This window comes from Poromitra crassiceps, assembly GCF_964638095.1.
Source record: "Poromitra crassiceps genome assembly, chromosome: 1".
NCBI lineage: Eukaryota > Metazoa > Chordata > Actinopteri > Beryciformes > Melamphaidae > Poromitra > Poromitra crassiceps.
The window spans coordinates 98,926,801-98,998,889 of record NC_139623.1 but is presented as its reverse complement, the minus strand read 5'-3'; the positions used below and the strand labels follow the sequence as shown (position 1 = coordinate 98,998,889).

General features: G+C 42.4%; 5 protein-coding genes across 5 annotated transcripts in view; all 5 read left to right on the top strand.

Moving 5' to 3' along the window:
• Positions 1-702, top strand: part of LOC310772286 (1-phosphatidylinositol phosphodiesterase-like) — a gene marked incomplete at both ends in the record, with an annotated part of 1,522 nt that extends 820 nt beyond the window's left edge. The window contains one exon of the mRNA XM_083632049.1: positions 1-702. This exon is cut by the window's left edge and continues 145 nt beyond it. Coding sequence (XP_083488175.1) covers positions 1-702 — 702 coding nt within the window.
• A 7,868-nt stretch (positions 703-8,570) lies between these two features.
• Positions 8,571-9,686, top strand: LOC310772276 (1-phosphatidylinositol phosphodiesterase-like; the record flags this gene model as incomplete). Its single annotated transcript, XM_083632039.1, has 2 exons — positions 8,571-8,623; positions 8,837-9,686. The coding sequence occupies 2 exons, from the start codon at positions 8,571-8,573 to the stop codon at positions 9,684-9,686; spliced, it is 903 nt and encodes a 300-aa protein (XP_083488165.1).
• Positions 9,687-13,712: 4,026 nt separating this feature from the next.
• Positions 13,713-29,784, top strand: LOC310786198 (transmembrane protein 176A-like). The gene is made up of 7 exons (XM_083647369.1): positions 13,713-13,923; positions 17,261-17,455; positions 23,031-23,147; positions 25,171-25,227; positions 25,435-25,656; positions 26,591-26,713; positions 29,323-29,784. Exons 1-7 carry the CDS (start codon positions 13,888-13,890, stop codon positions 29,386-29,388), a joined length of 816 nt encoding a protein of 271 aa, XP_083503495.1. The 5' UTR covers positions 13,713-13,887; the 3' UTR covers positions 29,389-29,784.
• Positions 29,785-31,628: 1,844 nt separating this feature from the next.
• Positions 31,629-48,890, top strand: LOC310778468 (transmembrane protein 176A-like). Its single transcript, XM_083638903.1, has 7 exons — positions 31,629-32,287; positions 36,956-37,150; positions 39,974-40,087; positions 43,624-43,680; positions 43,888-44,103; positions 45,036-45,158; positions 47,143-48,890. Exons 1-7 carry the CDS (start codon positions 32,252-32,254, stop codon positions 47,206-47,208), a joined length of 807 nt encoding a protein of 268 aa, XP_083495029.1. The 5' UTR covers positions 31,629-32,251; the 3' UTR covers positions 47,209-48,890.
• A 1,747-nt stretch (positions 48,891-50,637) lies between these two features.
• LOC310772267 (uncharacterized protein) lies at positions 50,638-69,887 on the top strand (the record flags this gene model as incomplete). The annotated part of the gene is made up of 9 exons (XM_083632026.1): positions 50,638-50,778; positions 51,012-51,261; positions 52,508-52,561; positions 59,712-59,905; positions 60,049-60,159; positions 60,738-60,794; positions 60,947-61,198; positions 62,496-62,615; positions 69,797-69,887. 9 exons carry the CDS (start codon positions 50,638-50,640, stop codon positions 69,863-69,865), a joined length of 1,248 nt encoding a protein of 415 aa, XP_083488152.1. The 3' UTR covers positions 69,866-69,887.
• Between the last annotated feature and the right edge of the window lie 2,202 nt (positions 69,888-72,089).

Below are 72,089 nucleotides of genomic sequence, written 5' to 3'. Positions count from 1 at the left end.
GCCCTCCACGGAGGCCCGGAGGCCGAATGCCAGGTGTTGTCCCTGAAGGATCAGCTGAGGGTGGGCGTGCGTTACCTGGACCTCAAAGTGTTTGCTCTGGGCAACACCATGTACGTGATGCACGGGGTGATGTACCAGCACAGCACTTTCAAGGAGGTCCTGGACACCGTGCGAGCCTTCCTGTCAGAGTTTAAGACCGAGGCCGTTATCATCCAAGTCAAACCACTCCTGTCCTTTGAAAAAGAGAGTGTCAATCAAATGGTGCAGAGTCTGATTGGCAATGACAAGCATGTTTGGGTGAGCTCTGGAATGCCCAACATGGGTCAGGTCAGGGGCAAAATAGTCTTTGTACAGAAAAGCACCTTCACACTAGGAATCCCTCTCATAGATACAGAGAGTAAAGATGGCAATAAGGTTGAACACATTAAAGATAAAGACAATGCCATAATTAAACACTTGAACCAAGCACTTGAATCTTATGGAGGGGATAATATTGTTCTCACCTACTCTAGCGGGACTGGCTTGGGTACATTCTGGGGCATGTTTCTAACTCCGAAAAGGGTGGCTGAAAAGGTCAACCCATGGCTCAATAAGTACTTGACACAGTTTTACCTTAGTCACACCAAACCATGCTTTGGTGTCGTTGTCATGGACTTTCCTGGTATTGACCTCATTCAAACTCTTATCGGTTTAAATTGCTGATAAAGCTTTGGTGTGTATCAAGTGTTTGTGAGGGTTTGAATCTGATGCACAACTATGCAATCATTCCTCTGTCATCTCTATTACGGTACTCTCCACTCTATACTGTCTAATAAACAAAAAATCCTTTCAATGTAATCCAAAATGTATTGTCCTTGTCCACAGTTTACTATGATGTTTTAGAAACGCCTTAAAAGTAATTTAAAAGTATAGATATCCTCACTCTCCTTTCTATGCCATCTAATAAAGTAACATGTCTTGAAAATAATCATGAAAAGAGGAGAATCTTCATTGACAGTAATAAGTCTGTTGACATTTTTATTCCAATACTTCTATAGTAATCTCAATCCTGTGTTGTGTTTCTCATTGATGGTGACTTTGTATGGTGACACAATTTTATACGGTCTATGCTTCAAGTGCGCAGCATAATCAAGATTTTCATTTATCAAAGTGCTTTCAAGTGCCCAGGGCCGAAAAGCTCAGCAATAAAGCGCTGTTTATGCAGTGTGCATGGAATCTTTCTGTTCTATACGGTTTATTATCCCCTTGGACCTGCCAAGACAACTTTGAAGGTGTGCAGCTTGATTACTAGATATTTGTAAGAAAGGAAATAAAAATAGCATACAGTTTCACTTTGTCTTTGTGATTGTTTTGTTGGAAGTGCTTAATGGTGCAATCATATATTGCAGAAAGAATTAAAGTTGGTGCATTTATGGAGGTCAATAACCTAGAATTTACTGTAAATAATCTAATTCTATAAGGAAATGTATCCATAGATGTAGATTTATTAAGACAAAACTTGGAATAATGAGCTCATGATTTTTTTTAAATAAATAAATAAAATGTTAAAACAGATTATTATTTTTTAGTATACAGCAGAAGAGGGAAGCGCTGCATGGATCTGATGGCTCATCCGACAGGTGCTCATTAGTGGGGCAGGTAATAGTATTAGACAAACAGAATCCAGGAGGTCTTGCTTGATGTCAGTCCCCAGGTTTTGATGCAGACTACCATGGAATAAAACTAAGGCACCCCCCCATCTTCAAGTAGAAATATACTGTATATTTTAATCGAGCATAGGCAAAAAGACAGACCAATGCGCAGGGGCGCCGCCAGGGATTTTGGGCCCCATGACAGGACATAGTATGGGCCCCACTGATGCCGGCGTCCGAAGGGCGCCGGCCGGAAAATTTGGGCTGTTTGAAGCTGATTTAGATTATATTAGGATAACACTGTAGTGTTGTCATTATTCAGTCTTAACCATCAATATTTGCTCCTTTTCTCACTCTCATCCCTGTTGAATCATCATACTCTCTCTCTGCTCTGAATACACCAGAGGGAACAAAGAAACACTATCAACTAATGACTAGAAAGAATATTGATACACATGTGGGCCCCTATCGTTGCATCGGCGCAGTTTCTAGGCCGAGCGGCAGGCGCAGATCAAAGCAGTGGGCGTGGACAGGCGCACTTGATATCGTCGTGCTGGCGCTAGATGCAGCCCAAAGCATTACAACCACGCCTTTTAGGCGTAAAATTATGCACCGTCATGCTCATTGGATAAGTGCAATAAACGAATGGCACGCTTGCCTTTTTAGCTCCAATTCCACTGGTGCCGCAAAACCAGACGAAACCCAAGCCTCTGATCCCCCCCCCCCCCCCCCCACCTCCCTTCATCCCGTCTGTCTCCATATATCGGCTATTATTCCATATTATGATGCTTCTCAAACCAATCTAACTGCAGTTTAAATAGCCTACTGCAAGCATGTAAATACGCTACACTATAGCAAGATCAAAGTGAAAATAATGTTCTATGCATCAGCTAGAAAAATATAGCCTATTAGATTGGTGAAAGTTTGTCCAGAAAGATATCATTTTCTCTCGCCTGCTGCAGGAAGGATGATGCACATAAATATACCCTACATTATGTCAAGTCATTGCATAAATGTGTTTTTATTGTAAAACTAAATGTGAAATAGGGCCAAGTTATTGGAGGGACATCACAGTATAGCAGATGCCATTAGAAGCGCGTTCCGAAGCGCGTTCCGCTGTTACTTCTCTAAATCACGTTAACTCGACAAGGGGTATATATAGGCCCAGGAGGACATATATGTTTCACATAGGGTGGTGTTTTCATTTCGATGTTTTATTTGGTCCAATATTGAAATGTTGACAATGGCAGGCTGTGTTACCATTACACATTAATTTAGAACTACCTTTTATATCTATTTTGGCTCATTTGGTGGCTATTTAGTAGCGAAATGAAGAAACACAATGCATGCTGGGAACTCAGAGAGAGAGAGAGAGAAGGGTGACAGAGAAGAAGCAGTGAAGGCACAGAATAGGCCTGCTTTTCAAAAGCGCAAAGCGCTAAATGTAGGCCAGGTCCCAAGATATCACTAGGATGGTATTTAGCGCCGACACGCCCACTTTGGGACTGCGCCACGCCCATTCGGCCTAAAGCGCATTTGGCAGCCTAAAGCCTATTGCTATCTTGCCGAAACAGGCGCAAGGCACGTTTTTTTGCGGTTAAGGCCCGTAATAGCGCCGATGGCCTGTGGGAGAATAGAGCCCGTGGAGTCCAACAGGAGAGTGTTTAGCATGAGACTGTTGTGATATCATTATTCAGTCTTAATATCATTATGTTCTCCTTTTCTCATTGGCTGTCATTTGTGGGCTGCTTTTCCTTTCATATAATGGTCATTATGTGGACAAATACATTGTGTTGATCCTTCTTATTTTTTTATTATTATTATTACTATTATTATTATTAGTATTACAAATAAATCCCCACAGACCCACTGCAATTGTGCCAACTACCATGTCATTCAACACAATGCTGCTGTGTGTGTCTCACCTCCTTCATCAGTTAGGAACGGCTTGCAAACAATTGTTTGCATTGATTAAATGTTCGCTAGACAGGAGGGAAATGTAAACACTCTGTGAAGTAAGCATATTTCACTAAGGTCTAACACGGTAATTTCCAGTAGTTAAGAAAAGTTGAATAAATGTTCAGATGGTGCCGGACAGACTAGACCAGTGATACTCAACTGGCGGCCCGCGGCGCCCCCTGTGTGGCCCGCGATGGAATTGCAAAAAAAAAAGCTTCAAGGGCCCCTAGAATCGTCCTAGGTTTCTCCCCCACCCGCGGCGCCCCCTGTGTGGCCCGCGATGGAATTGCAAAAAAAATCAGCTTCAAGGGCCCCTAGAATCGTCCTAGGTTTCCCCCCCACTACGGCGCCCCTGCCAACGCCTATCGACCTGCTAGGTCTTTGTCGATTATTATTTTTAATTTGGGCCATACTTTATACTCGGGATGTAACAGTTAAAATGGCAAACTCATCAAGGTTCTTCTCTTGGGAGAGGTATCAGACAGGGATGCCTGATATTGGAAAAAAATCCTTGATAAAATCTTTCCAGCTCAACCTTGTCTAGATTTTGGAGGCAAAGAATGAAGCTCTAAACATGAAAGACAGCATGCTAAAAAAAAAGTAACAGTAAGCCCCCCCCCGAACATTACACTCGGACACAAGAAGGGGGAAAACAAGATAAAAACAAAAACAAAAATTTGTCCAAGTAAAATACTGATTCTAAATATAACTGAATCGCTTTGTTTGACCAAGCAAATCAATTTTTTTATAAGCATTTTACAAAACGTCTATGGAAAAATGAATGGCTGACCAGTCACCACCAGGGACACTGGAACTGTTTTTAAGTAGGGGGTGCTGCAAGGAAGGGACTGTGAAAAATCTACTTTTTTTGGACGTTTGGATGTTTTTTAGCCATATTTAGAGGAATATCTCATTTTAAATTAACATTAGGATTATACTGTTATTATTCATTATTCAGTTTCTGAGATTCAGTTTCTCACTCAGGCGATTCTAGGCTTTGCAAACAGGGGTAGCACCAGCCGTGCCCCCCCCTAGACAAAGACATTTTGTACATTTTAAAGTAAAATGCATGAATCTGATGCACTCTGAGAGCAAAATGAAGAGCCTAATCTTCACATTAATATCCTCTTCACTGTGCTGTGGCTTTACAATGATGAAAAAATAATTGTCTAATAAACACAGGTGCAAGCAAAACACTAATGAGGGTTTCCAAATTCCAATCATGGAAGTTTGAAGCCCTCATTAGTGTTTTGCTTGCACCTGTGTTAACCCTGCCTTTTCAACAAAAAATACCCTGTGAGAAGGGTCTACTTTCCCAACTCCCAGGCTATGTAAATAGCCTACAGTAAGCAACACATGTGACTAAAGTGTGTAGGCTACAATAAAACAGAACAGACAGGTTGCGGATATGGGATTCATGGCTTCTGTTCAGATATCAAATGCATGGCATGTTTGTGCCTTCCAACCATAGCATTAAAGTTAGTCAATCTTTTCTAGTAGAACAATGTACTAATAGCTTATACTGAAGTAGAACCATACTGTAACTCACTGGCGCCGGAACAAGGGGGACATGGGGACATTTTGTCCCCCTTAAAATTTGGTCCCCCTAATTTTTTTTTTTTTTTTTTTTTCTTAATCTGAGGGGGCAACTGCCCCTGACGCTTAGAGCCCACTTTACACTGTTTACACAGCCTGTGATGCTTGTTAAAGCCGTGATCGTTGTGGGATTATTACACCTGAGACAGACAGACCCAGGGATCAAGTTACAGAGAGCCCACTTTACACTGTTTACACAGCCTGTGACACTTGTTAAAGCCGTGATCATTGTGGGATTATTACACCTGAGAGACAGACAGACCTGGACTCTGTACTGCACTCACTGTCATTGGCTGCTGCTATAATCGTATACGGTTATTGTTATTTTATTTTTGTGTTGAGATGACAAGTTTTGCACTGTGTTTCGAAGTGATAATAATAATAATAATAATAAGTTCAATGTTTCTGCCTGTGTTGCTGTCTGTTGTAGTGTAATTATAAAATGACCTAAAGGGAGAGCAGGTCACCAAGTGAGTGAGAAAAGGAAAAATACGGAATAATTACATCACTACAGTATAATCCTAATGTTAATTTAAAATGAGATATTCATCTAAATATGGCTAAAAATCATCCAAACGTCCATAAAAACGTAAAAAAAAAGGCGCCGAGAATAAAAAAAAAAAAAAAAAAAAAAAAAAATTAAAAGAAATTGTGTCCCCCTTATTGCAAACTCGTTCCGGCGCCACTGCTGTAACTGTAGTAGGCTACATTACTGGTTCATTTGAACAAAACATTAAGAATAAGAGCAGCTTATGGAATTTATAAATGTCCTTTGTAACAGCAGTGTAGAGAAATATCTGCAAATTACATCTCAAAGACAGGATGCTGTTGAGAAATATTTGAGGCTGTCTTCAATTGTGCTAAAACAACATTGGTGAGCTTTGTACAAAGAAGATACAGGCCCACTGTTGCATTAATATTGGTATCCTATTTTATGGTTAAGTAGCCTATATTTGCACGCTATTGGTATTGTTATATATACAGTATTTGTTTATTGGGAGTAGCCTACTCACGAGTCTCTCAGGCTGCAGTAGTGTCGTTAAGTGAAGTTAACAAGCAGCTGGGTGCCAGCCGTGGCTCTCTCTCCCTCCCCTGCTCTCATGTCTCGTCTCTCTCTCTCTCTCTCCCTCTCTGTCTCTCGCTCTCTCTCTCTCTTTCCCTCTCTATCTGCCTCGGTCTCTCGCGCTCTATCTCGCGCAAATGGGGGACATCTAAATAGTTTATTATGTAGAAATAAAATAAAAAAATCATCTGGCCACTAGGGGTTGCACGTGCATCCGGTGCACCAACGTATAATCGCCAGTGCACTCACTTTCATGTCACCACCTGCTCTCCCTTTAGGTTGTTTTACACTACAACAGACAGCAACAGAGGCAGAAACACTGAAATTATTTAGTCTTATATTTTATTATCTTATTATTATAAACCAAACCTCAAAAATAATATCACCCTCTTTGCTTTGCTCATAGTCTTCAACTAAACCCTAAATATCGCAGTATAAAACATATAAAACACATTTTAATCATATATACGGTATATATATATTTTAATTGACATTACATTTCCAATACAAAACAGCAGAGGGTGCTGCAGCACCACAAGCACCCCCACTTCCCGCGCCCCTGGTCACCACTTGCCCACAGGCATCCAATGACACTAAATCATCAGACTTAATCTTCTTGGAAACAAATTGTATTTTGTCCTGATTGGTCTTAGATTTGTGTCATAGTTCTGTGGAGCCCAACATGAGCCTGAGCCAAAAAAAAATTTTTTTTTTTTTGGAGGGCCCCTTCACACCGAGGGCCCCTGGGCACCTGCCCAGGTTGCCCATATGGTTAATCCGGCCTTGCGAGTCGGAGCCCCTAAAGTCCTGAAAGGTGATATTTTGTATCTTGTGCACACAAGATATGTGTGTACACGGCACGGTGACTCAGTGGTTAGCATTGTTGCCTCACAGCAAGAGGATCCCAGGTTCGAACCCGTTCCGTTCTAGGTACTTTCTGTGTGGAGTTTGCATGTTCTCCCCATGTGCGTGTGGGTTTTATCCAGGTCATATACCCAGGACATGTTAGGGTTAAAAGACTCCTATCAGTGCCCCTGACCAAGGCAATGGCAAAAGAACTGGAGTTGGTCCCCGGGCGTTGGTCCCCGGGTGCTGCGGCTGGCACTGCTCCTAGTTACGAAGGTTCAGAGTAGAGGATGGGTCAAATGAAGAGGATTAATTTCCCCATGGGGATAAATAAAGGATAACTTAACTTAACTTACACAAGATACTTCTTCTGTGAACAAGTTATTATCTTGTGATAACATTTCTTAGAGGATCGCTACAGCTCTTTTTGCATGGGATAAGTGCATTTTCCCCTTTAAACATGTTTCTCAATAGCCTATTTCAACAAAATATTTCAGAAAATTTATATTAAATGTATACATTTTCTGAAGTATACAATTAAATCTTTTAATTTATATTTCTTAATCCTTTTTATGGTTTTCCACAATGTTGCATTGTTGGGGCAAGAGCGTGTGTGTTTCTAATGCACTTCTAAATGTTTCCTGTATTGTTTATAAGTTGATTGATTGATTGATTGAATACAATACAATACAATACAATACAATACAATACAATACAATGAATTGTATTGTTTCCAGCCAACTTGGACACATGTAATTCAACAGCCTATTGCCCAAGGCAATTTGTATCACTCTGATAACGTTTTGGTCAGTCAGAATGTCAGAACCTACTGGCAAACTTTCAAATGTCACTAAATCTATGGTGAAGTTGATACTGTACACCCTTTGATCCTTTACATCTTATTGTATGGTCTAGTCAGTGGATTACTGCCAAATGCTGTATTTATCATTTCTTATTTAACTGTGGCAACACTCAAGATACATTTTGTTTTTTTATCAACACGCAATAAAGAAATCCAATCCAATCTGGTTTAATTTCTTTTCACAACGACTTTCTCACGGGATCCACCTTCTCAAATACTCGGGAAGCAAACAGCACAATCTGAAATACAAACACAGAGTGTGACCTGAAATAACCACAAACAAAAAGGCGATATCTATGAGTCATATTATCAGTCCACACCTATAATATTGCAGATATCCAAACAGTATAAGTTAAGGATTTTGTTGAGTTCACTACTCAGACAGTTCCCCAATGCTGACGGCTGCAGTGTGTAAGCTGTGAAATCTTCCGAACTGTAAGGTATGGTAACAAATCTGGAATTAATCAAAACTTTACAATTGTCAGCTTACTTTGGATCATTTCAGATAAAGATACTCAAGGCTAATCTTTGAACATTGAAATTAATGAACAAGCTGCAATGCATAACTTTCTTCTTTCAAACCCTTTGACAGAGTGCTGATTTGTCTGTGAGAATGAAGACCAGTCACAAAAATCTGCTTTTCCCCTATACAGTGCTGTCCCTCATGTGAGTATAACCATCACATGTGCTGTGACTCAAAAGATTACTCTGGTATTTATGGGTGTTTTGCATGGGGCTAGCAACCCCACCATGTAAAAGCCGCAAAAACATGTTTGGTGTAGTGTGGTTGTGGTTTGCGGCCCTATGATCCACTTGGTGGTATATGAGTTAGCATCCCTCACAGGATTCTGACTGATCTTTAAATCTCTATCTCTCTAGGATTTTGTGCCACGGAAAGGACCTTTTCTTCAACGACAATGCAAACCTTGTACTCCCGGGCTCCTACAACATCCCCTGGATGGCGGGCATTGAGGACTTCCGTACCCTCTCTCTCCTCACCATCCCGGGCACCCACGACAGCATGGCCCTCCACGGAGGCCCGGAGGCCGAATGCCAGGTGTTGTCCCTGAAGGATCAGCTGAGGGTGGGCGTGCGTTACCTGGACCTCAAAGTGTTTGCTCTGGGCAACACCATGTACGTGATGCACGGGGTGATGTACCAGCACAGCACTTTCAAGGAGGTCCTGGACACCGTGCGAGCCTTCCTGTCAGAGTTTAAGACCGAGGCCGTTATCATCCGAGTCAAACCACTCCTGTCCTTTGAAAAAGAGAGTGTCAATCAAATGGTGCAGAGTCTGATTGGCAACGACAAGCATGTTTGGGTGAGCTCTGGAATGCCCAACATGGGTCAGGTCAGGGGCAAAATAGTCTTTGTACAGAAAAGCACCTTCACACTAGGAATCCCTCTCATAGATACAGAGAGTAAAGATGGCAATAAGGTTGAAAACATTAAAGATAAAGACAATGCCATAATTAAACACTTGAACCAAGCCACTGTCGCTTGTGGAGGGGATAATATTGTTCTCACCTACTCTAGCGGGACTGGCTTCGGTACATTCTGGGGCATGTTTCTAACTCCGAAAAGGGTGGCTGAAAAGGTCAACCCATGGCTCAATAAGTACTTGACACAGTTTAACCCAAATCATCCCAAACCATGCTTTGGTGTCATTGCCATGGACTTTCCTGGTATTGACCTCATTCAAACTCTTATCGGTTTAAATTGGTGGTAAAGCTTTGGTGTGTATCAAGTGTTTGTGAGGGTTTGAATCTGATGCACAACTATGCAATCATTTCTCTGCCATCTCAGTACTCTACTATGTCTAATAAATGGGAAATGCCTTCATGGTAATCCAAAATGTATTGTCCTTGTCTTTGTCCACAGTTTACTGCATGATGTTATAGAAATGCTCTAACAGTAATCTAAGATATCCTCACTCTCCATTGCTGTATGATTTGACATACAATAATGTTGCCTTCAAGCAGGGGCGGACTGAGATCCTAATTCAGGCCGGGCATTAGATACCAAGCAGGCCAGGCCGATACGGGCCGGCGGCGAAAAATTTGGGCCATTTGAAGCCCAATTTGGGCCGTTTGAAGCCCAATTTGGGCCATTTGAAGCCAGATTTGGGCCGTTTGAAGCCCAATTTGGGTCGTTTGTAGCCAGATTTGGGCCGTTTGAAGCACAATTTGGGCCGTTTGAAGCACAATTTGGGCCGAGTCCAATTTTACAATGAGATGCACCCACTTTAACCCTGAATAAAGTAATAAAACCACTAGTAAACCAGTAGGCGGCGCCTACTGCGAGCACCAAAAAATTTTTTTTTTTTTTTTTTTTAGGCCAGGCCAGGCCAGGCCACTGGGCATTTGCCCGACGTGCCCGATTATGCAGTCCGCGCCTGCCTTCAAGCGTTCATATAATCAAGACTTGTCATGCATTGAAGTGCTTTTGGTTGATAACAACAACAACAACAACAATAATAATAATAATAACAACAACAAAATCGATCCTGCAACAAACTTTTTAATTGATGCAATTTAATCGATTTTTTTACTTGATTAATGTATATTTATTCCAAACAAGTTAATTTCGTCTATCTATTATTAACTATTAGTTTTTCTTATTGAAAGACTGTGTGTATTTTGTCATACCTGACAGTTTCGACTGCTGCTTCCTGCAGTCTTCCTCAGAGACGTCACGTGATGTTGTTGTGACGTGCTGTATGGCTGGTTTATGAAGGGTTGGCCATCCCACCTGGATAGGTAGGATGACCATGCCCCCTGCTGGCCGGTAGTTTATGGAGGAGGACTGTGTCCCAGGTGTGGGATAGCATGTAGGCCCCCTCATCCCGGTTCACAGTCCGGGGTGCACGTTTCCGTATCTCCATTGCTTCCCTGATCCAACGGTGGTATTTGTTGCTTTCCGATCTGATGACCTTGGCCTTCTCCCAGTCCATGATGTGATTCTCTCTTTTACAGTGATCCGAGATGGCTGATTTCAGATTCTCCTGGTCTGCTTTCTGTTTTGTTGCACGTGTGACGGTGTGCGCATGCCGCGCTCCAGTTGTTTCCTTATCACATTCTTTCTGATGTTCTTTCTTGCGTGTGCCAAATGCTCTGCCCGTTTCTCCAATGTAAGTCTTATTGCATGATAGGCATGGGATCTCGTATATTACGTCACACTTCTTGGTGGGTTCAATGCGGTCCTTGGGGTGCACCAGCATCTGGCGTAGCTTGGTGTGCGGCTTCACCGGTGTGCTTATGCGGTGTTTTCTCATCGCCCTCTGTACTCGCTCTGTGAGCCCCCTGATGTAGGGAAGGGTGACCATGCCCAGGCTTTCTGGCTTGGTTGTGTTTTTCCTCTTTGTTTCCCCTTTGTTTATGTTCTTCTGGACTGCTTCCTTTCCCTTTGGATCGGATCGGAAAGCAACAAATACCACCGTTGGATCAGGGAAGCAATGGAGATACGGAAACGTGCACCCCGGACTGTGAACCGGGATGAAGGGGCCTACATGCTATCCCACACCTGGGACACAGTCCTCCTCCATAAACTACCGGCCAGCAGGGGGCATGGTCATCCTACCTATCCAGGTGGGATGGCCAACCCTTCATAAACCAGCCATACAGCACGTCACAACAACATCACGTGACGTCTCTGAGGAAGACTGCAGGAAGCAGCAGTCGAAACTGTCAGGTATGACAAAATACACACAGTCTTTCAATAAGAAAAACTAATAGTTGATGTATATTTGTTGTAGACTTTTTTCTGCACTAAAAATACACTAAAGCCCAATTTATGCTTTGTCTGCCGACACTTTTGAAACGGTCGCCAACAGAAATGAGGACTTGAGTCGACACTTTCAAGTGTCGGCGAGCAGTGTCTGCTACCTTGAAATGAATGAACGTGTCCCCGCTATTTTTATCAGCCTGTCCTTGATGTATGACTTCGTGAAAATCACAAAGAACATTGTGACCAATTTCCCAGAGAGAGAGGAGGTGAGTTGTGTGTCGTTTATATGCGGCTGCAGCCAAGTACGTTACATCTAGCCTCCGAGGTGGTTTCACTGTGCGTTCCCTCTCTTCTCTTGGCTGTCTGCTTATAGCGTTCGAGTGTCACGTGACCGTTGAATTCGGCGACCATGTGCTGAGCGACACTTTCTAAAGTATAAATTAAGCTTAATGGCTAAACAGTATTTGCAACTGTTATGTCTCTTCAACACCAAAATAAATTACAATTATGCAACAACAACAAAAAAAGAGCATGACAATGTTATGTAAATGTAAAAAAAAACATGTAAATGTGAATGTAAATGTTTTCTCATCTGGGCCTAATCCTCTTTCATAAATCTAGGTTGACTGTTCTGATACCAGTTGGAGCATGCAATCACTCACTCACTCACTCACTCACACACACACACACACACACACACACACACACACACACACACACACACACACACACACACACACACACACACACACAAACACACATACACACACACACACACACACACACACACACACACACACACACACACACACACACACACACACACACACACACACACACACACACACATACACATACAGTACATAGGCTACATACATACATAGGCTACATGCATGAGCCCTTTATGTTAGATTAGAGGTTTTCAAAGTGGAAGGCGGGGCTCCAAACAGTTTCAGGGGAAGCTAGGCTAGGGGCTCAGTGAATGGAAGTGAAAAATATTACTTATCAAATAACATAGAATAGCCTAAATGTGTAGCCTACATGCAGAGCTTTTAATCTAGTCTAGCAAAGCAAGAAAGTTCAGAGACTTTGGAGAAAGTTTTCCCCACTTTCTCAGAGGCAGAAACAAATAAATGCCTTCAGAAATACCTTTTTTATGTATTTGGTTTTGGTGTAGTCAAACAGCCATGTCAGGCTATTTTGGCTCAATTGTTGAGTGTATCTATGGCATTGCCTGGGATCAAATAACATAATCATGATCCCATAGGCATCCAAGAATTTAGCAAAACTAAGCAAGTAAACTAAGGCAGGCCCGGTTCTACGGGGGTGCAAAAGCATGCATTGCACCCTTATTTTAATTGTCTGCATGCTCAGTTGAAAAGTTTTTTTTTTTTTTTTTTTTTTTTTTTTTTATAAATGCTACAGCTGCACACTTACTGTTTAAACTTGAATTATAGTTGTTGTTTTTCTTTGTTCTTTGATGTGATTTTATGGCTTTTTGGCACCTATATGTAACCTTTTAAGGTTGAGATAATTGTATTATCATGATATGGTCCAAATATTTCAGTAAAGCACTTGAAACACTTGAAATATTCTTGCTTGGGTGGTATCATTCTACTTGAAATGATGGTCAAATGCATTATTTTTAGTAAAATAACATGTCAAATTTTTAGGGCGGCCGGCCGGCCACCCAAGTGGGCCCGGCCTTTGGCCGGGCATCTGCACCCCTTCCTATGTAGGATGCACCCCTAGTCATCTTGTTCTGGAACCAGCCCTGAACTAAGGGGAGGGTCGGCACCTTTTTCGTCTGACTTTGAAAACCGGATGTGATAATGAGTCAGGAAAGGGTTAAATTTCCATAACGCCTCCACGTGGGGGAGGTACTACCGGGTACTACCGGTAAAAGCCTGGCATTTTTCTTCCTCGTCCCATAACCAGTGTTGCCAGATGGGAGGGTTTTCCGCCCAATTTGGCTGGTTTGGGGTGCATATTGTGCGGGGAGGAAATGGGCTTGGGCGGGTTTGGTTTACAGAGACACTTGTTCCCATAGACCTATATTTGTTTAGGCGGTTTTGTGTGCATTTTGGCGGTTTTCGAACAGTCTTTGGGCTGGAAACCATTAGCTGTATCTGGCAACACGCCCATAACATTAGGAACTGCGCAACGAGTGACTTGACGGACTTGACCAGTGAGTTAGGCATTACATGGGCATTACCGTCCACCCAAACAGTCAACAACAGGTAAGCCCAGTTTTTATTCTCAATGTTTGACTTCTTATGTGAATTAATGGAATGAAATAATGTAGCCTAGTTGTCTCCAGTGTTTTAAAATGATTTGGGCAGAGTTCAGAATGTGTTTTGAAAATGCTTTATCCAATAATTTCAGATAATTTAGATCAAGTCTAATCAACTTTTTTTTTTAAATTGGCGGACACATAGTCCATAGAAATCAGACACATACATAGAACAATGAAAAGAAAACACCCAAAGCACAGTAAAAACTATAAAAGGCACTTATACCAACATTTCCACATATGACTGATCTCATTCACAATAGGGTACTAAAACCAGGACTAGTCAGCAGCATGATAATGGCATTCTGAGAAACATTCAGTTGACAAATAAACTTGTAGGCTACATCACATTTTTCAAGAGCGCCTGAAAAGTGTTGACTCCTGCTACAAAACAGGTCACTGGCACTACTCCACCTGGGTGGGTTTGTCCCCCAGCAATATCCGCATGCAAGCATTAAGCAAACTGAAGTATGGGGGAGGCTTGATCTTCCAATTTTGCCTTATTTTGAATACTGTAATAGGTTAAATTCTGAAAAATCTCCATGGGATCTAGATTGCCATTGTTAATAGAGAGGTTGTATCCCCTTTGTTTAATACCACCTATTAAAATGCTGTTAGGATCTCTAATGTGATGCAACTTGTTCTTGTTCGCGGACGACTCAGCCCTGCTGGTCTCTGACAAGAACAAGTTACAGGTTGAAAAAACCCTCAGCTCAGAACTCGGCAGAATCTGCACCTGGCTCGCTGATAACAAACTATCATTACACCTGGGTAAAACAGAGTCCATTCTCTTCGGATCAAATAACAAACTCAGCAAGACCGACGGCTTCTCAGTTACAGTGGGTGACAATATTGTCACAAGGAAATATGAAATTAAATACCTGGGTTCCATCCTAGAGGCAAATCTTTCCTGTGACAAAATGGCATCCAATGTAATCAAAAAAGTCAACCAACGAACTAGATTCTTGTACCGGATCTCCTCTCTGGTAAACAAGAATACCCTGAAGACTCTGGCAGGAGCACTCATTCAAGGGTACTACGACTATGCTTCCACCTCATGGTACCAAAGCACCTCAAAGGCGCTAAAAACAAAATTACAAACATCACAAAACAAACTGGTCAGACTACTACTTGACCTTACTCCTAGAACCCACCTCACCCCTGCCCACTTTGACTACCTAGGATGGCTTAGAGTAGACGACAGAGTACAGCAACTTGCAATGGGCCTGGTCTACAAGATACACTACACCACACAGGTACCCATGTACATGTCGGAATACTTCCCAAAGGTCAGTGAGTACCACGCCCACAACACCAGAGGGAGTTCCACAAATCATGTGCAACCCAGATTCGGCACAAACAAGGGACTAAACACATTTCGCAATTATGCCACAACAATGTGGAACGCCCTACCCACAGCCGTAAAAAGATGTGAATCCCTACCCACATTCAAAACCGCTCTTAAAGAGCACCTACGGGAGGCTGCAATTCGAAACTGGCCGCCGTAAATGTCCAAACCCAAACCCCCCCCCCCCCCACCCTCTCCTAATAGACAGTCTCCTCCCCACCGTATGTATTTGTATTATATTTTCTCCCCACCGTATGTATATTTTTTCTCCCACCCACCCACCCCCTCCTAATGTACAGTCTCCTCCCCATCATATGTATATATTCTCTGTTAGGATCTATGGGTAACAGTACTGTATATTTGCATATCGTATATGTCACAAATGTAACAGTACTATATACCTGTATGTCATGTATGTCCCTATGCCATAAATGTCATGATGTCATGTATGTTGTGTATGTCATAAATGTCACTATGAATTGAAAATTGGGGGCCCTGATGTAAACAAGACAAACGTCTTTCTCTGGTCTGCATCCCCTTAACAATTGTGTGTATGGAGCCGTACTGTATTGTACCCATTCTGCAATCTGTTAAATAAAGTTTTCATTCATTCATTCATTCATCCATGGCATTGCAGCCTACTTCACGGTGAATAGCAGCATGTTTGGCTTGGTTTTGGCTTGCCAGAATGTGAACAATTTAAAAATGTCATTACAAAGTGAAAATAATAATTTGGATGGGGAGCTTGTGAAATTGTAATGGGCAAGTAGTCCCATTCGTGATTACTACAGTACAGCAGAATAAAATGCAGCTAATATCACACAGTACATTTTTCTGACCCACAATTCCTATTGTCACATTTTTGTATCACTATATGATGAATTTCAATATATCATCCCATCCCTAGAGGCACGTTGTCCCAATATCACATATCATAACTTAATCTCTTGGGAAGAGAGCAGGGGAGGTGGAAGTGGCCACTTCTGTCTCCTCAGAAGGGATAAACAGTGGGACCTCCTCTCTCACCTGACCTCAGTTCAATGTACTGTGAGTCTGTGACCTCGCCCAAACGGTTCCTCTTACAACTGTGAGTCTGTGACCTCGCCCAAACGGTGCCTCTTACAGGGGTGCTGAAGAAAGGAAAAATATACGACATCCGAATATCAGCTCCCCCTTCCTGGCTCCCAACTCGGCTCACTGGATTCTACCGTTGTGGACATTGCACACACTGCTCAAACTCCTCTGACACTAAGGAGTTCAAAATCCCCCCACTATCAAGAGGGGGCGACATTGTAAAGAAACTCCTCTCTAGAGAAGCCTACTGGATCCACACTTTGAACACCATTGAGCCCTTTGGTCTTAATGAAGACAACAGTTTATCTTGCTTCCTGTGATTATTCTGTGTTGTATTTGTGATTGATTGATTGTATTTTGTAAGTATTTCCAAGTATTTTCTATGCATTTTTTTTCTTTCTATGCATTGCTTATATTCAGTCTTGTATTGCCCTGTTTTGCTTCCTGAGTAGAGGCTATGTGGTACCCTCTCATTGGCTGTGTGTTTTGATGACACTCTAACCATGCCCCACCAATGAGAGACTGGTTTTATCCTGGTGGGAGTATTTAACCAGTCATCTACACCATGTCTCTGTTTGACTCTGAAGAAGACACCTTGTGTGTCGAAACGTTAGTCTGCTTGCACTTATTAAATTGCCTTAACTTTGACCGTGTGCTCCAGATTGTTTCTTTCTCATGTGTTCACTCAGTCCCCTTTTCTGAGAAGTACCGGTTGGGCGCAGTTCGTCAGCTGAAGCGCGGATTTCCCTCTGTCCTACAATGACTTAACAACAACTTCTAAACAAATATTGCACTCTTCTTAACCATCAACACAATTTCTTCAAAGTGACATCTAATGACACTGCTGTTTATTCTCTTTCAGTGTCCAGGACCGACCAGGATGTCAGTGACCATGACCAAGGGTGAGGGGGTGACAGTTTTCACTGTGAACTCTAACCCCAAAACTTCTTGCCCTCCAATTTTCCAAATCCTCGGGGCCCTTTGCTACAGTCCAACATGCTGCTCAGTGACGGAGCGTCTGCGGAGGATCCAGAGTACTTCTCAGTCCGCACTGGGGGTGAGAGGCACAGCTCAAATACACACCATGCACATACACACTACAACGTTGTAGCCTGCGTTGTGTTGACAGTTATGCATATGCAGTTGTGCGGTGGTAGCATGGAGGGGGGTGTTTCCAGGATGCTGGATTACACCGTTAAGCCTTCTTGAGGTGTCGTGGGCCTAACTTAATGAAACATCGGTGAAGGAAGGTGCCCACTAGGCATGGGTCGATTTCCGGTTTTACCGGTTCGGTTTGGTGTACGAGCCCAAACCGGTTTGATCACGTGCGAACCGAAAAAACATTTCTTTTTTTTTTTTTCTTTTTTTGCCAGTCCATTCTGATTGCCCTATTGTTCGTATTAGCCTCTTCTCAAGTTGCACTATTAGGCAAAAGTCTTATTTTGTTTATTATGTTGATGTTTGAAGAAAAGTTAAGCTGAATAGTTATGAGAAATAAAAACAGTGTGTTGTTACAGTTAAAAGGTTCTGCTTATTTGTATTCAGTGTTCGTGCTGGTTGGCAGCATACCAGCTTAGAGGTGCATTATCGCCACCAACTGCAGCCGCTTTGATACGTGTTTTTGGGGAATATCGAACCGGTTTCAAAATGTTCAAACCGACCCATGCCTAGGCCCTATATTGTGTGAATTTGTGAGTTTTGAAGTTTATAAGGCAGCTCATCTGTAAGCCAATCCATTCTGATTGCACTGCTTGTGTTTTTATTAGCCTTTTCTCAAGTTGCACTATAGGCAGAAGTCTTATTTCATTTATTATTTTGATGTTTAGAAGAAAAGTTGAGCTGAATAGTTATGAGAAATAAATACAGGGTGTGTTTGTTACACAGGTGTCCTGCTTCTTTTTATTCAGTATCATTGCTGGTTGACAATACCAGCTTAGAGGTGTATTATCGCTATCAGGTGGACTGAAGTTGCACTACAGACAGTTATGGGCCACACTCGGGAGCCCTGCTTAATTTTTTTTTTTTTTTTTTTTTAATTACAAAGAAAATCGGTATACCGGTTCGATCCGGTTTAGACGGCAATATCGAACCGGTTTTAAAATTTTCAAACCGACCCAGCCCTACTGCCCACTTGAAAACCCCAATGACATGCTTCATACTGCTGTTGGCTAGGGTAGGTAACTGGTGATTTGTGTCTTGTTTATTAGTTTGTTAGCCTGTTAGCTTGTTTTATTCTGGATTGGGCTTCTAAATGTGTTTTTCCTCGGATTTTGGCACAAGGGATAGTAACATCTTGTCCTGTGTATTAATTAATACTAAAGCTAGCTTAGGCTAGTGACTGTTGTGAATAGTGCAGCTGACAACTAGGGAAAGACCTAGTGACAGCATGGAAAGACAGCTGACAGGAGGGATTAGACCCCACCGGGGCTGCAATGGGTTAGCTGCTCATTGTGGCAGTAGCCAAGGCCAATAGGCCATTGGTTACACCCAAACTTGCTACGAAACAGAATTATAAAAAAACACCCCTAGAGTCTGCGAGAGCGGGGGCGGAAGATGACTCACCTATGGTTGACACGGTTATTGACTCTGGAACGGACTTGACTATGAGTAGGGAAAACATGTCAGTGGAAGCCACTAGTTCAGATGTAGATGGGAAGAAGCGTCAGGTTTGCTTGTGTGGCTGGCAGAAGGTAACAACTTTGAGGGGCCTTAGAATCCATCAAGGCAGGAAGAGGTGCTTGGTAGAGGGAACACAGGGACCCCGCATTGATAATTATTTCTTAAGAAGTTTATCAAGTCAGTCGGGTGAAGTCCAGCGACAGGAAGTAACCCACAGCTCGCAGGACATCAGCACCCCTGATGTTGAGGCAGGTTCTAGCACCGAGGAAAGCCGAGAGGCCAGTCAGCCAAAAAGGGAGAAGATTAGCGGTCAGAAGCCTAGAGTTAAGTGGCCAGGTGCAGCGGAAAGTAGGAAGTGGGAAGCTATCAATAGTGATTTGGTTAGGATGTTAGAGAAGCTTAAAGGAACTGCTGAGAGTAAGTTGGAGATAATGGGAGATCGTATTTATGATTATGGTAAGGAAAGGTTTGGCGTCTTTGAGAAAAGGAAGAAACTAGAGGGTGAGGTAGTTAAATCTAGGTGCCAACAAGAGATAGATAGACTTATCCAGGAGAGAAGACAGCTTAAGAGGCAGTGGAGGAAAGCTACAGAGGTTGAGAAGGAAGGCATTGATTGCTTGCAGTCAGATGTGAGGGAGCGGTTGGTAGTTTTAAGAAGAGCAGAGAGCATTAGGAAAAATAGGAAAAAGAAAGAGAGAGCTAGAATAGCATTCTATAAGGATCCATTTAGATTTGTGAAGTTATTGTTTAGTAAGGAAAAGAATGGTAGCCTTATGGTACCTAAGCAGAAGCTTGAGGAATATTTGGAGGAGGTTCACAAAGATAGGGAAAGGTTTAGAGAGATGACAGTCCCAGCTGATATTCCACCTATTGGTGAAATAGAGAGCCAGTGTGATGATAGCCCACCAAGGTGGAAAGAAGTTCAAGAAGTAGTGAGACGTGCAAGGGCCTCTTCAGCCCCGGGTCCTAATGGAGTCCCCTACCGGCTGTATAAGAGTGCTCCAGATGTGTTGCAGTTTCTATGGAAGCTGATGAAGGTAGTCTGGAAGAAGCAGGTTATTCCTAAGGCGTGGCGCAGAGCAGGGGGAATCTTCAGAATCAGAATCAGAATCAGAAAGATTTTAATGATCCCCGGGGGGAAATTGGGACAAGTTACAGTAGCTCGCTCACAGAACACACATAGCATAAAATAGACAGTAGTAAATGCAATATTAAGCAAATAAGCAGAAAAACACAACATAGCATAGAATAACTAGTAAATGCGATAGAAGCAAAAAATAAGTAGAATGTCAAGTAGCAAAATACAAATTCGTAGAGTAAGTATACATTCCGTGTCAATTATCATTATTGCACCCTGGCCTTATATTAAGTCGGCTTGCCCTATACGTTACACGTGGCTCAGCCATGCACAGTTAACCTATCGGCTGGCTCAGTCTCAGGGAGACTGAGCGTCTCCGAGGTGCTCTTTTAAGAGAGGCATTAAATAGACCAATGGCCACAGGCAGGAATGATTTCCTGTGCCTCTCCGTATTGCATCTAGGTGGAATCAGTCTCTCACTGAACGTACTCCTGTGCTTGACTAGCACGCCGTGGAGTGGGTGCGAGTCATTGTTCATGATGGAGCGTAGCCTGGACAACATTCTCTTCTCTGACACCGCAGTCAGAGAGCCCAGATCCAGCCCCACAATGTCCCTGGCCTTACGGATCAGTTTGTTGAGTCTGTTGGCATCCGCTGCCTTCAGCCTGCTGCCCCAGCACACAATAGCATACAGGAAGGCACTAGCCACTACCGACTCATAGAACATCCTGAGCATGGTCCGGCAGACGTTGAAGGACCTCAGCCGTCTCAGAAAGTAGAGACGGCTTTGCCCCTTCTTGTAGAGTGCATCAGAGTTCTTAGCCCAGTCTAGTTTATTGTCAATGTACACTCCAAGGTACTTGTAATCCTCCACTATGTCAACACTGACCCCGTGGATTGAAACAGGGGTCACCGGAGCCTTGACCCTCCTTAGGTCCACCACTAGCTCCTTTGTCTTTGACACGTTGAGCTGCAGGTGGTTCAGCTCACACCATGTGACAAAGTTGGCCACCACATCCCGATACTCATCATCGTCGCCATCTTTGATACATCCCACTATCGCAGAGTCATCAGAGAACTTCTGAAGGTGGCAAGACTCTGTCTGGTAGGTGAAGTCCGTAGATGGTGAAGAAGAAGGGAGAGAAGACCGTCCCCTGTGGTGCTCCCGTATTGCTTCATTCCTAAAGAAAGGGACTCGTTAGAGATAAGTCAGTTTAGACCTATCAGTCTACTTAATGTTGAAGGGAAGGTTTTCTTTAGTGTTGTGGCACAGAGGCTGTCTAGTTACCTAGAAAAGAATAGGCTAATAGATACTTCGGTGCAAAAGGCTGGAATTCCCGGCTTCTCCGGGTGCTTAGAGCACACCAGCATGATCTGGCACCAAATCCAGTCAGCTAGGCGTGAGAAGAGAGACCTGCATGTAGTATTCTTGGACCTGGCTAATGCTTTCGGGTCAGTGCCGCATAGTCTGTTATGGGAGGCCTTTGATTTCTTTAGAGTGCCAGGTAGTATAAAGAGCTTAGTTAAAGCCTACTTCTTAGATATTCAACTCTGCTTTACCACAGCAGAGTACACTACAGCTTGGCAGCAGCTGGAGATAGGCATTATGGCAGGGTGTACAATTTCCCCATTAGCTTTTACCATGGCAATGGAGATCATTATTAGGGCTTCAAAATGGGTAGTTGGTGGAGAAAGGCTGCACCGTTTCGAGCAGACTGGTCTGAGGAAGAGCATGCAGTCTCGAAACGTTACCACCGGTGCAATCAATAATTCACTGGAGCTCTTGCAGTGTGCGAGATGTTTTATTTATGTTTTATTGTTCCATTTGAAGAGTGAACCAGATCAGCTTGGCATTTCTTCAGCTCAGGTGAGGTGTACCCCACCTGACCAGCCCTTAGAACACTGCATTAGTGCCGGACTAATTAGTCCTCAGAACATGTCAGATTTGTGCTCAATAAAGGGTTGTGTTTTTTAGATTAGTGTGTATATATTAGTGTAGTACAGTATATAGTTTATCCTTCAGTCCTGCTCTGCTAGTTGACTTCATCTCTCCTATGTAGCAAAGAGAAAACCACTTGTCTCTTCAAAGCCCAGCAAAGAATAGATAATGAAAGGAAAACACACTAAAAACACAATCATATTATTATTTTGTGTCACGACTGACTGTCAATGTCTTTTTGTTTGAGAACAGTCAAGATTCCCTGTGAGAAGCCCCTCATTCATCTATGGCCACAGAGCATTTTGAAAAGCTAGCTTAGAGACAGTCGGCGTGTGTGGGAACGCCCACAAAATGTTATACGGCCGGTGCGCGAGTGGGGTAAAACCGTCCATCTCAATAGGCTGACTCACCAAAGGAAGGTGCTGCGGCTCTAACTACAGTTTTGGGGATTCTAGAGCAGAACACAAGACGTCTATTCAGATGTGCGTTTACTGCGGTGGTTGAATCCCTGATCGTGTCTGCCTGGGCTGGGCTAGCAGCTAAATTCTAACTTTGCTGAATGGATAGAATGGGGAATTTACCCCACCCTGACCACGCCCCCAGCCAGGCTGAGCCAGCTAACCCAGCGTCTATGACGAGACATCGCCTCAACCTATACAGCCATTTCCGACATTTACAGTCACATATGCATGTTCTGAATGGCAACACATTATGTTACTGTGATTATACTTAATCCAACTAAGAATGTAATCATGCAAATAATTGCACTAAGATAATCATAGTATGCCTAACTCGCATTACTGTCTTAATCACATTACATTTTTGTGTGTGGATGCTAACATAGTCAATGTGTGAGGGATTTTCCATTACACTATTCCTGCTCTGTACTTGTTGAGCGCAACAGGTAGAAGCCAGCATGAAGCTCAAACACCTGAGGGTGGACAACAGTGTTGTTTATTATATTTGATGTTAAATACTGTGTTTTCTCCTTCACAGGCTATGCAGATTATGGTGGGGTTGCTCAACATTGGCCTTGGGGTCATCCTCACCTCCAGTGGTGGCTCTTCTTGGGAAATGGATTGTTACGTCTATCCTTTCTGGCTTGGAGCTTTGGTAAGCAGGGGGATATGTGTATGTTTGCTGGTTCAGTTTTATCTAGGGCCATATGATTTTGTTTTTGTTTTTGTTTCCAAATTCCAGTCTTTGGCAGATAAATCACAAGGCTCTCCTACCACACTGGGACACCTGCATGCAAACATTTTAAAACCATGTTTGAATGCTCTGGATTAATACCAGGAGCAGCTTCTGGGTGTTAAACCCGGAATGATTTCTCAAAAGCCCTGGAACTTTTGGGTTTCTAAAATACTTATTTTATGTAATTTCTTTATGTAATTTCCCCTCAGTCTCTTGGCATTGTTGGAGATCATTGATTTGCAAATAGAGCAGCCCAGATTATTATGGCATGGATTCAAATGTAGCAGATTTGTCAGCTAAACCTTCAGTCTCTGAACTCTACTCCAGCATAGTATAACAAAAATAGGTTTCAAGATACTAATGCTATTTACATCAAAGGCCTGCCCTACATGTGTCATGTAAAAAAATAGTAACATCAGACAATGTTTGTCTCTTTTTAGGTGGCAGGAGTGAAAATAGTAGTCATAATATATAAAATAATAGTCATCCTCCACATTTGTTTTGCTATGGTTTCAGAACGATGAAGACAGCTGGAGAACAATTAGATACAAAATAGGATGTACTGTAGGCTCGACTGCAAACTGTCTGGATCGCTAACAAGCCTAACAGCTGATGATTATATGAAGTTCTAAATGAACTATTAATTAATTATTAGTTCAGCAGCTTGTCCATGGCTTTGGTTTCAAAGCCTGTTGGTCCAAGCTGCCTGAGATAATATAGATAACATGAGATGATAGAGATAACATGAAATAGCGATAACATGGGATATTAGAGCAGACAGGTGCTCAAAAAAGCTCTGTCCATCCGCACAGACAGCGCCCACCCACTCAGTTCGGAGTATAGGCTACTGCCATCCGGCCTTCGCTTGTGTGTCCCACGGACCACCAAAAACTGGTACAAATATTCCTTTGTCCCTTCCTCCATCCGAGCAGTGAATGCTGCTGGAGGAAGGAAAAAATGACTGAGGAAATAATGTTTAATTAATCTGCTGTACCAGCAGTTGGCTCTTTTATGTTCTTAGCTCTTCTTATGTTTTTAATTTGTTTTACTTGTTTTATACTGTTTTATCCGCCGTATCATCCGCTGGCTCATCCCGATCTTAAGTTCTTAGTGTCGTTTTATTTTATTTTATCGGCCGCATCAGACGTATGCTCTTTTATGTTGGCTCATCTTATGTCCTAATGTTGTTATATCCTGTTTATTTATGTCATTGTACGTATGGTATTGCACTTCTATGTTTATGTTTCAAGCCTCTATGCCTGCTGTAATCCAATTTGCCCTCTGGGACATTAATAAACTACTTGAACTTGAACTTGAACTAGAGAGAACAAGATAATGAGATAACATGAGATAATAGAGACAACATGGGGTAATAGAGATAACATGGGGTAATAGAGATAACATGAGGTAATAGAGATAACATGGGGTAATAGAGATAACATGGGGTAATAGAGATAACATGAGGTAATAGAGAAAACCTGATATAGTAGAGATAACATGAGATAAAGATAATTAGAGAGAGATAACATGAGATAAAGATAACTAGAGAGAGATAACATGAGATAATAGAGACAACAAGATAATGAGATAACATGCGATAAAGATAAGAAGAGGGAGATAACATGAGATAAAAAAATAACATGGGATAACAGAGATTATATAAGATAATAGAGATAACATGCGATAATAGAGATAACATGCGATAATAGAGATAACATGAGATAATAGAAATAAGATGACATAGCGATAACATGAGATAATAGAGAGAACAAGTTAATGAGATAACATGAGATAATAGAGATAGCATGAGATAATAGAGATAACATGAAATAAAGATAACAAGAGAGAGATAACATGATATACGGTAATAGAGATAACATGCATATAAATTCTGATTTAGGGCTTGTTTTCAAGTAATTAATACTTTTTGTCTTCTCTCTAGTTCATTGTATTTGGAATCATGTGCATTTTGTCGGAAAAGTTCCCCAGTCCATGCCTGGTGAGTATTTTGCAGTATAGTGCAGAGCCCCTGTGTAGGCTCATTGCTTTGCTCTAGGGAACTTTGGCAGAGTCCTCAGTCCTGCTGCCTCTGTAAAACATATGGAAATACTGGGATTGTTCTGAAATCTGTATGTTATTTGACTTTGGTTACGTCCTAATACTGTAAGCTGCATAAACATGTTATCTGCCAACTCTTCTACCTTAGGTCATTGTCAATGTGCTTTTCAATCTGGTGGGAGTTGCTTTCGCCATTACGGCTATCGTATTCTACTCCATTAACTTGGCAAATACCAGAATGTATTGGCTGTGCGAACGTGACGTGGCACGTAATAGTGGCTGGTACTACAGGACAACTCCAAGACCAACTCAAAGTGATGAGCAGAGGGCCATGATGGAGAAATGCTTGGAGGGCAAAGAGATTATTCTAGTAAGTGTTGAAAATATCTGGGCAAGACCCAAATTACAATGCAGTTGTATAACTGACAAGGGGACATTTCAGGGTTTAAAGGTACATTCAGCAATGTTTTCGTGTTTAAATAAGTGTTAAATGGCTCTATATTCTGACAGCAATCACTGAAATAGAGTGTTTGGTCAGTGGCTTGAAACCCCCAACCCCCCGCTGTCCTCTATCTCTCTCCTGTAGTCCTGTATGCAGGGCGTACGTATCTCCGCAACCGGATGGGAGCATTGGACTCGGGGTGAAAAAATAACAAACTAATAAACTTTTCTCTGATTGGATAAAAATTGGCGCAGACCTCAAACTATCCAATCAGAGAAAAGTTGACATTTTCTGGGAAATGGAAGGTCAGATTGCGATGCCTATTAAGGACTATATGTATTTTTTCACTCCGAATCTAACAGAGCCATCCCTGAATCTCTACAAGTTATGGTTGCAGAGATACAGTACGTCCGCCCTGCATACAGGACTACAGGGAGACATAGAGGACAGCGGGGGGTTGGGGGTTTCAAGCCACTGACCAAACACTCTATTTCAGTGATTGCTGTCAGAATATAGAGCCATTTAACACTTACTTTAACACAAAAACATCACTGAATGTACCTTTAAAATGATTTAGACATAATCTCTTAAAAGTTGATTCACACACCATTCATAGCCATACGTATGGGTAACATGTACTTTTCAAATCAAGATGATAAAGTGCTTTACAGAGAACAAAACAGTAAATAAAAGCCAATTAAATTAACTATAAAAATGGTAGTCTTCAATTAAAATTGGGTAAATAAAGAAAACTGCAAAATACAAAGAAAACAGTTCAAGTATAAAACATGGCGTTCAATAAAACCATGCACAAATGTGTTTTAACATTTAAAAGCTGACACTGGTGCTTCTGCCCCCCCAGATGCTTTTGAGATCCATCAACATTGTGTTGATTGTGGTGTCAGTCCTTCAGCTCTGCCTCGTCCTCAGCTCTGCTGTCCTGGGGGTCAAGGCTCTGAGGAAGAACACAAAGGAAGAGAGCAAGGTACAGTGTGCAGAATTGTATTCTTTTTTTATTAAACCTTTATTTATCCAGGAAAGGTTGCCTGAGCACATGTTCTTTTCACAGTTCCACACACTCACACCTGGGAGCTGTCCAGTACAACGCAGTCTTCAGCCCCTTTTACACAGCCTGTGAAAGCTGCGATCGTTGCGGCATCATTGCGCCTCGCCTCCTGTTTAAAAGTCACAAGAACGGAATGGCGAGTCATTTTGTTACGCCTTTTATTCCGGGAGTGGAGGTATCAGCCCCGAATCAACGTCTGTTTAAAAGGGTAACCTGCGGGAAGGCGGATCGAAGGGGGGGAATTGCGCTGTTTACTGCAGTCTCATCTGTGCACGTTAATTCCCTTCTGAAAAACAACTATAGTGTTCCTGTGCATTTATAGCCGACTAAATAGCCTATATTGCAACAAATCCATAACTCCATAGGAATATTATAATACGTTTGACTTTACGGCCATCACAGCAATAAAAAGGGGAAAGGCATAAGTGAAAGTAAAAGTAGCCTATACGATCCATGACTGCAACAGCGCCATGGAGGAATGCTCCGTGCCACACGTGTTTATTTTGCGTCTGCATTGGTGAGTCGTGGGATTCCCTCTCTGTCAGTCTCTCCTCAAAACAATCCACAATCCAGCAGGTAGGCTTTTTTGTGTGTGTCTGATAAATCCCTCTGGATATCCCCTCTGATCAGCGCGAGTTCACATCTTCATGGCAATGATAGAATGTCATGCCAGAATGCCTGTGTAAAAACATGTGTGAGGCAACACTGCACTCATTGCCGGACTATCGGCTAGTTCCCAGCGAAGTGGACTGTACAGGGTATTCAGCCATATTACTGACAATCGCTGACACCATTACATGGCTGCATACCCTGTGCAGTCCACTACGAAGGGGAGCTACTAGCAGATCGGAATGCAGCCATTGTGGGTCTTCCTAACAGCAATATTGTGGGATCTGTGTAAAAGTGGCTTTCTACTGCTGGAGCCTGAACAGCTCCATTGAGGATTTAAGTCAATTACATTTGAGAGAAAGTTTCAGGGTTGCCACCACCTTTTATCCAATCAGGAGGCAGAACTCCACACAGAGGCGGGCCTCTGTGCACATCCACATAATGGGAGGGGGATGTTTGAAAAACGAAACTTAAGAATCCAGTCAAACTGGGCAAATCGCTGACAGCACCTTTAATAGTGTGTTTTCAAGGAATTGTTGGCAGTAGTTGCTGAGAGACAGGCGACTGTTACTCAGGGGGGTTCCTGGTCTGTAGTTGCTGAGAGACAGGGGACTGTTACTCAGGGGGGTTCCTGGTCAGTAGTTGCTGAGAGACAGGGGATTGTTACTCAGGGGGGTTCCTGCTCATAAAAACACTTTTCTAACTTCTAGCTATCAATTTGACTTAAAGGATACGTTGGGTGATTTTGGACTATAGGCCTAAGGTTTCTCTTACATACCTCTAGTACTTGACCTGCAGAGAATATAGAGAGCCAAAGTGAAACGTCTTCCTGCTTTCTCCCTGTACCAGCACTCAAAAAAATATGAATGGCAGTGAACGGAGAATAACGTTACTTTTTTGATCCCGTTTGAATCAACCCGATCTCCAAAAAAATAGTAAAATAGCAACGTTTGTGGACCAACGTTGCTATGTTACAATTTCAGCTCCGAAATTGTAAAATGGTAACGTACGTTTCTACAGGGGTGGGTGTGGTTTGGGCGTGGTTTACAGAGATTTTCTGTTTCTAACCCCTCTTCTACAGTCTTGTTACCCTGTAGTTACACTATAAGTACAGTCTTGTTACCCTGTAGTTATAATATAAGTACAGTCTTGTTACCCTGTAGTTATACTATAAGTACAGTCTTGTTACCCTGTAGTTACACTATAAGTACCGGTACAGTCTTGTTACCCTGTAGTTATACTATAAGTACAGTCTTGTTACCCTGTAGTTATACTATAAGTACAGTCTTGTTACCCTGTAGTTATACTATAAGTACAGTCTTGTTACCCTGTAGTTATACTATAAGTACAGTCTTGTTACCCTGTAGTTATACTATAAGTACAGTCTTGTTACCCTGTAGTTATACTATAAGTACAGTCTTGTTACCCTGTAGTTATACTATAAGTACAGTCTTGTTACCCTGTAGTTATACTATAAGTACAGTCTTGTTACCCTGTAGTTATACTATAAGTACAGTCTTGTTACCCTGTAGTTATACTATAAGTACAGTCTTGTTACCCTGTAGTTATACTATAAGTACAGTCTTGTTACCCTGTAGTTATACTATAAGTACAGTCTTGTTACCCTGTAGTTATACTATAAGTACAGTCTTGTTACCCTGTAGTTATACTATAAGTACAGTCTTGTTACCCTGTAGTTATACTATAAGTACAGTCTTGTTACCCTGTAGTTATACTATAAGACAAGTACAGTCTTGTTACCCTGTAGTTACACTATAAGTAGTCTTGTTACCCTGTAGTTACACTATAAGTACAGTCTTGTTACCCTGTTGTTACACTATAAGTACAGTCTTGTTACCCTGTAGTTACATGGTTATTTGCGGGCTGTATTCTAAAGCGTTACCTTTTTTTCTCCTTAGTGCTTTGATGACCAGGAGAACTACAAACCACTGCTGGAGGAAGTCACCACTGACCCCATAGCCTAAACAACATTCTCTGCTTTCTGCTATCACTTGTGCTGATGTCCTGTGCATTTATATGAAACGAGCTGGTAGGGCTGGTTTCTCACAGTGGCTGCTTATACTAAAAATGTTTGCATTTATTGGTATCTCGGGGTTAGGGTTGTAATGCTTTTTTGGTGTCATTAGCACTTCTATCCCATTGATTATTATAAATGTATGTCTGTTTACTCAAGCTATATATCGTACAGTTGATTTGTTTGTAGATGAACAGGAAGATTGTTAATTTCCAGTGTGAGATTGATGGACAATTTTTTTCTTAGAATTGATATCCATTATCTTGACAAGATCAATCCCTATGTATGTTAAGAAATGAAGGCATCCAAACTGTTGACAGCTGCAAGTATAAATGCAACACCATGAGCGACACTTTCTTTTTCGTCGGCGACCATGTGCTGAGCAACACTTTCTAAAGTATAAATTAAGCTTAATGGCTAAACAGTATTTGCAACTGTTATGTCTCTTCAACACCAAAATAAATTACAATTATGCAACAACAACAAAAAAAGAGCATGACAATGTTATGTAAATGTAAAAAAAAACATGTAAATGTGAATGTAAATGTTTGCTCATCTGAGCCCTGTACTACGAAACTAGTTTAACAGATCCGCGATAAGTCCCTTTGATCTGGTTTGACTGAACAGGATCAAAGCTATCTAGTTAACTGATACTACGACGCTGGTTTTCTACTGTGTAAATGGACCTGGGATCTGCCTGTGCACGCGCACGTTTTTCGCTCGTGCACAGGCGCGCGTCCACGCGAAAGAGGTGCGCCAGCCAATCACATTATGAACAGCTGAGTTGATCCACGCCCACACCCATTTCCACACCCATTTCCTCATTGAATGAAAAAGCGCAGCCACAGTGGGATCAGAGATTTTAGCGGATATTTAATGTAACCTATGGCAGAATGAAAATCCGCGTTGGATATAGTTGGGGGAAGGACTGTCTAAAGCTGCCGCTTGTATTCACATCAGTCATTTGATTTATTTTGATCAGCGATTTCTGTCTCCTACAGCTTTGTGCGAGTGTAAATGTACATTAAATGTGTAATCTCAGTCTATAAATTTCCACAATCTGTAAGCCTATTTAGACCATAGATTTAGAAAGCATGCTCAATGAATAATGATCTCTATCACTCATTATGTGTGTGTGGTTGCACTGATCGAATAATTCATATATAGGCTATAATAATGATATCCTAATATAAAAGAGAAAACTGCTGGACTGAATTAAGACGATGCGGGCATACTTTTCATTGATAAAAACTAGCCTATTTTTGCTCATATATTGGCATACAGCCTACAGGACACAGTTCCAGCTGAAACATGCAAGAAGCCTGCATATTTAGTATTGGGGCTATCCCATATTTATCCCATCTATAGGCTTTTCTGGCATGTAGGAGAATATCACCCTCACTCCATTTGAGGCTCCGTTTAGCCTATGATATGCGCTGCGGTGATTAATAGTGATCATATTTCTCCACGCATAGTTGAGCTGTTAAGACATAAAGTGGTAAGTAGGCTTAATTTAATTATGTAGCCTACAGAGCCACAAATGTTTTTCTTGTTATATTCTCAGTTGACTGCAATCTATTTTTCATATGGCGATCTTATATGAACGGTGAGTGACTCCAGAGAGCCGATTATATGGGTCTGTCATGGATTTTGATCTTATCCTCTGAAGCTAACCTGGTCGCGACCAGGTTAGCTTTGCAGCGTCAGTTGCCATGGTGATTGAAAGTTAACTTGCTTTGTAGTACGGCTAAACCAGGTTTAAACTCAAACTTACTCGGATAAGGCATTAAACTAGCTTCGTAGTACAGGCTACTGGCCCTAATCCTCTTTCATAAATCTAGGTTGACTGTTCTGATACCAGTTGGAGCATGCAATCACTCACTCACTCACTCACTCACACACACACACACACACACACACACACACACACACACACACATACATAGGCTACATACATAGGCTACATGCATGAGCCCTTTATGTTAGATCAGAGGTTTTCAAAGTGGAAGGCGGGGCTCCAAACAGTTTCAGGGGAAGCTCTAACCTCAAGGCTAGGGCTAGGCTAGGGGCTCAGTGAATGGAAGTGAAAAATATTACTTATCAAATAACATAGAATAGCCTAAATGTGTAGCCTACATGCAGAGCTTTTAATCTAGTCTAGCAAAGCAAGAAAGTTCAGAGACTTTGGAGAAGGTTTTCCCCACTTAGAGGCAGAAACAAATAAATGCCTTCAGAAATACCTTTTTTATGTAGGCTATTTGGTTTTGGTGTAGTCAAACAGCCATGTCAGGCTAAAATTTTTGGCTCAATTGTTGAGTGTATATATGGCATTGCCTGGGATCAAATAACATAATCATGATCCCATAGGCATCCAAGAATTTAGCAAAACTAAGCAAGTAAACTAAGGGGAGGGTCGGCACCTTTTTCGTCTGACTTTGAAAACCGGATGTGATAATGAGTCAGGAAAGGGTTAAATTTCCATAACGCCTCCACGTGGGGGAGGTACTACCGGTAAAAGCCTGGCATTTTTCTTCCTCGTCCCATAACCAGTGTTGCCAGATGGGAGGGTTTTCCGCCCAATTTGGCTGGTTTGGGGTGCATATTGTGCGGGGAGGAAATGGGCTTGGGCGGGTTTGGTTTACAGAGACACTTGTTCCCATAGACCTACATTTGTTTAGGCGGTTTTGTGTGCATTTTGGCGGTTTTCGAACAGTCTTTGGGCTGGAAACCATTAGCTGTATCTGGCAACACGCCCATAACATTAGGAACTGCGCAACGAGTGACTTGACGGACTTGACCAGTGAGTTAGGCACATGGGCATTACCGTCCACCCAAACAGTCAACAACAGGTAAGCCCAGTTTTTATTCTCAATGTTTGACTTCTTATGTGAATTAATGGAATGAAATAATGTAGCCTAGTTGTGTCCAGTGTTTTAAAATGATTTGGGCAGAGTTCAGAATGTGTTTTGAAAATGCTTTATCCAATAATTTCAGATAATTTAGATCAAGTCTAATCAACTTTTTTTTTTTAATTGGCGGACACATAGTCCATAGAAATCAGACACATACATAGAACAATTAAAAGAAAACACCCAAAGCACAGTAAAAACTATAAAAGGCACTTATACCAACATTTCCACATATGACTGATCTCATTCACAATAGGCTACTAAAACCAGGACTAGTCAGCAGCATGATAATGGCATTCTGAGAAACATTCAGTTGACAAATAAACTTGTAGGCTACATCACATTTTTCAAGAGCGCCTGAAAAGTGTTGACTCCTGCTACAAAACAGGTCACTGTCTGGCACTACTCCACCTGGGTGGGTTTGTCCCCCAGCAATATCCGCATGCAAGCATTAAGCAAACTGAAGTATGGGGGAGGCTTGATCTTCCAATTTTGCCTTATTTTGAATACTGTAATAGGTTAAATTCTGAAAAATCTCCATGGGATCTAGATTGCCATTGTTAATAGAGAGGTTGTATCCCCTTTGTTTAATACCACCTATTAAAATGCTGTTAGGATCTCTAATGTGATGCAACTTGTTCTTGTTCGCGGACGACTCAGCCCTGCTGGTCTCTGACAAGAACAAGTTACAGGTTGAAAAAACCCTCAGCTCAGAACTCGGCAGAATCTGCACCTGGCTCGCTGATAACAAACTATCATTACACCTGGGTAAAACAGTCCATTCTCTTCGGATCAAATAACAAACTCAGCAAGACCGACGGCTTCTCAGTTACAGTGGGTGACAATATTGTCACAAGGAAATATGAAATTAAATACCTGGGTTCCATCCTAGAGGCAAATCTTTCCTGTGACAAAATGGCATCCAATGTAATCAAAAAAGTCAACCAACGAACTAGATTCTTGTACCGGATCTCCTCTCTGGTAAACAAGAATACCCTGAAGACTCTGGCAGGAGCACTCATTCAAGGGTACTACGACTATGCGTGCACCTCATGGTACCAAAGCACCTCAAAGGCGCTAAAAACAAAATTACAAACATCACAAAACAAACTGGTCAGACTACTACTTGACCTTACTCCTAGAACCCACCTCACCCCTGCCCACTTTGACCACCTAGGATGGCTTAGAGTAGACGACAGAGTACAGCAACTTGCAATGGGCCTGGTCTACAAGATACACTACACCACACAGGTACCCATGTACATGTCGAAATACTTCCCAAAGGTCAGTGAGTACCACGCCCACAACACCAGAGGGAGTTCAACAAATCATGTGCAACCCAGATTCGGCACAAACAAGGGACTAAACACATTTTGCAATTATGCCACAACAATGTGGAACGCCCTACCCACAGCCGTAAAAAGATGTGAATCCCTACCCTAAATGTCCAAACCCAAACCCCCCCCCCCCCCACCCTCTCCTAATAGACAGTCTCCTCCCCACCGTATGTATTATATTTTCTCCCCACCGTATGTATATTTTTTCTCCCACCCACCCACCCCCTCCTAATGTACAGTCTCCTCCCCATCATATGTATATATTCTCTGTTAGGATCTATGGGTAACAGTACTGTATATTTGCATATCGTATATGTCACAAATGTAACAGTACTATATACCTGTATGTCATGTACAGTATGTCCCTATGCCATAAATGTCATGATGTCATGTATGTTGTGTATGTCATAAATGTCACTATGAATTGAAAATGGGGGACCCTGATGTAAACAAGACAAACGTCTTTCTCTGGTCTGCATCCCCTTAACAATTGTGTGTATGGAGCCGTACTGTATTGTACCCATTCTGCAATCTGTTAAATAAAGTTTTCATTCATTCATTCATTCATCCATGGCAGTGCAGCCTACTTCACGGTGAATAGCAGCATGTTTGGCTTGGTTTTGGCTTGCCAGAATGTGAACAATTTAAAAATGTCGTTACAAAGTGAAAATAATAATTTGGATGGGGAGCTTGTGAAATTGTAATGGGCAAGTAGTCCCATTCGTGATTACTATAGTACAGCAGAATAAAATGCAGCTAATATCACACAGTACATTTTTCTGACCCACAATTCCTATTGTCACATTTTTGTATCACTATATGATGAATTTCAATATATCATCCCATCCCTAGAGGCACGTTATCCCAATATCACATATCATAACTTAATCTCTTGGGAAGAGAGCAGGGGAGGTGGAAGTGGCCACTTCCGTCTCCTCAGAAGGGATAAACAGTGGGACCTCCTCTCTCACCTGACCTCAGTTCAATGTACTGTGAGTCTGTGACCTCGCCCAAACGGTGCCTCTTACAACTGTGAGTCTGTGACCTCGCCCAAACGGTGCCTCTTACAGGGGTGCTGAAGAAAGGAAAAATATATGAAACTTAAAAAACATCCCTGAAAAACAAATCCCTGTCCTGTCCTAGACCTTAGATACCGCTTAGTGGACTCTGACATCCGAATATCAGCTCCCCCTTCCTGGCTCCCAACTCAGCCCACTGGATTCTACCGTTGTGGACATTGCACACACTGCTCAAACTCCTCTGACACTAAGGAGTTCACACACCCGCGCACAGACAAAAAATTCAAAATAAACTCATTCATTAACTGTAGCAGCACCCATGTTGTGTATATGCTTAAATGTCCGTGTGGCTTGGTGTATGTGGGCCAAACCAAGCACGCCCTGAAAGCCAGAATAGGCGAACACAAGACTGCCATAAGAACTAAAAACTTGGAGTATGCTATGGCACGTCATTATGCTCTGGCTAACCATGCCTCTCTGAAGTTATGGGGGATAGAGAAAATCCCACAAGTAAATGAGAAGATGGGGACCGCACTCGAGGAATATCGTTTTAATTTTCTTTAGCAACAAAACGTTTTCGGCCGTCCGGCCTTCATCAGTGTGCAAATGCAGAATGGTTGAAACAGACAGGTCTTAACTAGGCTGTGACTGACAACATGACAGGTGGGCACAATCAGTAATTAGCACAGTTAATAGGTAGACTTTATGTCACACATGACCATGAATGCGTAATGGCTATGGTGTTGATACGATTATATCCTGGATAAATACATTATGCAAACATATATACATATTACAAAACAACAGAGAAATAGAGAAAATCCCCCCACTATCAAGAGGGGGCGATATTGTAAAGAAACTCCTCTGTAGAGAAGCCTACTGGATCCCCACTTTGAACACCATTGAGCCCTTTGGTCTTAATGAATGAACAGTTTATCTTGCTTCCTGTGATTATTCTGTGTTGTATTTGTGATTGATTGATTGTATTTTGTAAGTATTTCCAAGTATTTTCTATGCATTTCTTTTCTTTCTATGCATTGCTTATATTCAGTCTTATATTGCCCTGTTTTGCCTCCTGAGTAGAGGCTATGTGGTACCCTCTCATTGCCTGTGTTTTGATGACACTCTAACCATGCCCCACCAATGAGAGACTGGTTTTATCCTGGTGGGAGTATTTAACCAGTCATCTACACCATGGCCCCGTTCCAATACCCATACTTCCATACTATTTAGTAGGCAAAAAAAGATTTAGTATGTCCCAATACATAGTATGTCAGATGCAGTATGCCAAGAGTACCAGGATGTTGTACTACATCAGCTCCTATTTCGGAGTATGCATCGATGCATGCTGCACCAGGCAAACTTCCCCACAATCCTTTGCGCAGCAGGAAGTTATGTCTTCTTCTTCTCCTTCTAATGTTTTATGGCGGTTGGCAAACAACTTTTTGTGCATTACCGCCACCTACTGGAGTTACGTCGCACTGACTGAGCTGCGTGTTCATGAATGAGATAATTAACTTTAAGAAAGCCTTGAAATATGTTAAAACCAAACAAGCATGGTGTGTACCAAAACATGCATATCTTGATTCCTGTTTAGAACTCTGACTTAATGTTTTTGCTTTATTTATTTTATTTTGTTTATTTGATTGTCTGTTCCAATTTTGTAAATGTTTAGTCTGAATTTTTTGTATAATGTACTGTTTGTTACTGCCAGACTTTGTTTATTGAATAAAAAAAATAAAAAATAAAAAATAAAACTCAAATGTGGCGCTGCGGACGTCGGCGGAAGTGAGCAAGAGGTCGGAGTTCAGGAAGCTCATGTGACGACAGATGTAGTGTGTCCCAATAGTATGCATTTTGCATGCATGCTGCACACTACAATCCATACTTTGTGAGGGCAGCGGCAGTACATACTACAAGAAAGAAGTACAAGTATGGGTATTGGAACGGGGCCCATGTCTCTGTTTGACTCTGAAGAAGACACCTTGTGTGTCGAAACGTTAGTCTGCTTGCACTTATTAAATTGCCTTAACTTTGACCGTGTGCTCCAGATTGTTTCTTTCTCATGTGTTCACTCAGTCCCCTTTTCTGAGAAGCACCGGTTGGGCGCAGTTCGTCAGCTGAAGCGCGGATTTCCCTCTGTCCTACAATGACTTAACAACAACTTCTAAACAAATATTGCACTCTTCTTAACCATCAACACAATTTCTTCAAAGTGACATCTAATGACACTGCTGTTTATTCTCTTTCAGTGTCCAGGAGCGACCAGGATGTCAGTGACCATGACCAAGGGTGAGGGGGTGACAGTTTTCACTGTGAACTCTAACCCCAAAACTTCTTGCCCTCCAATTTTCCAAATCCTCGGGGCCCTTTGCTACAGTCCAACATGCTGTTCAGTGACGGAGCGTCTGCGGAGGATCCAGAGTACTTCTCAGTCCGCACTGGGGGTGAGAGGCACAGCTCAAATACACACCATGCACATACACACTACAACGTTGTAGCCTGCGTTGTGTTGACAGTTATGGCAGCAACCCATGTTAGGCTGGATTCACACAGACTCCGGCGCTCTGCATTGGCCCCCTGCGCTCCATTCATAGTCAATGGAGGTAGTGCATCAGGCTCCGGCAGTGGGTGAAGCAGGGCCCTGCGTGAAAAACATGCAGCGGTCATACGTCGAGAGAGTACAGGGCGATCCAACTTTTGGGGGGATGCAACCTGACGTCACACTGCAGCTGGCCAATCTAGACGACACATACACACACACACGCACGCACGCACGCAAGCGCACACGCACGCATGCGACATGTTTCGTGACCGCTTCAGTGTCCTGGCTGCATGCAGGTCCTGAAGGGATGGCAGGTTGCATCCCATCACCTTCTCAGCACAGCGGATGATGCGCTGCAGTCTGTTAATGTCCTTGAGAGTGACAGCAGCATACCAGACGGTGATGGAGGAGGTGAGGATGGATCTCAACGATGGATGTGTAGAAGTGCACCATCAAAGTGCAATTCTCAAATATCGCCACCTGCTCACCTATCCTGTGTGCATAAAATTGTCAGACTAAACTCCGGCTGACACCCCAAATACCTACAATCCGCTACAGAAAAATTTATATTATTAATGTTTGTTTATTAACTGGCCTCCTGTCATTTTGCAAAAGTGGCCTCCGGGCAAAGCAAGTTGAGTATCCCTGACAGGCATCCATTGGTACCAATCATGTCATGTTAGCTTAGGAAGTGGGCTAAATAATGCTCAAAATTTAGGCACAATTTTGGAGGGATTTTTGACCTTTTGTAATTCAAGGCCCACTTCTGATTGTTGAAATAGTTTTGAGGAGCACCTTCCAAAATAAATAATAGGCTATCCTCTGATATCTTGATGTGCTGTTCTGAGGCCCAGTGGGCCACGGCCCAGTGGTTGAGAAACACTGTATGCAGAATATATAAGGAGACAATCATTTATTTATCATTGTAAAGCCACAGCATAGTAAAGAGGATATTAATGTGATGTGTGTAGTTCTTCATAGATCTAGCCTCTTAATTTTGCTCTCAAAGTGCACCAGATGATGCATTTTACTTTAGAATGTACACATTTTTCATCCCTAGTGGGTTATGCTTTGTTGTCTCATCTTGCACCTCCTGGTTGCAAAGCCTACAATCGCCCATGGTCTCCTTATGCTTAACCCCCGGTGTTACAGTACTCTTGTTTTTGCATTTTGGCTTCTCATCTTCCTGCAGTCTTGTGTAGGAAATACAATCATATGTGTTTTTTATATTAGTGTGTTTTCCTTTCATTATCCTTTTCTGGGCCTTGACGACTCTGTGGTCCATTATCCTTAAATGTTAAACATACACACAACAACAATATCATAAATATAACAGTAAATGTCCCATTTGAAGAGTGACATGAAAAAAGTTAAAAACACGCACATCCGGGTCGAATCCGGCAGGTGCAGAACTGGAGAGAGGTTGGAACGATAAAACATAATTAAAACAGCTTGCACACTGCAAGAGCTCCAGTGAATTATTGATTGCACCGGTGGTAACGTTTCGAGCAGACTGGTCTGAGGAAGAGCATGCAGTCTCGAAACGTTACCACCGGTGCAATCAATAATTCACTGGAGCTCTTGCAGTGTGCGAGGTGTTTTATTTATGTTTTATTGTTTCATTTGAAGAGAGAACCAGATCAGCTTGGCATTTCTTCAGCTCAGGTGAGGTGTACCCCACCTGACCAGCCCTTAGAACACTGCATTAGTGCCGGACTAATTAGTCCTCAGAACATGTCAGATTTGTGCTCAATAAAGGGTTGTGTTTTTTAGATTAGTGTGTATATATTAGTGTAGTACAGTATATAGTTTATCCTTCAGTCCTCTGCTAGTTGACTTCATCTCTCCTATGTGGCAAAGAGAAAACCACTTGTCTCTTCAAAGCCCAGCAAAGAATAGATAATGAAAGGAAAACACACTAAAAACACAATCATATTATTATTTTGTGTCACGACTGACTGTCAATGTCTTTTTGTTTGAGAACAGTCAAGATTCCCTGTGAGAAGCCCCTCATTCATCTATGGCCACAGAGCATTTTGAAAAGCCAGCTTAATGTAGTCGGCGTGTGTGGGAACGCCCACAAAATGTTATACGGCCGGTGCGCGAGTGGGGTAAAACCGTCCATCTCAATAGGCTGACTCACCAAAGGAAGGTGCTGCGGCTCTAACTACAGTTTTGGGGATTCTAGAGCAGAACACAAGACGTCTATTCAGATGTGCGTTTACTGCGGTGGTTGAATCCCTGATCGTGTCTGCCTGGGCTGGGCTAGCAGCTAAATTCTAACTTTGCTGAATGGATAGAATGGGGAATTTACCCCACCCTGACCACGCCCCCAGCCAGGCTGAGCCAGCTAACCCAGCATCTATGACGAGACATCGTCTCAACCTATACAGCCATTTCCGAAATTTACAGTCACATATGCATGTTCTGAATGGCAACACATTATGTTACTGTGATTATACTTAATCCAACTAAGAATGTAATCAGATAATTGCACTAAGATAATCATAGTATGCCTAACTCGCATTACTGTCTTAATCACATTACATTTTTGTGTGTGGATGCTAACATAGTCAATGTGTAAGGGATTTTCCATTACACTATTCCTGCTCTGTACTTGTTGAGCGCAACAGGTAGAAGCCAGCATGTAGCTCAAACACCTGAGGGTGGACAACAGTGTTGTTTATTATATTTGATGTTAAATACTGTGTTTTCTCCTTCACAGGCTATGCAGATTATGGTGGGGTTGCTCAACATTGGCCTTGGGGTCATCCTCACCTCCAGTGGTGGTGGCTCTAATTGGGAAATGGACATTCTTTCTTTCTGGCTTGGAGCTTTGGTAAGCAGGGGGATATGTGTATGTTTGCTGGTTCAGTTTTATCTAGGGCCATATGATTTTTTTTTGTTTTTGTTTCCAAATTCCAGTCTTTGGCAGATAAATCACAAGGCTCTCCTACCACACTGGGACACCTGCATGCAAACATTTTAAAACCATGTTTGAATGCTCTGGATTAATACCAGGAGCAGCTTCTGGGTGTTAAACCCGGAATGATTTCTCAAAAGCCCTGGAACTTTTGGGTTTCTAAAATACTTTCCCTTTATGTAATTTCCCCTCAGTCTCTTGGCATTGTTGGAGATCATTGATTTGCAATTAGAGCAGCCCAGATTATTATGGCATGGATTCAAATGTAGCAGATTTGTCAGCTAAACCTTCAGTCTCTGAACTCTACTCCAGCATAGTATAACAAAAATAGGTTTCAAGATACTAATGCTATTTACACCAAAGGCCTGCCCTACATGTGTCATGTAAAAAAATAGTAACATCAGACAATGTTTGTCTCTTTTTAGGTGGCAGGAGTGAAAATAGTAGTCATAATATATAAAATAATAGTCATCCTCCACATTTGTTTTGCTATGGTTTCAGAACGATGAAGACAGCTGGAGAACAATTGGATACAAAATAGGATGTACTGTAGACTCGACTGCAAACTGTCTGGATCGCTAACAAGCCTAACAGCTGATGATTATATGAAGTTCTAAATGAACTATTAATTAATTATTAGTTCAGCAGCTTGTCCATGGCTTTGGTTTCAAAGCCTGTTGCTCCAAGCTGCCTGAGATAATATAGATAACATGAGATGATAGAGATAACATGAAATAGCGATAACATGGGATATTAGAGCAGACAGGTGCTCAAAAAAGCTCTGTCCATCCGCACAGACAGCGCCCACCCACTCAGTTCGGAGTATAGGAGGAAGGAAAAAATGACTGAGGAAATAATATTTAATTAATCTGCTGTACCAGCAGTTGGCTCTTTTATGTTCTTAGCTCTTCTTATGTTTTTAATTTGTTTTACTTGTTTTATTTGTTTTATACTGTTTTATCGGCCGTATCAGCTGCTGGCTCATCCCGATCTTAAGTTCTTAGTGTCGTTTTATTTTCTTGTATCGGCCGCATCAGACGTATGCTCTTTTATGTTGGCTCATCTTATGTCCTAATGTTGTTATATCCTGTTTATTTATGTCATTGTACGTATGGTATTGCACTTCTATGTTTATGTTTCAAGCCTCTATGCCTGCTGTAATCCAATTTGCCCTCTGGGACATTAATAAACTACTTGAACTTGAACTTGAACTAGAGAGAACAAGATAATGAGATAACATGAGATAATGAGATAACATGAGATAATGAGATAACATGAGATAATAGAGATAACATGAGATAATAGAGATAACATGAGATAAAGATAACTAGAGAGAGATAACATGAGATAAAGATAACTAGAGAGAGATAACATGAGATAAAGATAACTAGAGAGAGATAACATGAGATAAAGATAACTAGAGAGAGATAACATGAGATAAAGATAACTAGAGAGATAACATGAGATAAAGATAACTAGAGAGAGATAACATGAGATAAAGATAACTAGAGAGATAACATGAGATAAAGATAACTAGAGAGAGATAACATGAGATAAAGATAACTAGAGAGATAACATGAGATAAAGATAACTAGAGAGAGATAACATTAGATAAAGATAACTAGAGAGATAACATGAGATAAAGATAACTAGAGAGAGATAACATGAGATAATAGAGACAACAAGATAATGAGATAACATGCGATAAAGATAAGAAGAGGGAGATAACATGAGATAAAAAAATAACATGGGATAACAGAGATTATATAAGATAATAGAGATAACATGCGATAATAGAGATAACATGCGATAATAGAGATAACATGAGATAATAGAAATAAGATGACATAGCGATAACATGAGATAATAGAGAGAACAAGTTAATGAGATAACATGAGATAATAGAGATACAGGGCCCTATTCTCCCACAGGCCATCGGCGCTATTACGGGCCTTAACCGCAAAAAAACGTGCCTAGCGCCTGTTTCGGGAAAATAGCAATAGGCTTTAGGCTGCCAAATGCGCTTTAGGCCGAATGGGCGTGGCGGAGTCCCTGAATGCGCCAAAGTGGGCGTGTCGGCGCTAAATACCGGCGTACTCCTATCTTCCGACCTGCCGTTAATTTAGCGCCTTGCGCCTTTGAAAAGCAGGCCTATTCAATGGGCCAGTCCGTCCCCTCTCTCCTCTGTCACCCTTCTCTGTGTCACTCTCTCCCTCTCTCCTACTGACAGGAGCAGGCATTGGTGTGCGTTTACCAGTTTATTGTGAAATAAATCCTTCCGCGTTGAGTTACTGTCACAAGCCTGTGTTACAACGCTTCCAGCCTGGGTAAAACAACTCCGTCCGTACCGCTTTGAGGCTGCAGGCAGTCTGACAGGCACAATACGACTGTCTCTCTCTGACTGCCTGTGAATGCCCCAGCATGCAATAGGGTACTAAATTTCGCTACTAAATAGCAACCAAATGAGGCGAAATAGATATAAAAGGTCGATCTAAAATAATGTGTAATGGTAACACAGCCTGCAATTGTAGAACATTTCAATATTGGACCAAATAAATCATCGAAATTAAAACACCACCCTAAGTGAAACATATATGTCCTCCTGGGCCTATATATACCCCTTGTCGAGTTAACGTGATTTAGAGAAGTAACAGCGGAACGCGCTTCGGAACGCGCTTCTAATGGCATCTGCTATACTGTGATGTCCCTCCAATAACTTGGCCCTATTTCACATTTAGTTTTACAATAAAAACACATTTATGCAATGACTTGACATAATGTAGGGTATATTTATGTGCATCATCCTTCCTGCAGCAGGCGAGAGAAAATGATATCTTTCTGGACAAACTTTCACCAATCTAATAGGCTATATTTTTCTAGCTGATGCATAGAACATTATTTTCACTTTGATCTTGCTATAGTGTAGCGTATTTACATGCTTGCAGTATTGAAACTGCAGTTAGATTGGTTTGAGAAGCATAATAATATGGAATAATAGCCTATAATGCAGACAGACAGGCTGGATGAAGGGAGGGGGGGGGGGGCAGAGCGTTTGGCTTTCGTCTGGTTTTGCGGGATCACTGGAATTGGAGCTAAAAAGGCAAGCGTGCGATTCGTTTATTGCACTTATCCAATGAGCATGACGGTGCATAATTTTACGCCTAAAAGGCGTGGTTGTAATGCTTTGGGCTGCATCTAGCGCCAGCACGACGATATCAAGTGCGCCTTTCCACGCCCACTGCTTTGATCTGCGCCTGCCGCTCGGCCTAGAAACTGCGCCGATGCAACGATAGGGGCCACAATGCGATAATAGAGATAACATGAGATAATAGAGATAACATGAAATAAAGATAACAAGAGAGAGATAACATGATATAATAGAGATAACATGCATATAAATTCTGATTTAGGGCTTGTTTTCAAGTAATGAATACTTTTTGTCTTCTCTCTAGTTCATTGTATTTGGAATCATGTGCATTTTGTCGGAAAAGTTCCCCAGTCCATGCCTGGTGAGTATTTTGCAGTATAGTGCAGAGCCCCTGTGTAGGCTCATTGCTTTGCTCTAGGGCACTTTGGCAGTGTCCTCAGTCCTGCTGCCTCTGTAAAACATATGGAAATACTGGGATTGTTCTGAAATCTGTATGTTATTTGACTTTGGTTACGTCCTAATACTGTAAGCTGCATAAACATGTTATCTGCCAACTCTTCTACCTTAGGTCATTGTCAATGTGCTTTTCAATCTGGCGGGAGTTGCTTTCGCCATTGCGGCTATCGTACTCTACTCCATTAACTTGGCAAATATCAGAATGTATTGGCTGTGCGAACGTGACGACAATAGTGGCTGGTACTACAGGACAACTCCAAGACCAACTCAAAGTGATGAGCAGAGGGCCATGATGGAGAAATGCTTGGAGGGCAAAGAGATTATTCTAGTAAGTGTTGAAAATATCTGGGCAAGACCCAAATTACAATGCAGTTGTATAACTGACAAGGGGACATTTCAGGGTTTAAAGGTACATTCAGCAATGTTTTCGTGTTTAAATAAGTGTTAAATGGCTCTATATTCTGACAGCAATCACTGAAATAGAGTGTTTGGTCAGTGGCTTGAAACCCCCAACCCCCCGCTGTCCTCTATCTCTCTCCTGTAGTCCTGTATGCAGGGCGTACGTATCTCCGCAACCGGATGGGAGCATTGGACTCGGGGTGAAAAATTAACAAACTAATAAACTTTTCTCTGATTGGATAAAAATTGGCACAGACCTCAAACTATCCAATCAGAGAAAAGTTGACATTTTCTGGGAAATGGAAGGTCAGATTGCGATGCCTATTAAGGACTATATGTATTTTTTCACCCCGAATCTAACAGAGCCATCCCTGAATCTCTACAAGTTATGGTTGCAGAGATACGTCCGCCCTGCATACAGGACTATAGGAGAGAGACATAGAGGACAGCGGGGGGTTGGGGGTTTCAAGCCACTGACCAAACACTCTATTTCAGTGATTGCTGTCAGAATATAGAGCCATTTAACACTTACTTTAACACAAAAACATCACTGAATGTACCTTTAAAATGATTTAGACATAATCTCTTAAAAGTTGATTCACACACCATTCATAGCCATACGTATGGGTAACATGTACTTTTCAAATCAAGATGATAAATTGCTTTACAGAGAACAAAACAGTAAATAAAAGCCAATTAAATTAACTATAAAAATGGTAGTCTTCAATTAAAATTGGTTAAATAAAGAAAACTGCAAAATACAAAGAAAACAGTTCAAGTATAAAACATGGTGTTCAATAAAACCATGCACAAATGTGTTTTAACATTTAAAAGCTGACACTGGTGCTTCTGCCCCCCCAGATGCTTTTGAGATCCATCAACATTGTGTTGATTGTGGTGTCAGTCCTTCAGCTCTGCCTCGTCCTCAGCTCTGCTGTCCTGGGGGTCAAGGCTCTGAGGAAGAACACAAAGGAAGAGAGCAAGGTACAGTGTGCAGAATTGTATTATTTTTTTATTAAACCTTTATTTATCCAGGAAAGGTTGCCTGAGCACATGTTCTTTTCACAGTTCCACACACTCACACCTGGGAGCTGTCCAGTACAACGCAGTCTTCAGCCCCTTTTACACAGCCTGTGAAAGCTGCGATCGTTGCGGCATCATTGCGCCTCGCCTCCTGTTTAAAAGTCACAAGAACGGAATGGCGAGTCATTTTGTTACGCCTTTTATTCCGGGAGTGGAGGTATCAGCCCCGAATCAACGTCTGTTTAAAAGGGTAACCTGCGGGAAGGCGGATCGAAGGGGGGGAATTGCGCTGTTTACTGCAGTCTCATCTGTGCACGTTAATTCCCTTCTGAAAAACAACTATAGTGTTCCTGTGCATTTATAGCCGACTAAATAGCCTATATTGCAATCCATAACTCCATAGGAATATTATAATACGTTTGACTTTACGGCCATCACAGCAATAAAAAGGGGAAAGGCATAAGTGAAAGTAAAAGTAGCCTATACGATCCATGACTGCAACAGCGCCATGGAGGAATGCTCCGTGCCACACGTGTTTATTTTAGTGTGCGTCTGCATTGGTGAGTCGTGGGATTCCCTCTCTGTCAGTCTCTCCTCAAAACAATCCACAATCCAGCAGGTAGGCTTTTTTGTGTGTGTCTGATAAATCCCTCTGTAAGTCGGAGGATATCCCCTCTGATCAGCGCGAGTTCACATCTTCATGGCAATGATAGAATGTCATGCCAGAATGCCTGTGTAAAAACATGTGTGAGGCAACACTGCACTCATTGCCGGACTATCGGCTAGTTCCCAGCGAAGTGGACTGTACAGGGTATTCAGCCATATTACTGACAATCGCTGACACCATTACATGGCTGCATACCCTGTGCAGTCCACTACGAAGGGGAGCTACTAGCAGATCGGAATGCAGCCATTGTGGGTCTTCCTAACAGCAATATTGTGGGATCTGTGTAAAAGTGGCTTTCTACTGCTGGAGCCTGAACAGCTCCATTGAGGATTTAAGTCAATTACATTTGAGAGAAAGTTTCAGGGTTGCCACCACCTTTTATCCAATCAGGAGGCAGAACTCCACACAGAGGCGGGCCTCTGTGCACATCCACATAATGGGAGGGGGATGTTTGAAAAACGAAACTTAAGAATCCAGTCAAACTGGGCAAATCGCTGACAGCACCTTTAATAGTGTGTTTTCAAGGAATTGTTGGCAGTAGTTGCTGAGAGACAGGCGACTGTTACTCAGGGGGGTTCCTGGTCAGTAGTTGCTGAGAGACAGGGGACTGTTACTCAGGGGGGTTCCTGGTCAGTAGTTGCTGAGAGACAGGGGACTGTTACTCAGGGGGGTTCCTGCTCATAAAAACACTTTTCTAACTTCTAGCTATCAATTTGACTTAAAGGATACGTTGGGTGATTTTGGACTATAGGCCTAAGGTTTCTCTTACATACCTCTAGTACTTGACCTGCAGAGAATATAGAGAGCCAAAGTGAAACGTCTTCCTGCTTTCTCCCTGTACCAGCACTCAAAAAAATATGAATGGCAGTGAACGGAGAATAACGTTACTTTTTTGATCCCGTTTGAATCAACCCGATCTCCAAAAAAATAGTAAAATAGCAACGTTTGTGGACCAACGTTGCTATGTTACAATTTCAGCTCCGAAATTGTAAAATGGTAACGTACGTTTCTACAGGGGTGGGTGTGGTTTGGGCATGGTTTACAGAGATTTTCTGTTTCTAACCCCTCTTCTACAGTCTTGTTACCCTGTAGTTACACTATAAGTACAGTCTTGTTACCCTGTAGTTATACTATAAGTACAGTCTTGTTACCCTGTAGTTATACTATAAGTACAGTCTTGTTACCCTGTAGTTACACTATAAGTACAGTCTTGTTACCCTGTAGTTACATGGTTATTTGCGGGCTGTATTCTAAAGCGTTACCTTTTTTTCTCCTTAGTGCTTTGATGACCAGGAGAACTACAAACCACTGCTGGAGGAAGTCACCACTGACCCCATAGCCTAAACAACATTCTCTGCTTTCTGCTATCACTTGTGTTGATGTCCTGTGCATTTATATGAAACGAGCTGGTAGGGCTGGTTTCTCACAGTGGCTGCTTATACTAAAAATGTTTGCATTTATTGGTATCTCGGGGTTAGGGTTGTAATGCTTTTTTGGTGTCATTAGCACTTCTATCCCATTGATTATTATAAATGTATGTCTGTTTACTCAAGCTATATATCGTACAGTTGATTTGTTTGTAGATGAACAGGAAGATTGTTAATTTCCAGTGTGAGATTGATGGACAATTTTTTTCTTAGAATTGATATCCATTATCTTGACAAGATCAATCCCTATGTATGTTAAGAAATGAAGGCATCCAAACTGTTGACAGCTGCAAATGTTAGTTGTTTTGAATTTCCTGTTCATGTGATACAAACTGTAACAAAGACAAGTAATGAAGGAGGGTGACCGGGGAATTTAATAGTATGACCTACTTACGTCCTCTCTTATGTGTTGAGTGAAAAACTAACGTGTGAAGTGTCAGGTGAAGGAAAATAACCAACTTGAGTTCAAAATGGCATGCTATCCCTTTATTTCCAATAAATCTTACTGGATATATTCTGAGAGAAAATAATGGATCCATGCGTGACGTTGGGAGCCGGTCGTCTGAAGAAGAGCCGACCAGCTCGAAACGTCACGCATGATAAAAAGAAAATAAAAATCCTACACGGGAGCTCCAGTGGTGTGCGGATCCATTATTTTCTCTTGTAAGTAGCTATTTGATCCAGCACCCACCATAACTGCTTGGGATGTGCGTGCCTCCCCTATTTTTACTATACTGGATATATTCTGACCAAATAAAACATAAATGATTAGAGGCACTCCATGTTCAGTAGTGTCAATCCAGTATGAATAGTGACACCAATCTTTGTTTACTTGTAATCAAATCGGTATATAAATGTGTCTGATCTAGTGCCTGTATTTCCAAAGTTTGAGTTGATGGTCATCAACCTTTTTCTTAATTTAGTGTGCAAATAATCTGTATGATTGGTGGGGAAAGAATTTTAACTGAAAGTTAAAGTGCTGAAAGAGCTAAACATCCATATCTTGTGGAGGAGGTCCTACCAGGAAATCATACACAGCTGTTCCTGTCTCCAGCAGGAACTGAAGCTATAAAAACATACTTTGACCTGTGGAAGTGATTGAACTAAGAGTCAGGTACAGCTTCTTTCTATGTTGAGTTTTGTTGTCCTGTTTCTGTTACCTGATTGAATTGTGTCTTTGTCATCTTTTTTATTCTGTTTCTTTGCAAGAAATTTATTTGTTTCACCTGCACCACTACTTTCTTCATGCTTTGGTCTGAGTTTGGTCTGATTGTAATGTGTTCAGATGATCAATGTTTCAGTGCTCAGTGTTGCAGCAGTAGCATGGCCAGGGTGAGAACCATATTGACGTACATGTAGGATGAGCTTATTTGATATTGCGGTTATATGTAAACATTAAAGGAAGGCGTTGCTGATTTTCAACCTGCTTTGTATCATTATAATCTCGGTAATATAAAGCAGAAGTAATCCATGTTTGACTGCCTGCAGAAACTCCGCCCCTGCCAGCTGGTATGGGTCATTAACGCTTGCTAAGGCTCTCGATGTGGTTCTCTGTGGATGTGTGCATACAGAAAAAATAAAAAGAAACAATAACAGCCACCCTCGAGCAACATCTGTTCACTTCCTGTACAGAATGATGCGTTTTGCATCTGCACTGTAGCCAGGTAGTACGCTGGCGCAGTCGCCTCACAGTCAGAAGGTCCTGAGTTCGATTCTCGCCTGGGACACTGTGGGCGCTGTGGTTGTGTTCCCCCCCATATCTTCAGTGCCTACTGCCCAAGTGGGGTATCTCGTCGTAAGGGCCTTTCTCTCTGTGTGGAGTTTGCATGTTCTCCCCGTGCTCCCCCAGGGGGTTCCTCCGTATATAACCCCCCCACTAAAAACATGCAGAAGATCAGATCGTCATCGTCATCCGACCAGTGACGACCAGTGTTGGGAGTAACTAGTTACTAAGTAACTAGTTACTGTAACTTAACTACTTTTTTCAGTAACTAGTAATCTAACTAATTACTTTTTCAAATTCAGTAACTCAGTTACAGTTACTAAAATAGTAACTGGGCTAGTTACTAGTTACTTTAGGACATGAAAATAATGGACAACTTCAGAGGATTACCCAGTTTCTGATCCTCAGACCTAGTCCGGGGAGAGAGCTGCAGCCAGAGCCCCAGAGGCTAATGACCTTGATAGGCTATAAGCCTCCCCAATAAGCGAAGGTTCAATGCCACACTGTGGCACAGCAACACTAACATAATGTGTGCATTAATAACAATCGAAGCGGACTTTGAAAAGTAACGTGAAAGTTACTTTCCCTAGTAACTAATTACTTTGAAGTAACTGGTAACTTTAAAGTAATTAAATTACCTTTTGAGAGAAGTAACTAGTAACTGTAACTAATTACCAATTTTCAGTAACTTTCCCAACACTGGTGACGACAACATCTGAAGTTGGTCCCCGGGCGCTGTAGGAGAAAGCGACCACTGCTCCTGGCCTGCCCCCCGGAGGAAAGGACATGCCTGGATGGCATTAAATGCAGAGGACACTTTTCACCGGCCACCGTCAGCATGAGTGTGTTGTGGCCGCATGCATGTATTGTGGTGTTCGTGTGACAATAAAAGACGGGCTTGTCCGTTACAAGAGGTGCTGGAGGAAGAATAAAAAGGGGATGTTCAGCTGCACATATGGCTATATTTCAGCTAAAACAGGGTGTAAATTACGTTTTTTCAAGTCAACGGCATCTCAGGGCTTGTGGAGACTTGGATTACGCCAGGTGAGCAGTGAGCAGTATAGAAGCTATCCCTTTGGAATAATCTGATCCTGTCAGTGGTAAAAACAAGCTTGTTTAGTGTGTGCAGAGCATATATTCACACTGCGACAGATAATGGAACAGAGCAATGAATGGAGTACAACCATCTATGCCAATTTCATTGACTTTGCTAAAGCATTTGACAGCATCAACCGAACAGTATTGTGGAGAATTCTAAGCCATTATGGAATTCCCAACAAGATCATCTCTATAATCAAGATGCTATACAGAGACTTTGGGGCCAAAGTTATCTGTGGATCCAATCTCACTGAAGAATTCATCATTAAAACAGGAGTCAAGCAAGGCTGCTTGCTTCCCCCACTACTTTTCTCACTTTGCATAGACTGGCTCATGAAAGAAACAACAGGAAACAACAAAAGAGGAATATCGTGGACATTCACAGAAACTCTCGAGGACATTGATTTTGCAGATGACATTGCTTTGTTAGCCCATCGCCACCAGGACATACAAAGCAAAACAGAAGATCTAGCAACATATGGCAAACAGATCGGTCTTAACATCAACACTGACAAGACTAAATTCATGAAGGTAAACCCAAAATCCAACCAGCCACTCACCATCAATAGCAAGAACGTGGAGGAGGTACAGGAATTCACCTACCTGGGTAGTAAGATAACAACAGATGGAGATTCAGGGGCAGATGTCCAGGGCAGGATCTCTAAGGCAAGGGGAGCTTTTGCAGCACTAAGAAACATATGGAAGGCATCCAAGATAAGCACAAAGACAAAGTTGAGGATATTTAAGAGCAACGTCCTTGGGGTTCTCCTGTATGGTGCAGAATCATGGAAAGTGACAAAGACCATCTGTCACAAGCTAGATGTATTCCAGACAAGAAGCCTTAGGAGGATACTGAGGATATTTTGGCCTAGGACAATCTCAAATGCAGACCTTTACAGGAGAACGGGCACGACCCCACTGTCAAATGTGATCAAAAACAGAAGGTGGATATGGATCGGACATGTTTGCAGAATGGATCCAAGTGCTATCCCAAGGGTGGCCATGAGATGGACACCACCTGGAAAAAGAAAACGAGGCCGACCCAAAGAGACATGGAGAAGATCTGTGGAAAAGGAAATGAAACAACTGGGATGGACCTGGGGCCAAGTGCAGCATTGGGCAGCAGACAGGCAGCATTGGCGTTCGTTGGTAAAGACCTTATGTGCTATCGAGCACGAAGAGGATTAAGTAAGTAGTTAGTGCAGTAGGCGTATGTGGGAAAAGTGGCTGCCATCTTGGTCAATACTGCATCCATTTCAATGATTTGATGTTCACATAGTTATACATATAGTGCATCCTGGTGGCTCACCTGGTAGCACGCATATGAGGGAGGCTCGGTCCTTTGCGAGGCCGACGCGGGTTTGAATCCCCTCTCACCCCACCTTTCCTGTCTGCCTACTGTCCTATCTGAATAAAGGCAAAATGCCCCCAAAAAATCTAAAAACAAACATATAAATAGCCTACATAAAAAAAGAAAAAGAAAAAGGGTCCAGGTTGAAAAATACAGAAATTCTCCGTTAGGTCTTCTTCTTTCATATGATGACGTCTAGCTTTAAAAATGAGCCGCTACAGCCTCTGAAAAACAGTAATTGTTCTGAACTTTATGATTTTCATTTTATTCTTGGTTTTCCACTTCCTCTCCTCACCCAGTTCACTTCCTTTACCTCACTTCTTTCCCTAGCTTTACTCCTCACTAATTAGTTATTTTGTTCACCTGTTGGCTCCCTCACTGATTGTCCCCATCCGGTCTGAACCCGGCAGGGCTGACCCTGGCGACCGCGACACCATATGAACCGCCTATGGCCTATGCCTTGCCGTTGGCCCTGGTGATGTTGATCATCTTGGTAATTTAAAGTTAGTCTGCTGCACTCAGAAGTATCTCTGGATAAGAAGGCCTGCTGAATGCTTAATGTAAATCATCAAAGTATAAGATATAATACTGGACTGCAGAGTGATCTTTATGTTCTAAAGTTTGGCAGTCAATTATTTGAAGATTTGACTCATTTCTCTTCCCAACAGCAGATCATGGCTGGTTTGTTCAACATTATTAGCCCTGAAGTCATTCTTGATCCCTACAGGGAAGTGGTTATTTTGTATTTTGACAGTTGAGACAATAGACCCTTCTCACGGCGGCCATTTTGTGTCGAAAAGGCAGGGTAAACACAGGTGCAAGCAAAACACTAATGAGCGTTTCCAAATTCCATGATTGGAATTCTGTTTATTCTGCCTTTTTGACACAAAATGGCCCCCGTGAAAAGGGTCTATTGGATTGTGCCGAAAGGACTGCAACTCAATATCGGGAAGATTCCTAAACTTCGGTAGGCTACATTCCGTGTATGAGGGAGGGACTTAACATCATACTGAATTTCTCCTCCTCTCATCCCACATCCTGCAGAAGCTGTGAAGCTAACAGCATCGTCTGTCACTATACGGAAGGAACCAGAAACAGGTGAGCTCTCTGCGCAATCCAACTACTTTTAACAATCTGTGATCAGTGCATCTGTAACACATGACATTTGAACAGAAACAACCTGTTGAGTGAATCCTCAGCTGGCTGTTTTTGATAGTTTTTTAAGAGCAAAATTAACCTAAACTGTATTTTTTCTGCACTCTTTATGTAGCCTATACAGTATGTGAGTTATGGAGAATGAAATTATTTACGAGTGTGCATTCTTTGTATAGAAATGTTTGACTATTTTTGTCTGTGCATAGGCTGTGTGTGGGCGTGCGTGCCGTGTGTGTATTGAGGTGAGGGGGTTGTATTGGGTGACATTCAGTATCACATTCATGACCCTGATTTATCTTGCTTTTCTACATCCTTTTTGTGTTAGCTTTTGGATAAGTGAAACAAAGAAGTTGAGAGAGCAAACAAAGACATGCAAATAGAAAAGAAGGAAGTGAAACTGAATAAATACTGTTCTTGTGGGAACCTGACCCTTTACGATAACGATACCCGTCGGGCCATAGCGTGTTGATGATTTGATTTGACACTTCTGGGGACTGGAGTTGGCGTTGGCCAATCCTGGTGTGTTCCACCCCCAAATCAAGCATCTTCTGGCGCTATATGCGAGTAGGCTCCGCAGAGACCCGAGGAAAAGGCTGGCTCTGCGCGTACTGAAAGCTGAGGCAAATGTGTCGCCTGCCAGCTTGGAATGTCCGAGGGTCCGGGATAAGACCCACAGACGTTAACGTTATTCATGGAATGCGAGTTTAACGAACCAGTTACATGTCCTATGCATTCTACATTAAATTAAGACATTACGGTTTGTTTTATTTTGTATGTTACATACTTATTGGCCAAGTTTATTAACATTTATGGGTTTAGAAAAGTCTGCCTATGTAGGCGCTAGGCGGCCATCTTGCCTACAGAATTTTGCCTACAGGATTTTCTCCTTGAAATGAAGATTGATTGACAGCTGCCATGTCGTGATATGATTGGTTGAAATGGGATAGACATTTAATAGTTCTTCATTATGTCAGCAGATTAGTTATGAATGAAATCCTGAAAAATGAACTTTTGATGTGAAAAAGTGTGAAAAAACTAAAGATTTGATTTTTGTGATTTTGTTTGCATACATTCTTAAATAGCTGCACTGAATACCAAGGTATGTGGGGAAAAAAACATTTTGGGTTCAGCTCGTCTTTAAGTCACAATTCTGAGATTAAAGTCAGAATTCTGAGTTTACTGTCGAGAAAAATTCATTTTTTTTTTCACTTTATTTATACAGGAAGGGATAAAAATGACATTTCACATGTACATTTAACTGGCCTGACTCAGTTACAAACTGGTTTTCAGCAGGTTGTCCTGTTCTGCAGTACATTAAACAAAAATAATTAATATACAAGAACATGTTCAATTTCACTACATACAATTTTACAGACCTAACAAAAAAATTACATTTACAGACATTCATTCATTCATTCATCAAATACAAAAACAGCAACAGCAAAAAATTAAAACCTAGGGGTGAGTAGGATCAGTGATTACAGGTGTTTTCTAGCATCAGATGTTGTTTGTAGGCTTTTTTGAAATGTAAATGGTAAATGGTAAATGGCCTGCATTTATATAGCGCTTTACAATCAGTAGGTAGTCTACATTCACCCATTCATACACCGATGGTGGCAGGCTGCCACACAGGGTGCCTACACACCATTGGGAGCAAGGAGGGTTAAGTGTCTTGCCCAAGGACACAACGACAGCAGCTGGGAGGGAGCGGGGTTCGAACCGCCAACCCTTGCGTCATTGGCCGACCCGCTCTACCTCCTGAGCTAAAGCCGCCCCGAGATGGAGGTTATTTCTCTGGTGTGAAATGGGATCTCGTTCCAAATTTTGGTGTATGTGTGGAAGAATGATCTTAGTCCATAATTATTTTTGTATGCCGGTACTGGTATGAGTGCATGTGAGATTGATCTGGTGATGCGTTCTTGTCTTGTGTTGTGTCTTGGGAGTAAAGTTGTAAGTGTTGGAGAAGAGTTGTTTCTGAGCATAAAATAAAACTTAATGGCTAGACTTTTTGTGTAGTTCTGAAAAGTTGTAGCAGAGGAGTGTGAGAGTGCAGTACAGTGGTGAGTCCAAGGTGGAAAGTTACCATGAATTTTATATGCTCTGTTGTAGAGTCTTGCTATGGGTTCTATGGTTTCCTTTGTCGTGAGTGACCAGATTGGAAGACAGTAGGATATTGTTGAAAGAAAAATTGCATTTAGGTATGTATTTGAAACAGTGAGGGTGAGAAATGGTCTAATCTGTAAACAAATAGTTTCTGATTTGCCTTTTTGACTATGTTATTGATGTGATGTTTGTAGGTGAGGTGAGTATCAAGTGTTACTCCAAGGTATTTATAGGTGTCTGTTATGGTTAATGGGTGATTTGCAAAGTGTATGGGGTCAGACATAGATATAGATTTTCTAGGAGAACGAAAGTACATGCATTCAGTTTTCTTGACGTTAACAGTTAGATGATTAGATTTCATCCAGTCATGGATGAAGATCAGAAGATAGTTTTGTATTTATGACATTAGGGTTTGGATCAGAAAATCTCAATTCTGAGATTAAAGTCAGAATTCTCAGATTAAAGTCAGAATTCTGAGATTAAAGTCAGAATTCTCAGATTAAAGTCAGAAATCTGAGAAAATGTCAGCATTCAGATTTTAATGTCAGAATTCTGAGGAAAAAATTCTGAATTCTGAGATTAAAGTCAGAATTCTGAGATTAAAGTCAGAATTCTAAATAAAAAGTCAGCATTGTTACATGTGACATCATTGATGTCACTGATGATATTACCAATGTTAATGTCTGGGGTCCCTAGATTTTTGTGACGTTAAAGGTTGGGAACCCCTGATGTAACCTGTTTGTGAGCCTCAAACCTGCATACAGTACCCCCATGTTTTTTGGAAGAAGAGCCTGGAATAAGAATGATTAGTCGTCTCAACTAAAACCACTGTGTCTCTCTGCCTAGCCCCTTTCAGAACTGTTGTCACAGCTGGATAAGCAGCACCCCTCCACAGCTGCTTATCAAGCAGTGACGACACAGTTCCGAAAGAGGCTATCTCTCTGCCATACTCAGACCTGTTCTTCGAATAGTCTACATCTGATCATATCAGATATCAAAATCAGTGTTGGTTAATGCAGCTGTTGTGCTCATAGGAGCTGGTTTGTTTATGGAATATGATTATTAATAATTATGAATTATTAATATTCATAAATGTATGAGATTTGACAGAAAATATTGTATTCTCTTTAAGCTTATGGGCACCAGTGTGGATAAGGCCACACACCTGTCTAAAAGTCCAGTTCGACTTATTTTAGACACCAAACCAATTAAATCGTATCAGTCTCATAATGTTATAATGTACATTGTACAGTTATTTGAAGGGTTAAAGTCCGTAAGCTTCTATCACAGATTTCCACAGATAAAATACATCATGAATAATCACCAGGATTCATATAATTATGTAATAAAAACATTTAATTAATCACAATATCAATGGACATTAACACAATGATTAAAATGTCAGTTCATCGCATCTAATTCTTCAAATTAATAGTCACATCTATAGCTAATATGTGAATAAACATTGACATCACTGTGTGTGTGTTCAAGTCTGCAAGTTGGCTGGGAGCAGACTTCGATGTGTGTGTGTGTGTGTGTGTGTGTGTGTGTGTGTGTGTGTGTGTGTGTGTGTGTGTGCGTGCACGCGTGTGGTAATTAGCATTTGTGTGTGTGTGAGAGAGACGAGGAGGGAGAGAGAGAGGAGAGAGGAGTGGTTTGTCATGTTGTCTCTGTGATGTAATCACCGGATTGGCTGAGGAGCGGTCTGATCGTGTGAAGACCGCCTCCTTTTCAAAATGGCGGTTTTGCCAAAATTTAGGAAAGAGAGAGAGAGAGAGAGAGCGAGAGCACACTGATGGCATTAAGTTCTCACAGATCACTAACAGTGCGCAAAACATTCCACATAAGCATACATGAAAATGTAATTACCTCTAACTCTAAAAATCGTTTGCGCATAACGTTAGTAATTAATTAAACAACCCTACAACTCACGCCCAGATGCATCGATTTCCTCGAGTCTCAAGCGCTACAAAGAAAACAGGTCTTTGCTATGTTCAGTCCTAAAATGCATCAATCCTACTAGAATTATACAGAATACAGGAAGTTATACGTTTTTACCTTCAAAATCAAATCAATGTTGTATTGCTTAGTAACAAAAAATCAGAACGGTCGACTCACTACGGGTTAAAATTGACTTTTTCGAAGGGAGCAGATATTCTTCCAGTTTATCTCTGTTCTGTATCTTTCGGATCACACACACAAAAAAACATTACACGTGCATTTACTTTATTTAATTGCCATTATTACAAAGGTTATACCTGGAAGTTTCCGTTTTATACTGCCTGACTTGACGCTACTTGGAATTTGCGGTTCTGTGAATCTTCACAAACGCTGTGTAAACGTTAAATCAACGCAACCAGATCCAGATACCCTACCTAGCGATGTCCAATACTGGGAAGCAGGACGACCCTCACGTCCAAAAATGCTCATTAAATGTGTGTGCTGTGCGAAGCTATGCAGAAATGGACTAAGATCAAAGCCATGAGCGTTTCAATCCAACAACATGTAGCCTGTTGGCCGACACACACACAAAACTGAAACTGCATGATGTTTTTTTTGCTCGCTCATTCACATCGACTATATAATAATAATCTGTCACGCTGGCTTTCTGTCTCTCTTCCCCGCCTCATGCACTCACTGAGCTGGCTACTTCACGGAGCTCTGGAGGGGGGGGGGAACAATCCACACCTGTGACTACCTAGCACCCTAGTCACACAGCCGAAGAATAGGAGGGTCGCGGGAGCGCGCATAGCTCACCAAAATGTGTTCATACATACACCGCCATCCGGATGCCCTCTAGATAACTCCCGAGTTCCAAGGCATGTCTGAAAGTGGCTTCAGTGAATTGTAGTTGAAGAGCAGCAGAATTTGATGTCCTGGGGTGGCATGTCCATGCGTAATGACGTTTCTGCGCTGCGCGGAGATTATGCTGCGCTCCAGCGTAGCTAAGTATTTTTGCGCATAAGATGTCCTTTTCAAAGCTCTCAGCGCAAAGTAAGTGCGTGCTGCTGACGATAGGATAATGCCATCTATCCCCACATTTAGCGCTGAAACGCCTGCTTTGGCATGTGGCACGCCTATGCCCACAATTATAACAGGCATGCGCTTGTGCCCGCCCCCAATTTGCATTGCGCACAGGGCCGATTTTACCAACGGGCTTACCCGGGCTGAAGCCCGGGCCCGGGACATCAAGGGGCCCAAAAAAAAAAAAAAAAAAAAAAAAAAATTTAAATTAAAATTTTTTTTTTTTTTTTTTTTTTTTTTGGGACCCTTGATGTGTTTTTTTTGGGCCCCCTGTCCAGGGTCTTCGCAAAAAATGTTTTTTTTACTGACGCCATTCAATTTTTTTTGCAGAGTAATAACATCCACTGTGAGAGGGTGTCCACCTGCTATGCCGACCACTCGCAATGCCGACCTTAGGTTTAGGCGTGGGGGTGGGAGAGGTTAGGTTTTGGGTTAGGGTCTGGGGGAGGTTAGGTTTAGGCATGGGGGCTGGGAGAGGGGAGGTCGGAACAGCGAGAGGTCGGAACAACGACATGGAACCCTGTGAAAGGGCTCCCGAATTTGTAGATGAAATAGTGCAATTCAAAGAATTCATCAAAAACAAAGACAATAAAAGTGTGCGGCACTTGCTTCAAATAATAAGGAAGAGGAACCTGTCATCAGTTTTTCCAAATGTGGATATTGCCTTCAGGATTTACTTAACTCTCCCTGTAACAAATGCCTCTGGAGAGCGCTCCATTTCAAAACTTGGGCTTGTCAAGAACAGGATACGGTCTACAATGGGACAAGAAAGGCTCACCCACTTGACATTGATGTCATTGGAAAGTGACATTGTTAGAACATTGGACTTCACCACTCTAGTCAAACGCTTTGCCACGGCAAAAGTCAGGAAGAAGACATTTCAGGTACGAACAGACTTGAATACTGCTTGATTGATTTGTGCAATAATTGTGAGAATGTGTGTGTGCACTGTAATAATAACAGCAATAATAAATACTAAATAATATAATAAAAGTGCTTGTTGTGACATCTCAGTGGCAATGTTTTCTTTCCAATCAGGCTGTTTATGAAAGAACATGATGGCTAAACCTACAGTTTGTGTTTGTAAGTTAGAATGCTGACAGGAGAGCAGGTGGTGACATGAAAGTTAGTGAGAAAAGGAGAAGATACTGAATAATGACATCACAACAGTATAATCCTAATGTTGATTTAAAATGAGATATTCCTTTAAATACGGCTAAAAAAGGTAAAAAAAAACCACTCACATTTTTTTTCGGCGGCGCCCGTTGGGCGCCACCGAAGCCCCCCCTTCCGCTTGAGGGGGGGGCCCTGCAGAGATGAATAGCCCAGGGGCCCATGAAGTGTAAAATCGGCCCTGATTGCGCACGGCGTTAAACGAGCGCAAACGCTAAATTACCGCTTTTGGGAAGGTAGGGCCCTTTATCTTTTAGAGGCATTGAATTATGAAATGTAGGTAGGACTTTTTTGAAGGGGCAATTCTTACTGCCCCATAGTATGAAATGACCATGATACAGTATATCTGCAGGAGGTTGAAAGGGTTCATTGATACCAATGACTCAGTGTTTACTTTGCCAGGTTCCAAGACATTCAATAATCCCCCCCCCCCCCCCCCCCCACACACACAGGATGGTTCTATGAGCCCAAACAAGGACATCATTTCTGAATTCAGTGTTTTATAAGTCACACGATTATTTGTATTGCCCTATTCGTATAACTCGTATATATAAGTATAACTCGTGAACTCAATACCGCCTGGTTCCGAGTCAGGTTAATTTCCTCTTGTTATTTGGTAAAACACTTTGTAACTCTCAATCTTTAAAAAAGGGGAGATTTGACTTGTGCACAGTACATACATACTGTACATACATACATTTAAAAAAAATCACAACATGAGTAAACAGTGCTAGAAGTTATTTGACATAACAATCTCTGATCTGCAAACATTTGGCTGCATTTTATGTTCCAGGTGTGTCATCAGCAGTGATTAGGATGTCGGTAACTGTGGACAGAGGCGAGGGGGTGACTGTGGTCACTATAGCAGCTAACAGTCAGAGTGCTTGTCCAGCTTTGTGCCAGATCCTCCAGACTCTTTGCTGCAGCCCAGCATGCTGCACCGTGTCCCGGGAGCTGCTGCAAGTCAGTGTACCGGTAGCTCTTGGGGTGAGTGGAATTAAAAGAAAGTAGAAAGTACAATGAAAACATACAAAACCATTATTCACAAAATCCTACAGTGGTGGTCATATCTATTGCGTTGTTTGATTGTAAGACAATTTTAGTTTGTTTTTGTTTCAAATCTTTTTCAGACTGTACAGATCATGGTGGGTCTGTTCAACATTGGACTTGGGCCAGGACGCACAAGCACACATCCTGGGGATTTGACAGAATTGGGTGCCGCTTATTGGCTTGGCATTGTGGTAAATCAATATTCTTGTGGTAACATGTTTAAGACACATAATATTAATTTGATGTTTAAAAACAGTAGAAACGATAATGGCCAAAGCAGGATGTTTTCTCCATTTTCAAATACAAGTTTCGTAATGCTAATGCTTAAGTTTAAAATATCTATTCCACTGCACTCTCCTGGGTATTTAAAAAAAAAGGAAAATAATGTATTAAACAATAATACTGTGTTAGTACTTAATACAAAAAACAACACAAGTACAAAGTGGACAACATAATGTAGCATTGCAGCAATGTAGCATACAGCAATGTAACATAAATCAGTTCCAGCATCTGGCATAAATGAGGCTGACTGATTTGATTTTATTTTATTTTTTTGGGGTGGAAATTATGATACGAGGTGGATTTCATAAACAGATACAGTGAGTGGAATTAGAAAGTAACAGATACTATTAGTGCCAGTATTGGCCTACTGGTTTTCCATTTCTTTGTTAAAGAAGAAAATTACTATACATTTTAATAATTACTATAATATAATATAATATAATATAATATAATAATTTTCATTGATTGTCTTCTGACCTCTCTTCAGTACATCATTGCTGGAATTCTTTGCATTTTGGCTGGAATGTTCCCTTCTCCATGCTTGGTAAGTGAAACCCTCTTTGCTTGTCAACCAGCGACTAAAACTGAAGGAAACTTATAAAGCATACTCTGGTGGACCGTTCTCAGTAGATACCAAATAGTGTTTGTTATTACATCTGGAATATAACTTTTAAATTAAGTATTTTTTCCTTTCAGTTGGGCTTCACCGTGTTCATGAACATTGTTGGAGCTCTCTTTGCCATCACTGGCATTGCGCTGTATGCCATTGACCTGGGAGATGACTCTCTGCTTTGGATGTGTAACTCCTGGAGCAACTACTCTGATTATGGCTATGGTGGATATTACAGTTATGAAGACAAAATTGATCCAAGTGCAGAAAAGATGATGCGAGAGAGACTCAAGCAGCAATACAGTGACAAATGCCAAAATGTGGTGTTCTTTGCCCAGGTGAGCATGCTTCTAAATCAAGTCATGATAGTCTGACTGACTGGCTTTAACTTGACCTTTTCTCACAAGACAAGTTTAAAGTAAACAAGACAAATCATGATACTTAAAAAAAATACTTGGTAACTTGTCCTTGGTTGACAAAACAATATATATATATTATTCTTGGTAACACTTTATATGTACACACTTATTCGCCATTAACTAGTGGCTTATTAGCATGCATATTGGTAGCATATTAGCTGTTTATTAGCCACTTATTAATGTCTTATTCTCCATGATCATATTCTACAACTAGTAGACTATTAACTAAGATTTTTCCCTCAATAACCTCCTAATTACTGCTTATTGATAGTAAGTTGTTGTGCATGAATTATGATCTTAATAGGCTTTGCTCAGTCTTATAAGGTGGTAATACTACAAGAATGTCAAGGTTTAGAGGTGTGTGGACCCAAATGCAGAACAAAGACAGGAAGGCAGCAGGCAAGGTAATGCAGGCAAGGCAGGCAAGGTTTTTTAGAGCAAAATAGTCTTTACTGAAAAAATTAAATCACAAAACCCACTAGGAACTAATGTCAATTTCACAGAGCACTAGGACAGGGTAGACGATACATACCAAACCAGCGACAGATAGACAATGACTCGACAAGGACAACACACAGACTGAGACAATATATAGACAGGAAACTAATGAAACATGGGGTACAGCTGGGGAAGGCAGGAACACAGGGCAAAACGGGAGAACTGATTGGTGGGGAGAACTCAGGTAATGGGGCAGACTAACGAGACACATAGGCAACAGGTGGGAGGAATTAAGGCAGACTAACAAGGGAACATTGGCAACAAGTGGGGAGAAGACAAATACACAAAGGATAAACATAACATAACTCCTTTCTCTATTCTAAGACTGATCGTCCACTGAGTTTAGCTCCTCAGAAATTACATACATAGCAGGCCACACCGTGGCCTGGGCGTTACACAAGAATAGTTATTCTCCATTAATAACTCTTAATAAATATGGTCTTTCTTATCTAACAAAACACAAAAGTACAACTATTTGTAATGTCCAATTAACTCCAAATTAAGTCTTTATAACTCAGAATATGTTGCCCATTCTAAAGTGAGGTCTTGCTCAGCAGCTAGTTAGTGGTTAATAAGTGTACCTTAATGTAAAGTGCTACCATTTTCTTTTTACAAAATGAATCACCTATATTTTAAACATATTAGCCTAAATAATGAACTTCAGTTTTCCCTCTCCCAAATTAAAATATTGATTGGTTTTCTATCTCTCCTCCATCAGAGATTGCTGACATCCATGGACATCACACTGATCATCCTGGCCATTCTTCAGCTGTGTGTCAATATTAGCATTGCTGCTGTGGGCATCAAGGCTTTGGTCAATCAAAGGGAGAAGAAAGAGGTATGAACAACAACAGAACACAAAATCACTAACCACACAAACATGAACTGTAATTGCAAGGTTGCAGTAACGTTCCAACGTCATAAATTAAGTCACACTTGCAACATTGAAGGGACATAGTTTGTTCTTAGGGTAGTAGTAGTAGTAGCAGCAGCAGCAGTTGCATTATTTGTGGTGTTATTATTTTTTAGTGATAGTGATACTATGAGTAGGGGAGAGCGGGGCAAGTTGTCACGTAGGTAAGTTGTCTTTATTTAGAAATCTAAATATTTTAAAGCAAAAAGTCCAATTACATTTTTTTAAATCTTTCTTAATAAGAGGTTACCTATGTTGAATTCAATCATGAGAGACTAGTAAAGATTCTAAATAAACTTTAATGACACAATAATACAAGATTATGGTTTGGCATATGGCTCCATGATGATGCTCCTCCTGCGATGATGAGGGGATGATGTCAGGAATGCATAGAATAGAAATCCCCCTCCTGGGGAATCCCTCTGGAGCCATGACATTGGTGGTGGCAGGGAAGGAGGTGGGGGAAAACAGTTGGTACACATGAAGACGGCAACTGCAGGGTGACAACATGACAGTGAGTAGCATAGAAACGGACGAGAACTTGAACTACTCTGAACCGCTTTGATGATTGGTTATAGCCAGTGGTGAGAATCTGGAGTTAGAAGACTGAGTCAGAGCTGACATGAATGCATTTGTCCTCTCCATTATCTATGGTGAGAGTGCAGATGTTACCTGTGGGCAGGCCAGAGCTTCCAAGTGGTACAAACTCAAGAAGAAGTGTACAATCATTTGGCACCTGATGACGACTCGTTGGATTTTCTTGTGGAAAGGACAAACTATTGTGTATCTGCTGGAGCATCCCTCTCACATTGGTCATGGCTGGGAACTTGTGAATGGGAAGTGCCGACCAGTGCGTCACACCCTTTCCCCTTTGCCCCAACAGCTCACACTTCATGACTGCTCAGATGAGAGTATAGTAGCGATGATGAGAGGAGTGTGGAGAATCAACAGATTCAGATGAAGAGTAGCGGCCCTGCCCTAATCAATGTAAAGTTGCAAATTCAGTTTAAATAAATCCCTTTACACTTCTTACTTTACCAAATTCTATCCTCCCCCTCGTTGTTATTTTTTGTGAAATGTGAAAAGTGAAATGTTGTATGGTCACTCACAATTCAGTAGGTCACGGGTTGGCTTGGTTCCAGCCTTATAACTCATTATATAAGGATTTTTCGAAATGTCTATGGAGAGAATGAATGGCGAACTACACACACTATAGGACTATTATACAAATATAGGTATTATCATGTTTATTTCCTTTATGACAGTGAGCATCTCTCTCCCCCCATTTATTTTGACTAATCAAATTTTGACTAGAAGTGAGGTCTCCAGACCATAGTTCAAGCAGAAGGCCACTCACGCGTAATCCGATCTCAACGTGGTCAAAAAATCCTAGTATGACGTCTGCTATGACGTCAAACATGACGTCAGTTAATCCTCATATATATAGCAAGGGTTCTACGTCACCTCTCTCTCTCTGGCCGATCATAGCAGCAGCAGCCCACGGCAGTCCATCTCCCTTGAAGCCGGCCTCCGAAGCGTTGTTTTGCGGCTGTTTTGCACCACATCTGCAGACCGAATCAGCACCCACTCCTGGCATGTCGGATCCCGAGCCAGAGCAGTCCTGGACAGTGACGACAGCTTAAACAACGATACCCCGTTCCGGATCAGCCACGGAGCGTATTTGCCCTCCGAGACGCCTGACGACACCGGCGAAGCGGCCGTGCCACAGGCCGCCAACGTAGCCACAATGAGAAGGCACGGGCCGCGCCACAGCTCAGCAGCCGTTCCTGTCCCGGGTGTTCAGGCGTCCAGCCCCAGGCTTCTCCTCCAAGCAGGCATCACAGGCCGTTCCATTCCACGTCGCTGTGGTCAGTTGCACGGCAGGCGCAGACCCCTCTGCTATCACCGGGCAGTTAAGTCTTTACTTTAACCGTAAATAAACGGGAGGTTGCGTGAGTAAAAGACGCCACGTCGCTGCCTGATGACGGTGACGTTATCACCGCACATTGCATACTTCACCATGGAGCATGTCCGAGCATCAGTTAGAATCAGGTTAGAATGAGTGTTTACTGTATAACTTCCAGACCGAAGTCAGACGGCCCAGGGAATGCCAACGCCTTTTTCCGTGTCAAGCTACCCAGTCTTAATACACCACTTCCTGTTCTTAACAAATTTCAAAGTAAAATGCCCTGGCGTTTCTTTTAACTGTGGGAATTAGGAAACAGTGAGACAGTAGACGAAGGTTGGTCGAGGTAGTTTACTTCTATCCATATAAATGTTTACATTCACCGCGGTTAGCAACCAGCAATAACAGACCTAACCCGTAACCGGAAGTACGGTAACCTTAACCCCCCGCTCTTAAAGGCACATGTCTCCTTTGGCGAACGTCTCTCCTAGTGTCTCGATGTGGGTCACCACATAACCATAAATAATACCAAAGCTAAAATAATTAATACAGTGTCACGCTAGTCATGTAACAAGAGGCTGCGAATCCCACTGTTATCAACCAATCAATCAATCAATCAATCAATCAAACAAACCTTTATCGGCAGACGCTTGGTCCATAGACGACACATACACAATTCCAAAAAAAAAAAAAAAAAAAAAAAAAAAAAAAAAAGCACATAAGGGCACAATAAAAGAACAAAGTACATTATAAAAGAGAGTCATACCAGAATTTCCACATATGTGACTGGTATCTCACAGTGCTTAGCCCAAGGTCAGTGAGCAACTTAATAATAACATTCTGAGACACGTTCAATCTACAGATGAACCTGTACCTCAGATCTCTCAGGAGCGCCTGGAAAATGGCCACCCTCGCCTTACAGAACAGGTCGCTAGCACTGCTCCACCTGGGTTTAACGTTAGCCCAGTGAGTGCGCGAGCCAGGCTGCCCGGTCTATCGCCTGGTATATCGTTACTAAGAGAGGAGCTTGTGAAGAACGAACATCCCCACAGTCAAAGCATTTCCCCCAGATATGCATATAAAAACGTTTGTTGCTTTAATAGCCTACAAAAATAAAACGTCCGTTCGTACGTGATGCTAATCCGCTAGCGATGAGCTAACGGTGCGCGTGTACTACTAGGCCTCATCCCATGAGCCACCCCGACCTCCAGGCCTGCACTACCCAGGCTAAGAGCCCATCTCCCGGCCCCACACACCCAGCAGAGCCACCCGACCTCCAGGCAGCATTACATAACAATGAAGCCGCGTGTCTTGTCTATCACGATAGATCTATAATGTGAAGAGCCTGTCCAGCCAATGACGGCTTGAGACTGGCTGCCACAGCTGCCAATCACCCATTTTTATCCCTTTTTATACGTCAAATAACTACTTAAAAAACAAACTGATCAGAAAAATGACCACCTGCACAGGCATTAGCATGATAATGACTATCTAAAAATGATACAAACCACCTTTAAAAAAAAAAAAAAAAAAAAAAAATCATCCGACGTATACTGTGATTATTTCGGTTTTGATTTTCCCATCCACTAACATGAGGAGGCGGGCCTCGTGACCCAACACTGGATTCAACCGCCAGAGCGGCGATCTAACATGCAGCGGCTTCACTGAACCAGTGTGATGCCCAGTCCATCTTATGATGGGTCCATGGTTGCAACTAGCAGTCTATGGTGCACTTGCAAGGCGGTGAAACCACTGTTTTTCTTTACTTGTTTATTAACCAGGTCTTTATATCCCATGCATTAAGCGTTACATTTCAGCTCTATAGGGTTGCCGCCAGAATGAACCGTTTGCCCCGTGGATCTTTCGGTCTGTCCGGAGTGCCCGAGATGCTATGGCACTTCAGCATCAGTGCGTCTCCAGGCCGGGTCCCGTCAATCACCGTGAATCTGCCCAGACTTCCCCATGGGGGGAAAAGATGGTCGCCATCTGAGGACATCATCACCGGCCGGCACCGTATCTTTTCATTCAAATAGCTAGCTACTAATAATGCTTGCATTCCCATGAATTATTGGCTCGTAATTCTGAAATAATTGTCCCTGAAAGGGCTGAGAGCGCTGAAGCTATTATCATAAGAATCTTGCATCGGGTGAATTCTGTCTGCCTCTCCAGCTAGCGATCCTGTCCACGTGTCATATCGTTTATTTTCAGCTCATCAATCTCATCACGTGATGACTGCTGACCCATACAGCATTGCAGCTAAGCCCAAAATCAGGGGAAAGACCGCTCAGGCCCCAGACCGGCCCCCGGCTCCCCTGTTCCTCATCGCACCTCGTCACCACATGACAAGATCCTGGTTCGTCCTGCACCTCGAGCGGACGCTCCAGAAGTGCAACCTCCCGACAAAGAACTTCTCCAGCCACTCCTTCAGGATCGGAGCGGCCACCTCAGCCGCCGTGCAAGGAGCGTCCTCCGCCTCCCTCCAGCAAACGGGCCGCCGGTCTTCATCAGCATTCTCCAGCTACATCCGCCCGGAGCGGGTGGCCATACCGGCGGCCCAAAGGACCCTCCTCCCTTCATCGGCAAGCATGGCAACGAACAGTGTCCTGGACGTCCGTGCCAAATAATGTCTCGTTGGTGGTGGCTCCCCGAAAAGCAGGGTGCCCAGCAAGGCGCAGTAAATCTCCCGGTTATTTTTGGGGGGGGTAACCCCCTCCTCTGTCCCGGCCTGGCTCGAGGCCGCGTCCGTCCGTCGCGTCTCTCTCTCCCCCCGGGGAGAGGCTGCGTGGCGGCGGGCGCGCGTTGAACACCTCTGACTCTGGGTGGCCGATCCGACCGGACGCTGCGGTCCCTCCCGGGGCACTCGTCCCCGTGGCCTGTCCCGACGTCTCCTGGAGTGGGAGCGGCGGGCTTGACACGGGGCGCCTCGGGCAGGGGGCTGTCTGGTAACCGGACGCCATCCGACCTCGGAACCTGAAAATTAGTGCGGCACGGGGAGCGCTCCACTCCTCGTGTCGTGCGCCTCCGGGTGCCCGTTACTCGCTCTCCCCTTCCGGGGGAGGCGGGGGGCTTAATGCGCTTCCTCCCCGCTCCGTCGCACGAGTGCGGCTTGCGGGTGGAGTCGCCCGGGGGTCCCGTCGTCCTACGTCAACCCCGAGAGAGAGCCAGAGAAAGTCAGGGTCAGTCAGAAGGCCAAGTCAGGGGGCCAAGAAGGCCAAGTTAAAATGGTGAGGCGCCAAGTGGTGAGGCGCCAAGGCGGCCAAGTAGGCCAAGCTGGGAAGCGCCAAGTCAGGTAAGGCGCCATGGCGGCCAGGAAGGCCAAGCCGGGAAGCGCCTTAAGTCAGGTAAGGCGCCATGGCGGCCAGGAAGGCCAAGCCGGGAAGCGCCTTAAGTCAGGTAAGGCGCCATGGCGGCCAGGAAGGCCAAGCCGGGAAGCGCCTTAAGTCAGGTAAGCCCGACCGAGTTGGGAGCGCCAGCCGCAAATAGCTGTAAGTCGCTAAAAAGGTCGAAGGCCGGAAAAGTACAATCGCGAGGCGCCAAGGCGGCCAGGTAGGCCAAGCTGGGAAGCGCTATCGCGAGGTGCCCGACCGAGTTGGGAGCGCCAGCCGCAAATAGCTGTAAGTCGCTAAAAAGGTCGAAGGCCGGAAAAGTACAATTTTTGGGGGGGATAGAGAAAGAGAGAGCCGGAGAAAGTCAGGGTAGTTGCGCCAAGGCAGCCAAGTAGGCCAAGCCGGGAAGCGCCAAGCTAAACAGAAAGAGAGAGCCGGAGAAAGTCAGGGTAGTCGCGCCAAGGCAGCCAAGTAGGCCAAGCCGGGAAGCGCCAAGCTAAACATCAATGTACCAAGATCGAAGGCCCGACCGAGTTGGGAGCGCCAGCCGCAAATAACGTAAGTCGCTAAAAAAGGTCGAAGGCCGGAAAAGTACAATCGCGAAGCGCCAAGGCGGCCAGGTAGGCCAAGCTGGGAAGCGCTATCGCGAGGTGCCCGACCGAGTTAGGAGCGCCAGCCGCAAATAGCCGTAAGTCGCAAAAAAGGTCGAAGGCAGGATAAGCACGTACCAAGTAAACATTAACGTATCAAGATCGAAGGCCCGACCGAGTTGGGAGCGCCAGCCGCAAATAGCTGTAAGTCGCTAAAAGGTCGAAGGCCAGAAAAGTACAATCAACTACTGGCGCCTGCAGATCTCAATTAACTTCCGGTAATCAGATCTTCCTTTTGGGGGATCTCCTAGCCCATGCAGGCGCCCTCCTCTGCCTCAAGAGCAGCGCCACTGGCCAATGGAGTCAAGCGCCAAAGCATTTGCCATGCATGCCGATTGCTAAATAAAGTTTGTCTAATCCTACCAACTGGCCTCTCCTGATTGAAGTGAGGTCTCCAGACCATAGTTCAAGCAGAAGGCCACTCACGCGTAATCCGATCTCAACGTGGTCAAAAAATCCTAGTATGACGTCTGCTATGACGTCAAACATGACGTCAGTTAATCCTCATATATATAGCAAGGGTTCTACGTCACCTCTCTCTCTCTGGCCGATCATAGCAGCAGCAGCCCACGGCAGTCCATCTCCCTTGAAGCCGGCCTCCGAAGCGTTGTTTTGCCCCACCCACCTCCCCAGTCCACCACCAACGAGTCTTGACTCCCGATCCCCCACGGGGGGGGGATCTCCTAGCCCATGCAGGCGCCCTCCTCTGCCTCAAGAGCAGCGCCACTGGCCAATGGAGTCAAGCGCCAAAGCATTTGCCATGCATGCCGATTGCTAAATAAAGTTTGTCTAATCCTACCAACTGGCCTCTCCTGATTGAACTATTATTTCTAGCGCTATTTCTCATGCTGTGCGCTTTGCTTGCAGTTTGTGTCCCTAACAATGTCAAAATCAAACCTAGGCCCTTGCCATCATGCCAACATGGGCTAAGTGGTCACAAGTTGTCAATTGGTATTTCGCAATAACCTTTTATTCCAGCAAATTATTCAAAATGTAAAAAGAAAAAAATGCATTATTTTTAGAGAAGACCTTAATCTATCTAGAAAAATATATTATGGTATATCACATGTCAGTAGTAAGGGCGGCACTAAGAGATACACCAATGAGTAAAAACTGCACATGCCCTGCTCTCCCTAACACTATAAAATCGATTAAAAAAAGATTCTGAAGTTAGGAATTATGTTAGATTCTCAACTTTGTCCTGTTTTCCTTCTGTGCCAACAGGGTGTTGAGGATGTGGAGTATTACAAGCCACTGCTGAAGGAAGTCAACATCACAAGTCCTGGTGCTTAAAACACACTGCTGTGGGTTTTAGTTCAAGGCATGTAAGAAATCTGCTTTCCACCAATAATCTAAATGAAAACAACGAAACATTGACACATACAGTCCTGAAATTATTCGAGGCATGAAAGTATTATCTTTTCATCTTCTGACTTATCTTACTTACAAAATAGTTTGGTTTTGGGGGATTGACAACTCTTTCCCAAACTGGATATATTCTAGCATTTTGCAATTAAGCCTGTATTTTCTTCATGGTATAAACACTGTTTCTTGCTGCATAACATTAAATATGCATTTATTGTTTCCAGCTTCTCATATTTTCAAATCAGGTCATTTTCATGAATTTGTTATGATGCTTATGATGCTTGTGATGATCTTATAATACTCGCAATAAAAAGTCAAATTTACTTTATATCACTAAAACAAGATTAACATTTGTAAGGGGAACATGGAATTATGTGCATGCGTCGTATGCAATAATTGTATTGATTTGAAAATGTTAAATGTTAAAATGCTTTCTATTAGCATGCAAACAATGCTTGAAAGGAAACGTGCATTAATAAAGTGAGATATTCAAATGACTGTGGAGTTTTTTTTTTAAGATGCTCAGATGATTTGAAAGTTTTTTTCAGGAAACCCAACAAGTGTACTGTTGTCTCACAATATTTTGTAAAATGACCACAAAGTCTGAAAGGCTGATGTTGTGAGCTGTGAAGATTATGTTCCTCCATGACCAATGGATTATGTGACTATACAGCACCAATTTGAAGTCATCACCTGAAAAGTTTCGCTAACCATATGTTTAGTCTGGTTGTGAGGGACTAAGCAAGCAGGCAAAGAAGTTGCAGAGGTATTTCTTTTTAAATACAGGGTTTTATTACTCAAACTTAAAATGCATAACATAAATACAAATGGTCCTCAGTACGCCATCCAGACCAGACCCAAGATCTGTCCCACTTTCTCCAACACAAAAGAGGAGTGATTCCAATGACTTGCCAAATAGACTTTTGGGAGAGAGGATCTGTCCTTGTCTTGTCAGTGTGCAGGCAATAAATAGGCCTATAGAAATTTGAAATATCAAAGTTAGAGTGCTGTCTTGGAGTAATTTCTTTCTGTGACATTTTTTGGAGCATGCAGCACCCACAAAGGGTTGAGCGCGTTTTTCTGGTATTTTGATTTGTCCTCAGTGTAATATGTAATTTGGTGCACATATCATGTTTCTCATAGGATGATTGCGGAATTGGATGTTATCTGGAGGGGGAAATGTAGCCTAAAAAAAGAAAGTTTAACATTACTTGGCTTGTTATAAACGTCAGGCAGCTCTTTATTTTCTGTGGAGCAGTGATGTAGTGGTCACTGGTCAAAAAGGGTGGATAAACTAATTTCTGAGGCAGTTTTCTCACATTGTGCTGTTATTAAAAAAAATTGATGAATACATTTCAGTCGCCCATATACGAGACTAGATATGAGGCTAGAACAACTGAAACTGAATCGTATCCCTATAATATAATTTTATTCTTATCAGCAGCATCATCATCATTGTTGTTTATTTTGTGGTTTTCTGGCACGTTGGACTATAGGCTACCATCTGGAGTCGGGACAGTTAACAAAACGTAATCTGTTTCATTCACACCTTAATCCCAAAGAATCACAGATGTTTCCCTCAAATTTAGCAAGTGTAGCATGCGGAGGATGTGTAAAGAGGGAGAGGGAAGGAGAGAGGGAAAGAAAAGCAGATCTCAAAAGCAAAGCAGGTAGTGAGCATTTGTTTTTGTCTGTGAGCCTTGATGGCAAGAGAGGCAGGCAGCTCCGAGCCTCCTCCGCTCTGCTGTGCTTGTAAATAGGGGGTACGAATAGCCCCACAACATGGCAGAAGATATTTACACCCGGGTACGAATAGACACACTGTTTTTTTTTGGCCAGGCCACTACAACTCCCCTCCAACTCCGGGGACCACCAGGGGTCCTTCAGGGGGTTGATGAAGTGTTAAATTTCATCATTGCTTAATTTACAAGAAGTTACAATTGGAGAATGTAGAGGGAACTACCGGTACTATTTTGGACAAAATCGTATAGCAATGAATAAAAAAATATCCTCAGATAATGGTTCAAAAAAATCAAATGGGGGTCCATGGCCCTACATTATGTGTAGGAAAATAGGGGTCAATGTGAAAAAGCTGAGAATCACAATATCCAAAGGAACAAGGGCCCCCATCACATCACATCACATCTCACAC

What these genes read in the sequence shown, in the direction of transcription:
- LOC310778468 (XM_083638903.1), top strand. Translation starts at nt 32,252, where the DNA reads ATGGGCATTACCGTCCACCCAAACAGTCAACAACAG. An exon ending in ACCCAAACAGTCAACAACAG is followed by an intron (nt 32,288 to 36,955) that starts GTAAGCCCAGTT and finishes ATTCTCTTTCAG; the next exon opens with TGTCCAGGAGCGACCAGGAT. An exon ending in AGGGCAAAGAGATTATTCTA is followed by an intron (nt 44,104 to 45,035) that starts GTAAGTGTTGAA and finishes CTGCCCCCCCAG; the next exon opens with ATGCTTTTGAGATCCATCAA.
- LOC310786198 (XM_083647369.1), top strand. Translation starts at nt 13,888, where the DNA reads ATGGGCATTACCGTCCACCCAAACAGTCAACAACAG. An exon ending in ACCCAAACAGTCAACAACAG is followed by an intron (nt 13,924 to 17,260) that starts GTAAGCCCAGTT and finishes ATTCTCTTTCAG; the next exon opens with TGTCCAGGACCGACCAGGAT. An exon ending in CTTCTCAGTCCGCACTGGGG is followed by an intron (nt 17,456 to 23,030) that starts GTGAGAGGCACA and finishes TCTCCTTCACAG; the next exon opens with GCTATGCAGATTATGGTGGG.